Raw genomic sequence first — 72,089 nt, 5'->3', positions numbered from 1 at the left:
CCTGTCATCAGCAAAGATTAGCGATGTGGAGCAAGCCAAGAAGAACTTGAGCTTCCACTGTCTATGGAGTCATATTTATATTCCTTCTAAACACCACGTGTCCATTCACTTGTTTGCTATAGCAAAACATCCTTTGACTTGTGTCTGCTTCAAGAAGACATTATTTTATGTGTCTGCTTTAGCAAAACATTCCTTTACCTGTATTCCTCAGCAAAACATCATTACATCTTGAGTCTCCAAAGAAACAAAAATTTCCACTTTTCCTTTATATTTACCTGGGGCATTTTATCTTCCTCCTAAATATTATGTATCCACACTTTTCCCATGTATCCAGACTTCTCCCACTCACAATGATTTGCAGAATGAAGTATTATCAGTTTTTTGAAAGGAGAAATTAGATAATGATTCCCCCTGCCATGCCTTTGTATTGTCTTGTTCAATTCACATTAAATTACTTACAAACTATATCATATTCATTTCCATTCTTATAACAATTTTGAACAGAGGAGTCCTTACTTGGTATATACACCCTTGAGAACTCAATTTTCCTTCTCAGATATGAAACCATTCTTTAGATCTTGCCCAAGATTTAATTCCTCCAAGAAACCTCAGAAAATTGGACATTCTACTACCTGAGGACCCAGCTATACCTCTCTTGGGCATAAACCCAAATGATGCTCCAACAAATAACAAAAACACATGCTCCACTATGTTTATAGCAGCCTTATTTATAATAGCCAGAAGCTGGAAAGAACCCAGATGCCCTTCAATGCAAGAATGGATACAGGAAATGTGGTACATTTACAGAATGGAGTATTATACTTCTATTAACTTCATGAAATTTGCAGGCAAATGGATGGAACTAGAAAATACCATTCTGAGTGAGGTATCCCAGTCACTAAAAAACACACATGATATGCACTCACTGATAAGTGGATATTAGCCCAAAAGCTCAGAATACACAAGATTCAATTTACGGACTGCATGAAGCTCAAGAAGAAGGAAGACCAAAGTGTGGACTCTTAGGTCCTTCTTAGAAAGGGGAACAAAATACTCTCAAGGGTTGAAATACAGAGACAAAATGTGGAGCAAAGACCACCCAGAGACTCTGTACCTGTGGAGCCATACCATATACATTCACTAAACCCAGACACTATTGTGGATGTCAAGAATTGCATGCTGACAGGAGCCTGATATAGCTGTCTCCTGAGAGGAACAGCCAGAGCCTAGCAAATGCAGAGGCAAATACTCACAGCCATCCATTGGACTGAGAACAGTGTTCCCAATGGAGGAGTTAGAGAAAGGTCGGAAGATGCTGGAGTGTTTTGCAAACAAAGGAAGAACAATAATATAAACCAACCAGACCCCCCCAGAGCTCCAAGGTACTAAACTACCAACCAAACAGTGCACATGGAGAAACAGGTTTGCAGCCACTTTTATCTCAGTGGATGGTCTTATCGGGCTTCAGTGGGTGGAGAGGGCCTTATTAAGTGTTGATGCCCCAGTGTAAGGAAATGGCAGAGCACATAGTGTGGGTGGGAAGACGTGAATAGGGGAGTACCCTCATTGAAGCAGGGGGAGGAAGGATAGTATAGGAGGGTTCTGAAAGGAAAAACCAGGAAAGGGAATAACATTTGAAATGTAAATAAAGAAGATATCCAACATAAAAAAATAAAAGTAATGTACAGCAAGTAAATCGCCAATATCAAAATAAATGGAGTAAAACTCAAAGTCAAAGCAATCCCATTAAAATCAGGAACATGACAAGGCTGCCCACTCTCTCCCTACCTATTTAATATAGTAAGCAAAGTTCTAGCCAGAGCAATTACACACACACACACACACACACACACACACACACACACACACACACAGAAAGAGAGAGAGAGAGAGAGAGAGAGAGAGAGAGAGAGAGAGAGAGAGAGAGATCAAATGTATACAAATTGGCAGGGAAGAAGTCAAGATATCACTATTTACAGATGATATGATAGTATCCAAAAGTGATCCCAAATATTCTACCAGAGAGTTTCTGTAGCTGATAAACAACTTTATCATAGTGACTGGATATAAATTTAACTCAATAGCTTTCCTCTGCTCAAAGGATAAACAGACTGAGAAAGAAATCAGAGAAGTGACACCCTTCACAATAGCCACATATTATATAAAATGTTTTGGTGTAAGCAACCAGAGCTTCCAGGGACTAAGCCACTACCTAAAGACTATAAATGGACTGACCCTGGACTCTGACCTCATAGGTAGCAATGAATATCCTAGTAAGATCACCAGTGAAAGGGGAAGCCCTTGGTCCTGCTAAGACTGAACCCCAGTGAACGTGATTGTTGGGGGGAGGGAAGCAATGGGGGGAGGGTGGGGAGGGGAACACCCATAAAGAAGTGGAAGGGGAGGGATTAGAGGGATGTTTACCCGGAAACCGGGAAAGGGAATAACATTCGAAATGTAAATAAGAAATAGTCAAGTTAATAAAAAAAAAAATGTTTTGGTGTGACTCTAACCAAGCAAGTAAAGATCTGTATGACAAGAAATTCAAATCCCTGAAGAATCAAAGATCTCAGAAGATGGAAAGATCTCCCATGCTCATGGGTTGGCAGTATTAATATAGTAAATATGGCCATCTTACCAAAAACAATCTAGAGATTCAATGCAATCCCCATCAAAATTCCAAGTCAATTTTTCATAGATTTAGAAAGAATAATTCACTTTCAGTCTCTGTTCCACATGTTGTTTCCACATGTCCTCTCTTGAGAATTTTTTTCTCTTTCTAAGAAGGTCAGAAGCATCCATAGTTTAGTCTTTCTTCTTCTTGAGTTTCACGTGGTTTATAAATTGTATCTTAGGTATTCCAAGATTTTTGGCTAATATCCACTTATCAGTGAATGCATACCATATGTTTTCCTTTGTAATTGGGTTACTCCCTCAGTATGATACTTTCAAATTCCATCCATTTGCCTAAGAATTTCATGGAGTCAGGGTAAGGGGTGATGACTTGTGGGTTTATGGACAGGAAACTGGTAAAGGGGATAACATTTGAAATGTAAATTTAAAAAAACCAAAAAGAAAAAAAAAACTTATTCTAAAAACCAAAAAAGGATTTTATGAAGTCATTATTTTTAGCTGAGTTGTATTCCATTGTGTAGATGTAAAACATTATCTGTATCCTTTCGTCTGTTGAAGGACACCTGGATTCTTTCCAGCTTCTGGCAATTATAGAGTTACTATGAACATAGTGGAGCCTATGTCTTTTATTATATGTTGGAGCATCTTTTGGGTATATGCCCACTAGTGCTTTAGTTGGGTCCTCAGGTAGTTCAATGTCCAATTTTCTGAGGAACCTCCAGACTGATTTCCAGAATGGTTGTACCAGTCTGCAATCCCACCAACAATGGAGCAGTGTTCCTTTTTCCACATCCTTGCCAGCATCTACAATCACCTGAACTTTTCATCTTAGCAATTCTTACTGGTATGAGTTGGAATATAAGAGTTGTTTTAATTTGCATTTCTCTGATGACAAAGGATGCTGAATATTTCTTTAGGTGCTTCTAGGCCATTTAGTATTCCTCACTTGAGAATTCCTAGTTTAGCTCTGTAGACTGCCACACTAGGGAGATCCATCCCATATTCAAACACAAAACCCAGGAAATATTGCTGATACCAAGAAGTGCATGCAGACAGGAGCCTGATACAGCTATCTCCTGAGAGGCTCTGTCAGAGCTTGACAAATACAGACATAAATGCTCTCAGCCAACCATGAACTGAAAACGGGGGGATGGAAGTAGCTGAAGGAGTTTGCCACCCCTTAAGAAGAACAACTATATCAACCATGTAGAAGAATGCAAATTGATCCATTCTCATCTCCTTGTACAAAGCTCAAGTCCAAGTGGAACCTACACATAAAACCAGATACACTGAATCTAATAGAAGAGAAAATGGGGAAGAGCCTCAATTACTTGGGAACAGGAGAAAATTTCCTGAACCGAACCCTAATGACTTAAGCTTTAAGATCGACAATCAACATATGGGACCTCAAAAAATTTCTAAGCTTCTGTAAAGCAAAAGACTCTGTGAATAGGAGAAGACAGCAACCCATAGATTGGGAAAAGCTCTTTACCAACCTTACATCTGAGAGATGGCTAATATCCAAAATATGCAAAGAACTCAAGAAGAAACAAATACCCCTATTAAAAAGTAGAGTACAGAGCTAAATAGAGAACTCTCAACAGAAGAATTTTGAATATCTTAGAAGCTCTTAAAGAAACGTTGAACATCCTTAGTCATCAGGTAAATGCAAATTAAAATGACTGTGACATTCCATCTCCTACCAGTCAGAATTGCTAAGATCAAATATGCAGCTGACAGCAGATGTTGGAGAGGATGTGGAGAAAGAGGAACACTCCTCCATTGCTGGTGGAACTGCAAGCTGGTAAAACCACTTTGAAAATAACTTTGTTGGTTCTTGAGAATATTGTAAATAATTTTACCTGAGGGCCCAGCTATGCCACTCCTGGACATATACCCAAAAGATGTTCCAACATATAACAAAGACACATGCTCCACTATGTTCATAGCAGCCTTGTTTATAATAGCCAGAAGCTGGAAACAAGCCAGATGTACTTTGATGGAGGAATGGCTAGAGAAAATGTGGTTCATTTGCACAATGGAGTACTACTCAGCTATTAAAAACAATGACTTCATGAAATTCGTAGGCAAATGGATGGACCTAAAAATTGTCATCATGAATGAGGTTAATAAGACATAAATGAACATATATGATATGTATTCAGTAATAAGTGGATATTAGCCCCAAAAGCCACAATGCCCATAATACAATCCACAGAACTTTTGGAGAAGAAGGGCCAAGGTGTGGAAGCTTCAGTCCTGCAATGAGTGGGGAACAGTAAGATTGTTGGAGGTGGAAGGAAAGGGTACATAGAGGGGGGAAATGGGGAAGGAAATAAGACTGTCAGCATCTGGATCTTAGATGTGAGAGTGGTACAGAGGGTCAGGAAACCTAACAAAAATATGTAGCAGTGGGGATGAGGGACTGGGGATGGCCATTGAATGGACCCAGACACCAGGAAAACTTGAGGATCTCATGACCCAATAAGAATATACATACTGTAGAGTCCTCCTACAGGGTATATACCCAGGCATCTCCAATTTTTTAACTCAGAAAAGTCCCTGTTATTAGGAAGAACATGGACAAAAAATGGAACAGAGACTGAAAGAAGGGCCACTCAGGGACTGTGCTACCTGGGGATTCATCAAGTCTGCAGACACCAAACCCAACACTCTTGCCATGGTGAAGAGCTGCTTGCTGACAGGAACCTAGTGTGGTGTTTCCTGAGGAAATACAACAGGCAACTGAGCAATACCCATGTGGACACTTGGAGCCAACTATCAGATTGGATTCAGGGAACCTGGTGGGGGAGCAGAAAGACTGGAGGAGAGGAAGGAGATTGCAACTCCATTAGAAGAACATAGGCCGGCCTGACTACCCAGTTTTCCCAGAGTCTAGACCACCAACCAACAAGTGAGCCTGGAGGGATCCATGGCTCCAGATACAAATGTAGGAGAGGATGCCTTGTTTAACACCAAAGGGAGGAGAGGTCCTTGGTCCTGGGGAAGCTTGATACCCCAGCATAGGGGGATGCTGCAGTGGTGTGACTACAGAGTGTGGATGACTGGGAAAACACTCTCATACAGGCAAAGGGTAGGGAGTGGAAGAGAAATAGGAGGCTGGTGGAGGAGTAACTGGGAAGTGGAATATCATTTGAGATGTAAATGAATGGAACAATTAATATATAAACAAAAGAATTGTCCCTTACTCTTACCCTTACTCTAAACTCACAATTTTACTTCAGAGACTGAATACCTAAACAGGCAACTTGGAATATGTACACTTTCAGGTTCACTAAAGGACTAATGCTTGGAGTGTTCTACAGACCAAGACCAAGAAACTAAATGTATTAAAGAGCTATACTAAATGAATTGTATAATATATATTCTGTAAAATAACATTAAAGTTATATACATATATATGTACATATATCTATTTATTCATGAAGATTAAAAATAGTAGGGAGTCTTCCCTTTATAAGTGATGTTGGATAAATTAAAGACATCCTGTTAAGATAGAGGATTTTCTCCAGAAGATATGAAAAAAAGCATGTTCCTACTGGTTTTACAGTGTTGAAGGAGTTATTTAATGGATGGCCATTTATGTCTGTGGTAGTTTGAATGACAATGGCTTCCATAGATTGGTATGTTTGATTGCTAGTTTCCTAGTAGGTCAAATTGTTTAGGAGCATTAAGTAGATGTGGCATTATTGGAAGTCACTGTAAGTGGGCAATGAGGATATAAAGCCTCACAGCTCTTCAGTTGAATTTCCCTGCAGATCAAATAAAAGTTCTCAACTATTTTTCCATTGCCATCCATGTCCTTGGCTGAAGGTATATTCTCCATAGTGATAGTCATGAACTCTCCCGCTCTGGATCCATGAACTCCAAATGGAATGCTTTCTTCTATAAGTTGCCTTGATCATGCTGTCTCAGCACAGCAATAGAAAAGTAACAAATGCAGAAGTGGATATCAGAAGTTGGGTATTGCTGTGATAGGCCAGATCATGCTGGGTTTTGTTTTGTTTGAATGTTTTCTTTTGCTGGAGTGAGGTCTTCAATACTTTGAATTAGAAATATGGTTGAATATTGCAAGCAGGGCTTAAAGTACCATCATAGTATTTCCTTATAGACATGTGGACTATGAAGGCCCAACTTAAGAGGTATCAAAGGACAAAATATTAGTAACTGAGTTAGATTCATTTATGTCCTATTTTGGCAAAGATTGTGGCATTTCCTCAGTGTAAGACTCTGCCTGAGGCTAAATTGAAGAGTTTCAGACTAATTCATTGGCAGAGCAGATGTCAACATAGCCTAGTATTGACTGTCATGTGGTTCTTAGTGATCCCATTTATGCAGGTCTAGAACAAAAAAGAGCAAGCAGAGCAGGAAGAAATACAAAGTAAGGGAAAAAGAGCACAAGGAAATTTAATGCCATAATAAAGGATTGTATGCAAAGAGATGGGAAGTTTAAGGAAATATCTGATGCTAAATAGAATAAAAGGAAGAGGGTCCTCATGGCAAGAACCCACCTAGCTAAAATTCTAACTCAGAGAGAAGATATATGAGGAATCTTTTGCTCCTGCAGCAAAGCAAATCTTACTCAAAAACAAACAACAAAACATCAATGAATAAATCTTATGCAAATGTAATTCAAGTCTATCCCAAGCAGGTGGGGGAAACGCCAGAGCAATAGAATTTTGGCCAGGAAGTGCTACATATAGGAAGTGCAACCCAACTAAAAGAAGGAAATTTGTTATAGTCAGCAAAGCCGGAAGGGACAAGCTACATACACCTTTTGAAATCAGACATGTAGTTGCAGGATGTGGAGTTTGCTGTGGTCTAATATTTCCTCACTATGCCCCCTTTCTTTCATTTTGGAATTATAATGGATATTCTATGCCATTATATGTTGAAAGTACACAATTTAGTTTTGTTTTGTTTTGTTTTGTTTTGTTTTGTTTTGTTTTGGTTTGGTTTGGTTTGGTTTGGGTTGGGTTGGGTTGAGTTGGGTTGGGTTGGGTTGGGTTGGGTTGGGTTGGGTTGGGTTGGGTGGGGTTGGGTTTTAAAAGTGATTTCAATTAAGAAATTGTATTGAGTCCCAAAAGAACTTTGGACATTTAAATAGTGTTGAAATCATGAAAGACTATGAGGAATTTTGATGTTGAACTAAATCCATTTTGGATTGAGATATAGGCAAGAGCTTATGGAGGCCAGGAAGTAGAATGTCATAGTTTTAATGAGGATGCCCTCCCCTATAGTTTCCATTCCTTGAATGCTTGCTTCAAAGTTGAGTGAACTGTTTGGGAAGGGTTATGAGGTAAGGACTTGCTAAAAAAGCTATGTCGCTGGAGTTGTACTGGTAGTCTCAAAATCCCACACCATTCCAGTTGGCTCTGTCTTTTTGCATCATACCTATTGATGAGATGTTAAATGAGCTATGCCTCAAAAACCATACCTGCCTGCTGCCATTTTTCCCTTCATGATGGCCATGGACTATATACTACCTTCTAGAACTATGAGCCACTAGTTAAATGCTTTGTGTTATAAGTTTCCTTGGCCATTGTGTCTATTCACAGTATTAGAACAGTAACTAATATAACATCATAGTCATACCTGATAGCAGATAATAAAATCAGAAAAATTCTACTCAAGTAGTTCAAATTATATATATATATATATATATATATATATATATATATATATATTCAAGATTAATGGAAATTTGTTTTCTTCTAAAAAATGCATGGCTATTTATGCATTATTCCTTACTTCATTTCAAACTGACCTTCCCATTAAAGTATTCAGTTGTGTTAGCTAACTACATTTATGTGAATGAATAATAAAACTTCTATTGAAAGGGTAAGCATTTGGTTATAGCTCAGATAAAGTCATTCCCACAGAAATATAATAGCAATACACCTTGATACTTACATTTCAAAGAGATGAATACCAGTCCATTACTTAAGGAAAACACTGAGTTATAAGAATGGTAAGGTATTTATTTAAACTTCAGAAAAAACTATAGATAATATGAATCAAAGCACAGAGAAGAGAAATTAATTCTTTTGTTCCTCAAAACAAGGAGAACATTATAACGACTTACAAAGGTTTTTAGATAAATATGAAACAAGAGTCAAAAGACTCTCAGCACACAGAAATGGAAATCCTTTAGGGTGATGCAAAAATGCTAATTTAATAACCACAAGTTGTATTTTGCAGGAATGTTTTTACTTAGAAATTACTAAATTTGCCTTTACAAGTCAAACTTTCATCCAACCTGTAACAAACTTAATAATGTGCTATAAGATCATTTATGACTATATATTCATTCTGCTTACACACTCTGTTCAGCATTAACTGACTTCTAAGAAAAATGCTGTAATCAATCTTACTATACTTTGGACTTCCAATGTAATTAACTCCTACAAATTCAGCTGATTTCACAAAATGTTCCTAGTTCCCTTTTACTACTATTTTTTGTGCAACAACTTGATGTGCAGGTTGGGAGATATTAGTAGCAGGAGGTGATACCTAGAGGGTGGCCTGTCCTTCTCAAAAGAGAAGGGGAAGGTAAAATGAGGGGATGATCTGTGTGTGCGGGTACTGGGGGGAGAGAGAGGAAGAGGTGATATGTGGTAGTAAAGTGAATAAATAAATGTTTATTTTTAAAAAGATGGCCTTTGTTCAAGTCTACTGATATTTCTCAGATTAGACATCATAACAATTAGAACAGGAGAGACCAAAGTCTTATGAATAAATCAGAGCATACTTTGGCAAAGAACATCAAGAGTTACTCTTTGTTTTTGATTGTAGCATTGCCACACGTGTCTGATTATATACTGCACTCAATAAATATGTGCAAGTATCACTTATTAATGAAATTGTAAATGGCTAGAGAAATATCAAAAGGACAAAGAAAAGATTAAAAACAGAATTTTATGTAAATGTGCTTAAAGGGGGATCTATTATTCTACAAGCAATAGAGAAAGACTTTTGTTTTCAAATGTATATGTGATGACACCAATCAATCCAAATAGGTAGTGTTTGACTCCTTGGTAAAACACTTGTTTTCACCATTTGTTGAGAAATTTCAAGAGATAATTAAAAGTGGTAATACTAACCCTCAAAACAAGCACCATCTTTCAATACATCAGCCACATAGGGGAATAAAAACCTTTAGGAAGGATTGATCCTTCCTGATTCCAGATCTTCTTCCTTACTGAGAATTATTGGTTTGGCGACCACCTCCAGTAGATAGATATGCCCTTCAGTTGAATCAGGGGGTACCCATTCATCTTCAGAAATTATTAACCCAGAATTGTTCCTATCTAAGGAAATGCAGGGACAAAAATGGATCAGAGACTGAAAGAAAGGCTACCCATGACCTGCCCAACTTGGGATTCATCCCATGCACACCATCAAATCCTGACAGTGTTACTGAGGCTATATTGAGCATGCAAACACAAGCCTGGCATGGCTGTCCATTGAGAGGCTTTATTAAGCACTGACTGAGACAGATGTAGATACTTAAAGGCAAGCATTGGGTTGAGGTCAGGGATCAATATGAAAGAGTTAGAAAAAGACCTGAAGAAGCTGAAGGGATTTGCAACCCCATAGGAAGAATGTCAGTGTCAACTAACCCAGACCCCTCAGAGCTCCCAGAGACTAAGCCAAAGACCAACGGCATACATGGGATGGTTTGTGGCTCTGAGCACATGTATAGAAGACTGCCTTGTATTGCCTCAGTGGGAGAGGATGAGCTTAACTTTGTGGAAACTTGATGCCCCAGGAAGTAGGGACTTTGGTGGGGGTGAGGTGTGGGTAGGTGAACAGGTGGGGCCAGGGAAATGAGGTGAAGAACTCAGGGAGGGTGACCAGGAAGGGGACAAATTTTGGAATATAAATAAATAAAATAGTTTAATAAAGATATTAAAATGAAAGATTTTTAAAAGAAAAATTAGTATTATTGGTGTTTCCCCATCCTACATTTACATGAGACTCTAGCTTCTTTGGCCTTTCACTGTGAAATGATGACCTGTGGCACTTCAGTAATTCTTCAGGCCCCTGATTTCAGATTGGGAATTCTGAGGTTTACAGCCTTATGGACAAAGCAGTTAGGAGGTTTTCTGGCTCTCCACATTGGAAATAGACATTGTTGACCTAGCCATCAAATACTGAGTAAGACAAGCCAATAAATCTTCATTTGTAATGTATGTACACATATTCATTCTGCCTGGTATGGCCATTTATTTTGCCTGCATTATCTTAAAAGAAAACTATTGGTCTCACTCAATCACATCTTGTATTCCTGCATTTTTCTCACCATTCAATAGCCAAACTAATCCTTTAACTCTGTAATATGTCAGAAAATATTTCTCAGCTGCTTAAATCTCCATGGCTTACAATTTCAACAAAATGTATGTCGAAGTCTTTCACTCTATTTTTCATATCTTGAACTCTTCCCTTAGCTGTTGGCATAAACATCTTTCACTTTACTATTTAAAAGATATTCTTAAGTAATTTGTTGAGACATAATTTATAAATCATTAATACTTTCTCATTTAAGATGATTTTAGTTTCTCCAATGGTAATAGTAGCATCATTCAGCAGTCAGTCAGGTCATCCCAGCCTTCCTTCCCTCAGGAACTAACCACCATTAGCATATGGATTCTCCTATTCCAGTGACTACATAAAAATAGAATGTTACAACATGTCACTCATTTTAGCTTTGTTGTTCCTTTTAGCATACTTTAGTGGCTTATCTAAGTTGTGATAAATAACAGCATTTCAACAATTTTTATTAGTAATTTTATTTCAGCATTTGCTTACCCATCAGTGACATTCAACTTTACATTTTAATAGCATGAGCCTGTTAGTATAGATGCCACTGTAACTGGTAATGGCAATGGAATATAAGGTATGAACAGAATATCCAAGAGAAATTATATGTAAATCATTTACCAGACAGCATTTGTTAACTACATCTTTGCTTTCTTTACGTGTTTTAAAAAAATATGTCAATGCAGAGATTTTATCCATTTCATCATAATTTCTACTGGAAAACTGGTATTGAGGGTAGGGTTAGCTAGTTCCCTAGAAAAGTGAATCTACTTTTTTTATCTTTCCCTTAGGACAGTATCATTTTTACTATTAACATTTTAGAAGGCTCAGGTATGCATGGGAACCAGTCACCTTGTCTTTATTTTTTAAAGCAACAAGTGGCAAACAAATGTTAAGAAGGAATCCACTAAAAATTAAGATTTTCAGCCTTAGAAAATTTTATTTTCTAAGTAAGAGGGGTCCAGCACCAGGTTGAGTCATGTGATGTCACTAGTGTGGGAATCTTAAACAAATGAAACAGAGAGGGTCTGCTAGCAGGCTTAGATCCCCTGCTGTGAAAAATGCAGGGCTGTTCCTAACCACAGATATAGAGATTAAAAGCTGCCTGCTTACCCACTCTCTCCCTACTTATTCAATATAGTTCTTGAAGTTCTAGCCAGAGCAATCAGAAAACAAAAGGAGGTCAAGGGGATACAGATCGGAAAAGAAGAAGTCAAAATATCACTATTTGCAGATGACATGATAGTATATTTAAGTGATCTCAAAAGTTCCACCAGAGAACTACTAAAGCTGATAAACAACTTCAGCAAAGTGGCTGGGTATAAAATTAACTCAAATAAATCAGTAGCCTTCCTCTACACAAAAGAGAAACAAGCCGAGAAAGAAATTAGGGAAACGACACCCTTCATAATAGACCCAAATAATATAAAGTACCTCGGTGTGACTTTAACCAAGCAAGTAAAAGATCTGTACAATAAGAACTTCAAGACACTGAAGAAAGAAATTGAAGAAGACCTCAGAAGATGGAAAGATCTCCCATGCTCATGGATTGGCAGGATTAATATAGTAAAAATGGCCATTTTACCAAAAGCGATCTACAGATTCAATGCAATCCCCATCAAAATACCAATCCAATTCTTCAAAGAGTTAGACAGAACAATTTGCAAATTCATCTGGAATAACAAAAAACCCAGGATAGCTAAAACTATCCTCAACAATAAAAGGACTTCAGGGGGAATCACTATCCCTGAACTCAAGCAGTATTACAGAGCAATAGTGATAAAAACTGCATGGTATTGGTACAGAGACAGACAGATAGACCAATGGAACAGAATTGAAGACCCAGAAATGAACCCACACACCTATGGGCACTTGATTTTTGACAAAGGAGCCAAAACCATCCAATGGAAAAAAGATAGCATTTTCAGCAAATGGTGCTGGTTCAACTGGAGGTCAACATGTAGAAGAATGCAGATCGATCCATGCTTATCACCCTGTACAAAGCTTAAGTCCAAGTGGATCAAGGACCTCCACATCAAACCAGACACACTCAAACTAATTGAAGAAAAACGAGGGAAGCATCGGGAACACATGGGCACTGAAAAAAATTTCCTGAACAAAACACCAATGGCTTATGCTCTAAGATCAAGAATCGACAAATGGGATCTCATAAAACTGCAAAGCTTCTGTAAGGCAAAGGACACTGTGGTTAGGACAAAACGGCAACCAACAGATTGGGAAAAGATCTTTACCAATCCTACAACAGATAGAGGCCTTATATCCAAAATATACAAAGAACTCAAGAAGTTAGACCGCAGGGAGACAAATTAAAATTAAAAAATTATTAAAATTAAATTAAATTAAATTAATTATTAATTAATTAATATTAATTAAATTAAAATTAAAAAATGGGGTTCAGAGCTAAACAAAGAATTCACAGCTGAGGAATGCCGAATGGCTGAGAAACACCTAAAGAAATGTTCAACTTCTTTAGTCATAAGGGAAATGCAAATCAAAACAACCCTGAGATTCCACCTCACACCAGTGAGAATGGCTAAGATCAAAAACTCAGGTGACAGCAAATGCTGTCGAGGATGTGGAGAAAGAGGAACACTCCTCCATTGTTGGTGGGATTGCAGACTGGTAAAAACATTCTGGAAATCAGTCTGGAGGTTCCTCAGAAAATTGGACATTGAACTGCCTGAGGATCCTGCTATACCTCTCTTGGGCATATACCCAAAAGATGCCCCAACATATAAAAAAGACACGTGCTCCACTATGGTCATCACAGCCTTATTTATAATAGCCAGAAGCTGGAAAGAATCCAGATGCCCTTCAACAGAGGAATGGATACAGAAAAGTGGTACATCTACACAATGGAATATTACTCAGGTATCAAAAACAATGACTTTATGAAATTCGTAGGCAAATGGTTGGAACTGGAAAATATCATCCTGAGTGAGGTAACCCAATCACAGAAAAACACACATGGTATGCACTCATTGATAAGTGGCTATTAGCCCAAATGCTTGAATTACCCTAGATGCCTAGAACAAATGTAACTCAAGACGGATGATCAAAATGTGAAAGCTTCACTCCTTCTTTAAAAGGGGGAACAAGAATACCCTTGGCAGGGCATAGAGAGGCAAAGTTTAAAACAGAGGCAGAAGGAACACCCATTTAGAACCTGCCCCACATGTGGCCCATACATATACAGCCACCCAATTAGACAAGACAGATGAAGCAAAGAAGTGCAGGCCCACAGGAGCCGGATGTAGAGCTCTCCTGAGAGACACAGCCAGAATACTGCAAATACAGAGGCGAATGCCAGCAGCAAATCACTGAACTGAGAATAGGACCCCCGTTGAAGGAATCAGAGAAAGAACTGGAAGAGCTTGAAGGGGCTCGAGACCCCATATGTATAACAATGCCAACCAACCAGAGCTTCCAGGGACTAAGCCACTACCTAAAGACTATACATGGACTGACCCTGGACTCTGACCTCATTGGTAGCAATGAATATCCTAGTAACAGCACCAGTGGAAGGGGAAGCCCTGGGTCCTGCTAAGACTGAACCCCCAGTGAACTAGACTGTTGGGGGGAGGGCGGCAATGGGGGGAGGGTTGGGAGGGGAACACCCATAAAGAAGGGGAGGGGGAGGGATTTGGGGGTTGTTTGCCGGGAAACCGGGAAAGGGAATAACATTCGAAATGTAAATAAGAAATACTCAAGTTAATAAAAAAAAATAAAATAAAAAAATAAATGTCAAAAAATGTGACACTTATTGTTATTTATCATTTGTTGAGACATATCTGTTCCAAATAGCCCCACTTTGATGGATTCAAAGAAGAAATTGAACATCTCCACCTCCAGGTGAGATAATTCTTTGTGGTGAGACAGCCACTAGGCATGAAATTGCCTCAATTCTTCTACACGCTAAATAGTGTCCAGCAAAGAACACATTGTAGAATAGTCGACTGATAATTTGTGCCAAGCCAGAATGATAAGCCCTTCTAAATTCTTCATTTCAAAAGTCTGTCAGATGATCCTAGGGCAGAAGACTGAAGACTTGTTCTCATGGTCTACTAACAGATGACGGAACAAATAGACAATTGTATCTTCAACCTATCTCGGTTTGGGAAGCCGTATTAGGCTTCCTATATTTTCAGATAATATTGGTCGTTCTCAGATCTCTGATGGGATTCAATCTAGTCACAGTCTCATAGGCTACCCAGGCTGTTTAACTTTGAGAATACTTATTTAATTAAATAGTTATCAGATAGTACACCTGCTAGCCAGGACATAACATGGATTTTAAGCCTTTCTTAACCTGGAATCGATAACTAAATGTTCTGTTTAACTGATAAAATGTTGGACTGGGTGTTAGGTATATTTTATACCTTTAAAATACAAAATGTTAATAGTTGTGCTGAGCTTACATTTATGAGAAAAGGGTTTTCTTTTTTAATTAGAAAGGGTGAAGTGTAGGTTGATGTCATTATCCAGGTTAAGGCAGACAAGTTAAAATGAGGCCATTTTCTGTCATTGGAAGAGAAGGAAGGGAGATGGGAACAGAGGTTTTAGAAGGGAAAGAAAATCAGGACAAAAGGAGATGGGAGAACATAGCAGCAGATGTTAACATTCTTCTTTGTGCATTGGTACAGATTGTTATGATTTTTAAGGGATGGGTGTGTACAGGATTTTGGGCTGTCTAGATGGGCAAATTATATCTTATCAATTGGATTAGAATTTATTGTGTGGTATGTTCTTTCATGTGGTGACTTAATTGAGTTTAAGAGAAGATGCAGTGGTGGGACGCACCAAGCCCGCCATGGAATTGGGATGTGTATGAAACTGGCATAGCAGTAACCCACCTTGGGAACTAGATGGGTAAAGAGATTGCTGCTGGACTCAGAGAGTAGCCATCAGTCATGTGTAATGTGATGGAGCTGAGCACGTGAGACACTTTGCTGACTGATATGAAAATATCCCGCAGATGCCATGTGCCCTTATGGGACAGGCACTAGAGTGGGATAAAAGTTTACCAGTTTTTCAATATTTACTTCAACACTAGACACCTGGAACTGGTTTTGCCACCATATTTTTGTCTCTTCAAGGCACAATTCAGTAAGACATCCATCCTGGATATAAACTTATGTAGGCAACATTCCATAATGTTCTCAGAGGCTGTTGTGACACCAAGACCTTAGAGATTCACATTCATTACTCAGGGTTTGTGTCCCTGACATTGAAGGGAAATGTTCTTTAAGTATGGATAAACTTGTCTGCTTTGTTTAATGATATATTCCTAATCATATTAAAGAGCCAGATAAAAGCAGATATATATTGTATACTTTCTATGTTTTGATTGTCCCCTCTGTCCCCTATATATTCATGCAATAAAATGGAATTCCCTATCCTAGGCAGAAGGTATTTCCCATGTAACTTCCATACATTTGGAAGCTCTATAGATATGGAATATCTCTAGGTATACTATCCCTTAGAAACTATAATTTCTAATAAGCAGAAGCAAAAAAATCATGGAAAATGTTTTAGGGAAAAACAACAAGAATTTTTGGCAACACAAATTTATGTAACAAATTTCAAGGTTACCATTCAATAGATACTGTTGTGGTTAGACACTTACATGATGGGAGTAAGAAGCCAATGTCTGAAGCCCTACTCTGTTGTTTTCTGCTTTAAACCATTGGGATTTCAAGTTAATTGCTTTCTCTAGTTTTTTCATGTGTAAAATGAGAATATCATAGAGTTATTCTGAGGTCAGGTGCATTGAGTAATGTTAAGCACAGATGACAGTATTTGGCTCCTACAAATTAATCATTGTCACGATCTTTTTATTACCAGTATCATTTTGATAAAAACAAGTCTTGTTTTTTTTTTCTGTTTCACAGCACTGTAGGAATTAAATTTTTTTCAACCATGCAGAAAGGGAAAAAAATCACATAATCTTTGACATCACACAACTAACAGCTAAATTGAAATTAACAGCTTTAAGTAAAAAGTTTCAAATAATTATTACAATAATTATATTATTATTTAGTGAGAAAAACAGCATGGTAATTAAGAATCCACAATATATTAGCTGAAATAACAATTAAATTGCTTACTACTAGCTCTAGCGTTTTGTCTAAGATGTTTAACTTCTGTATGTCCTAGTTTTTATAAAATGAAGATGGTAATAGAACACTGTTCATTAGGTCATTGGGATAATTAATCAAGTTTACACTTTTAATACACTCAGTTCTATTTTATGCTCCTCATAGCTACCGATTACATTTCAGCTGTTGCTAAAGAGCATTATAACCAAGTACTATACATGGGATCCTGCAGTAAATTACATTTGAACAAACCAAGTCATTGATGTTTTCCCTCTACTATGCCTTAGTAGAAAGATTTACATTGCAATACATGATAACTCATTTATTTGTATATGCCAATACCTGGACAGTTGCTAGATCAAAATATACAATATCACCTAGAAAATTTGAAATAATTATTATATTATGAAAAAAACTGAAAAGGAGAAAAATAGATATAAATCAGTTAATCTAATGATTTTCACACTTCTTTCTGTCTCAGAGTTCATTTTTCTATTTTTTATATATAAATCTCCTAACATATATACAACTGTCCATTTTTCTGGTTTTATGAACTCTTCACGCTTTAGAGCTAATAAAGTAGCAAAAAGTTTCAGAAGTTATTACTTTGCTCATTAGGAAGGCATATGACCCAAGGAAGAAACCCTAATGTGTAAGTTTCCCAACATTCATTTAATGCATTCAATACTATGTGTATTAATGGTTTAAATTGGTATAACAGTGGTTTTTAGTAAATACATAAATAACTACAAGCTCGTATCAAGTATTTTCATGTAAAAGCAGTAGTTTCTATTTATAAAAATTAAATGTAGTGTCAAATTTTTCAGGAGTTGGATTATCCAGTAGGGAGGAATTGAATTAGAACAAGTGATTTTATAACAAGCAGGGCCAACAGCTGCCAGAATCATGACAGCATGATTGGGCAGGCTTAATTTATATAGGATGGAATCAAAATTGACTATGGAATCTTAAACTATTTAAATTCCATTTTTAATTTTTAATGTGATGTTATTATCAAGTCAGATACTTGACAGTTGTGCAGAAAATGTAGAAATTTCAACCCAAAGACAGTACTGATCTCCTTTGGAAGTTTCTTTCCCCAATGTTGAGCCATATTTGAATTCTAATTCATTGATATTTCTACTAAGATATTTTAGTTAATTCCAAAATAAATCATTAAGAAAATTATATTTCTTGTTTTCATAAAGAAAACATCAAATAAGAAATATCAAATAAGAAAACATAAAAGATAAAATATCCACATTTTACTCCCTTTCACACAATTCACATATCTTTAACAGTTAAGGTGACCTGAAAAAAAGTCCATGGTAATGGCATACCTTAATCTTCAAACAATACCATTGAATCTGTTGTTTATGTAAAGAATCAAAGAACATAAAAACATGTACTGTTCTGTATTTCATAGTGATTCCTTCTGTTTCCTACAAATTTTCATAAAGTACTAACTGTGGTCTAATAGCGCCACAGTAGCAAAACTCAGAACTAAAACAAAACCATACAACTAGTGAAAAACTGATAACCCTGTGAAATACTAATATACTTCTGGAGATTTCTTGAACTCATTTTGCTTAAATATGCATGCTATTATCCTCTTTGCCTGGTAAAATATTTTTAATTCTACAAAACATCATTCAATTACCACCAATAGTATAATGCAAGATATAAATTTTAATAGAAATTAAAAAGTTATAGAGGCTGTAAAACAACAGTGGAGATATTGTGGAAATCTAAACACAAAGAAAGGCAATCAAGTCAATGTAGTATCTTTTGTGTTTCTGCCCTAAAAAATACTTGTCATAAAATCTTCAATGACTCCATGATCAGCTTCAATCTGGAAGTTCAGAAGACTAGGCCTATGTTTCTGTTTCCCAGAAGTGGACAAGTCTGTGGAATCAGTTTCTAGGGAAAAACAAAACACATCCTATGGGCACAATCAGGAACTGCTACACCATCTGGCCTGATGCAAAAATAGTCAGAGTAAGTTCAGCAGCAATTTCCTAGAACGCCCTTGACACTCCAAGGCAATGACTCTGGAAAATTTCCAAATCCCTAGGCAGTTCTAGAGACATCCATACCCCTGTAGATAGAGACAAACCTATTAAGATATAGGATACCTAAACTTCCCTGAAATGCCCTAATCTGCTTTAAATTTAACCCACCCCCAGGTCTTCATCTTGTGTAACGGTAGGCCCCTACATGCTGGATTTCTGCAAAATATCCTTTGCTTCTCTGCTTTTGCATATTATTTGTGTTTGAGGTATGGATTCTTACACAATAAAATGAATATCTATTGATAAATTGTATGCCTCAGAATCTATGTCTAATTAAAATCTCAAAGATAAGGAACATACTCACTAGCAGAATAAACAGAAATGTAATTACAAAATGTAATACAACATAACATTTTTTAAGAAATATAGTTAAAATATTTTGTAAAACTTAACTTCACATTACAGTAAGCTTTATAATTTTTAAACTTGATCTCTCAGTCTGAATAAGAAGAGGACAAGGCCACCACTCCTATTCCATTTTATAGAGATTGGGATTTATTTAAAGGAATTTATCTGATCAGGAACTAAAACAACTACTTTGTACATTTTCCTTCATTATATTTGCATGCTTTCTTTTGGAGCAACTTTTACAATTTTTTCAAGTATATCACATAGTTTGACCATATTTACACCCATGGGCATCTCTTGTCCCTGTTACTTCTTTCCTCTCAAAGAGAAACTAAGATACCTTTATGGGTCTACTTTAATTTGTTTAATGTGAATATCTCCCGTACACACATTTTCCTATAATTACATTATTCTATGTTTATACTGAATGAAATTTGAATGTATTAATATAACTAATTTCCTTTACGTACTTATTTGTTGATGGGTACTTAGGATGACTCTATGTCTTGACAATTGCAAATAGTGCCACAATATTGTAGGTATACAAGTAATTCTCTATAATACTGACTTGAATGAATAATTTTATTAGTAAGAAAGCTTACATTTGAGTTTAGAGACAGAATGGCCTATGATTTACCGAAAATGAGTGCGCGTGCACGCACGCGCGCGCGCACGCGCACACACACACACACATTATTTGTGAAGCTCACTGCTTGAGTTTTATGCACTTGGCATTTCATTTATGTATGTATATTCACATATATACATACATTATAAAGTGTAGTCAATCACTTCAGAGAAGTTTGTATCATGCATTTGAGGCATCATGTGTATAATAAAGAAACATGTACACAAAGAAAGCTTGTGAATGCTATATACTGGTTATGATTACATTGAAGTTATTATAAAAAGCATTCATTAAGTGACAGGAATCTAAAGTACATTGAATCTTAATTACTTTGATAGAAATGGTTTATCAGATATAGTAGGCAAAATGACATTAGAAGCTATAAGAGAGGAAGCATGTCAGATTTAATTCAGAATTATCCGTGAATTCTGCTACAGGGCATTTGTGTTTACTTAGAGTGAGTCTCAGCCCTTGACATACACCTTTAATTCCTCTGTCTGGAATACAGACACACCCTTTTTACTCACCTTTAATCCCAAACAATTAGGGTAAAATTAGTTTGTAGAAACAAGCACTCATCTTTGAAAGTGAGGTCTAACTGACTGGCAGAAAATGTGACAAAAGATTTGACAAAATACGATATGCCCAACTCTCAAGAGAGGAAAGAGAAGGTACTTAAGGGAAACAGTACAAGAAGAGAATACAGTACAGGTATACATTAGAGTTGTGGAGAGCATTTCAGTAGGGTTAAGTAGAGTAAAGCAGCACAGAGGAGAAGAAGGCATTTTTACCAAGATAATTTTACAGAGATAGGTTGAAGGGAAAAGAACCTATACACAGGTAAAAAGAGAATGAGCAAAAGAATGGAAGGAGCCAGAATATTTGAAAAGAGTTGCTAAAGTTAGTTTGAGGCCAAGCAGAGAAATTCAGAGACTGAGAAAAAAGTCAGCTAGAGTAAGTCAGCTGGGAACTGAACCAGCCAGCCAGAGAACAAGAAAGGGTAAAGCTTATTCAGCAAGTCTGAGAGGCTGAAAATATTCTAGGCTTAGATTAAATTGTAAGGAGCATAGAGGCCTAGGTTAAGACACGGAGGCAATAAGCCTTACAGACAATTACAACAGGAGAATAAAATTATTTTTATAGAATTCCATGTTAATGTATAGAGAAAGTATATCTCAAATATATATGCTGTACATTTAATTGAAGGGAGAAAATATTATACACAGGAAGAACAGCAGTTTAATTTTTAAGGCGTGCATAGAGTTTTATGACAGAAGAACTTGAAATTCTGTTTAATCTAACACTATGTAACATTTGATGATGTCTATGAAATCTTCATTTCATTGATATAAAAAAAATCACAGCCTCTGGTATTCATACAGAAAAGTTTAGTTTGCTTCAGAATCATGTATCGATCAATCCTCATATACAAATTTCTGTAGAAATGAACTAAATTTTCATTTTAGAATTTCCATTTCCTCTGGGATAGTTTTTGTTGCTGTTTTTACTTGTTTTAAATAATTTTCAATTTTATTCCACCTAAGAATAGCTATGCATTATATTTTGTGAGATGAATTTTAATAAAGAATGAAGTACAGTGCCAAGATAATATTTTAGATGGTTTTGGGCAAACTCTAAAGAAAACACAGTAATGTCACCAAGATTTATATTTCAAATATCCCAGGCCTGGGTAACATGAAGCTCTGATCCTTAGATGTCCCCTTAAATAAAGTTCTAAATGACGGTACTTAAAAATGCTAGTGTACCTAGAATCCCTGAGCAGAAATTTTTCTTTGTGTTAACTTCCTAAAAGGAAATCAAAGAGGAACCAATATATGGGTACATATATTTTACAGGAAATAATAAAAACTAGATTTCCGTGACTCCCAACCACATTAAGTAAACACAACTTATTTACAGTAATAATTTAAGTGTGTTATTGTGTATTTGGCTATTGTGTACACTTTTGCTATGCCTTTGTCCTCTGGGGCCAGGGGTGCTATAAGATTATGTGTAGATAGTGGGACTGTGATGATCACTTTAAGTACTTGAGGTGACTTATAAGCAGCTTGGCATGAATTACCTTTTGAAGGTTAAACAAAATGCCTAAAATTAGATTCCATTTATTTTAATTAGGATGAGAAAAATTAGGAGCAGGCCTGAGTTGGGATAATCCCTTCCCATTAACTATAAGGAACAGCTGCTAAAAACAGCAGGTGTGTTATGGCTGCTCTCTAAAATGAACATAGGTCAAACATAGACTGTTTTCTCTTCTGGAATTTAGAGTGGCATATGCTGCAATAGTTTCTCCTTCACAGTCTGGAATAATTTATCCATTCAGTGACACACAGGCTTCATCCTCTCATATAGGTCTTAGCCATCAATCTCAAAATTATATGTAAGTGGCTGGTCACAATGGAGTTAAAATAAGAAGGTATGGTGTCTTAGAATAAATTCAGCACCATGAATTACTGAACTTAATTGCCTGTCTGATGCTCAGCAAAATATATTATCTATGTATGAAAGTTTTCATCTTGAACTATGTGAATTTATAGCAACATACCAGTCATGACACTGTGCATTAGTTACAGTCTCAATAATAGATAATATGTTGTACAAACCAGCAGTCCTTGAGTTCATTTTGGCATACACACAAAGATATGGTGCTTTAATAAGACCAAGTATACACTCAAACAGGCTTCTGGGAAGATAAAAATCTAGAAATTTTAGTTGGAAATCAAGTAGTATAACTTTCTTAAACTTATACTTCTGGTCAAAGCAAAGCAGGAGAAGGTAGAAAAAAGAAAAGAAGGTTTTCCTAGTTTGCTTTCTACTGATCAATAAACACTAGTGTCAAAAGCAGCTTTAGAAGGAAACGGTACATTTCTCTCCTATCTTATAACCCATCATGAAGGAAATCAGATCAGGAACTTAAAGCAGAAACCTGTGGGCAGCAAGTGAAGGAGAGGACCTAGAAGAATTCTACTTACTGACTTGCTCACAAACAGATTCCTAAACTTATGTTTCTATGCATCCAAAGGATGATATTTTACATGGTTGGTTGAGCACTCCCACATCAGTCATTAGTTATGAAAATACCCCACAGACTTGACCACAGGCTAATCTGATGGACGATTTTCATCAGTTGAAGTTCCCTCTTGCCATGTGACAATAACTTGTGTCAATTTGAAAAAAAAAATCTAACTAGCACAGAAGGCTAGGATATAATGTGCAAAGACCTACCCCCAGCTATCCATATTTGCCAACTGGAACCCATGCTCCAAAGATTTTTTAACATTCGAATATAGCCTTTCCATCTGGGGACCAAGTGTTCAAACATATGAACCTATGTGGGATATTTCACATTCAAAACATTACCAAATTAGAAACAGAAAATCTCTACTAGGCATGATGTGGTAGACCAATAATAAAAGTACTTTGAAAGATTAGAAAAGAGTGACACCAGTTTATACTGACTATGTGCTACATAGCAAATTGGAGGAGAACCTGTGCTATTTAATAAGACCTTGCTTTTTAAAAATAAAAAAAAAATAACCTTCCACAAAAGAGCATGTTGTTGCTAGATATCTGCATTTTCACTATAGAAATCTACCAAACACTTAAAATATTGTCACAAATTCTAATGAAAGTCTTTCAAAATATAGCATAACAAAACTTTTAATTTGATTTTTTTGTTTACATTTCAAATATTATCCCCTTTCCTGGTTTCCCAACCATAAACTACCTACCCCATCACTCTTCCGCCTTCTTCTATAAGAGTGTTACCATACTCAACCACCCACCACCCACCACTTCCTGCTTCTCCACCCTAACTTTCTCCTACACTGGAGGGTCCAGCCTTGGCAGGAACAAGGACTTCTCCTCCCATTGGTGCCCAAAAAGGCCATCCTCTGCTATATATGCAACTGGAGCCATGGGTCTGTCCATGTGTAATCTTTGGGTAGTGGTTTAGTCCCTGGGAGGTATGGTTGGTTGGTATTGTTGTTCTTATGGGGTTGCAAGCTCCTTCAACTCCTTCAGTCCTTTCTTTAAGTCTTACAATGCTGGCTTCTAGCATTCACCTCTGTATTTGTCATGTTCTGGCAGAGCCTCTCAGAAGACAGCTATATAAGGCTCCTGCCAGCATGCACTTCTTGGCATAAGGAATATTGTCTGGATTTGGTGGCTATATGTATATGGGCTGGACTCCCAGGTGGGGCAGGCTCTGAATGGCCATTCCTTTAGTGTCTGCTCCAAATTTGTCTCCATATACCCTCCTATGAATATTTTTGTTCCCCCTTTAAGAAGGACTGAAGCATATGCACTTTGGTCGTCCTTCTTCTTGAGCTTCATGTGGTCTGTGGATTGTATCTTGGATAATTTGAGCTTTTGGACTAATATCCACTTATCAGTGAGTGCATACCATGTGTGTTTTGTTGTGATTGGGTTACTCACTCAGAATGGTATTTTCTAGTCCCATCCATTTGCCTATGAATTTCATGAAATTGTATTTTTTGGTTTGTTTTGATTTTTTGTTGTTGTTTTGTTTTTTGTTTTGTTTTGGATATATCTTTTTTATTTATAGTTCAAAATTTATTTCCTTTCCCAGTTTCCTGTCCATAAGCCCCTATTGACCCCCTCCCCTTCTACTATAAAGGTGTTCCCCCTCCCCAGGCACCCCCCTTTCTGCCTCCCCATGCTGACATTCCCCTACACTGGGGGCGGGGTCCAGCCTGGATGTTTTGGGGTAGGAGCTTTTTGCATTTTACATTTTCTCTGATGGTTGTGTCAATGGTTTCTAGAGTATCTTCTGCCCCTGAGATTTTCTCTTTTATCTCTTGTATTCTGTTGGGGATGCTTGTGCCTATGACTCCTGATCTGTTTCCTATTTTTTTTTATCTGGAGGGTTGTCTCCCTTTGTGATTTTTTTATTGGTTCTATTTCCATTTTTAGATCCTGGATGTTTTTGTTCGATTCCTTCACCTGTTTCATTGTGTTTTCCTGTAACTTTTTTTTTTTCTTTTCGGAGCTGGGGACCAAACCCAGGGCCTTGTGCTTGCTAAGCAAGCGCTCTACCACTGAGCTAAATCCCCAACCCCTTCCTGTAACTCTTTAAGGGATTTTTGTTTTTCCTCCTTAAGGGCTTCTATTTGTTTACCTGTGTTGTCCTGTATTTCTTTAAGGGCGTTACTTATGTCCTGCTTAATGTCCTCTCTCATCATTTTGAGATGTGATTTTAAATCCAAACCTTGCTTTTCCGGTGTGTTGGGATATTCTGTATTTGCTTTGGTGGGAGAACTGGACTCTGATGATGCCAAGTAGTATTGGTTTCTGTTGCTTAGGTTCCTGCACTTGCCTCTTACCATCTGGATATCTTTGATGCTAGCTAGCTTTGCTGTCTCTGACAGTGGCTTTACCCTCCTGTAAGCGTGTCTGTCAGCACTCCTGGAGACCAGCTTTCTCACAGTGGATCTGGGTACAGAGAGTTGTGTAACAGGGTCAGCTCAGGGCACAGGCAGAAACCGGAAGGATCCTTTCCCAGACTGCTCTTCAGTTCCTGTGTCCAGAGGGCTCCAGGCCTGTTCCTCTTGGGCCAGGAATGTGAGCAGAAGTGGTGGTCTTACCTTTGCTTTCAGATATTTCAGCACTCCTAGATGCTAACTTTTAGCTCCAGGGTCAGGCAGGGACAGAAGTATCCTGTCCCAGACTGCTTCTAGGTTCCTGTGTCCAGAGGGCTCCAGGTGGGTTCCTCTTGGGACAGAATGTGAGAAGTGTTGGTCTCTCCTGAACTCTCAGGATTGTCCACACTTTTTAGATACCAGCTCTCTCCCCCGAGGAATCTGGGTACAGAAAGCTGTGGGGTCGGGTCATCTCTGGGCACAGGCGGAAACCAGAAGCAGAGAAAAAACTTTTAAGGTAGCCCTAATAACAAAACCAGATAACAGTACAACAAGAAAACTATGTCTTTGAACATATATGTAAAAAATTCAAAACAACATACTTGCAAGCTGAATCCAGCTATACATTAAAAGACCATTTATTATGATTATATTTGATTGTAAGTAAAGAGAGGCAGTTTGTTATACATCAATTCATAAACACTGTATGCTGAATCAACTGAATTAAGCACAACTACCACATAATCTTTTGAAAAATACTGTAAAAGGCATTTGATAAAATCCATCATCCTTTCAAGATAAAAATTCTGATCATATTAGGTATAGTGTGAATATATCACAGCATAATAAAGTATAGAGTCCCCTTAAAGCACATCCAACAGTGATAAACTGCAACCTGTCCCCTGTACTTCATTTTCTAATTCACAACTTTTCCTGTATTCCCAGAGGCCTGCTGTCACCAGGGACAAAACAAATAAAAATCCATCCCAAGTTCTCACCTGTCAAATCCCCTTAAAATATCCAACAGCTATAAACTACAGCCTGAACTCCATCTTCTGACACACAACTCTTCATGATTTCCAGTAGAACACTGAAACCAGTGACCCTGGACCATGATGGTGCAAGGGAGCCCAGAGGCAAATTTACCAACCAAAATCACAGAAGCCACAGAGGCCAAAAACACTTCAGAGTGGAAACCCTACTGCAACTGAAAACTAGCTATTCACCAGCACTCCAAGTCTCACTAGCCAGAAGACAAAGAGGGGCAAAAACATCCCCTAAACCACTATCCAACAAAGATAAATACAGAAATCAGCATCTAAACTTAAAATAACTGCAAAACCCTAATGGCTAAAGACTAGCACAAAAATACAATAAAAAAAGTCAGGGAAATATGGCACCATCAGAGACCATCCAACTTACTACAGAAAGATCTGGATATCCTAACAGACAAAACACAAGAAAATGACCAGAAATCTAATCTTTTGAAAATAATGGAGGTCCTTACAGAGGAAATGAGTAAATCTCTTAAAGGAATACAGGGAAATACAATCAAACAGGTGAAGGAAATAAAAGTAAGACCTGAAAAGGGAAATAGAAAGAATAAAGAAAACATATATGAAGTTAATCATGGAGATCGAAAATCTAAGAAAGAGAACAGGAGTATCATGCAAGCATCACCAACAGAATCCAAGAGATAGAAGAGAGAATCTCAGGCATAGAAGTTCAGATAGATGAGATTGATATATATCTCAACAAAAAATGTTAAATCTAAAAAGGTTCTGATGCAAAACATCCAGGAAATTTGGGACACTATGAAAAAAACAAACCTAAGAATAACAGGCATCGAAGAAAGAAAAGGTTACCAGCTCAATGGCCCAGAAAGTATTTTCAACAAAATCATTGAAAAAATTTTCCTAACTTAAAGAGAGGCATATAGACGTACAAGAAGCTTACAGAACTCAAATAGATAGGATAAAATACATACATAATAAATGTATAAAACAAAAGCCAAGTAACATATAAGGACAGGCTCATTAGGGTTACAACTGATTTCTTAACAGCAACTCTAAAAGTCAGAAGAAACTGGACAGACATCATACTGACCCTAAGAGAATACAAATGCCAGACAAGACTACTATAGCCAGCAAAATTTTCAATTACAATAGATGTATAAAGCAAGATATTCCATGATGAAAGCACATTTAAATATCTATCCACAATCTAGCGCTACAAACATATTAGAAAAGTGTCCAACCCAAAGAGGTTAACTACACCCAAGAAAACTTAGGAAATAAATAAGGTAACAGCAGCAAAACCAGAGGAAATGACACACACACACACACACACACACACACACACACACACACACGAACACACACACACATATATACACACACACATACACACCACCAACACCACCATCACCACTACCACCACCACCAACAACAACAACAAAATAGTAGTAATTAGCAAGCTTTGGTCTTTAACATTTTTCAGCATCAATGGACTCAATACCATAATAAAAAGACATACTATCAAAATTGATACAACAACTGGAGCTCATTCTCTACATGAAAAAAACACCTCAACTTCAAAATAGATATTACCTCAGAGTAAAGAGCTGGAAAAAGGGGTTTTCAAGTAAATGGATCAAGGAAGCCATTCTAATATCTAACAAAATAGATTTCTCACCAAAATTAATCAAAAGAGACACAAAATACTTCATACTCATCAAAAGAAAAATTAACCAAGATACAATCTCAGTTCTCTACATCTATGCTCCAAGCACAAGGGTATCCACTTTCATAAAAGGAACATTACTAAAGCTTAACTCATATATTTAACCTCACACATTAATAGTCAGACATACCATCACCCCCATCTCAGCAATGGACAGGTCATCCAATGAGAAATTTAACAGAACAATAATGAAACTAGCATGTGACTCAAATGCATGAAACAGATAACTACAGAACATTTCACCCACATACAAAAGAATATACCTTCTTCTCAGCAATTCATGGATTCTTCTCCAAAACTGACCATATACTCAGTCACAAAGCTCATCTCAACAGAAAAAAGAAAATTGAAATAACCCCTTCTATTTTATCTGACCAACCAATAACTGGCCCAACTTAAAACCCATGCCATGAGAGAGCCTACCTCTGAAACTATTAGTGATATTCTGCTATACTTGCAGACAGGAACCTAGCATAACTGTCATCTGAGGGGCTACACCCAGTAACTGGTGGAAACAGATGCAGAGACCCACAGCCAAACATTAATTGGAACTTGGGGAATCCTGTTAAAAAGGGGGAAGGAACCAGGGAGGTCAAAGATATCTTTAGAATACCTACAGAATCAACTGCCCTGGGTCAACAGGGGCTCAAAGAGACTAAACTGCCAACTAGAGAGTCTGGGATGAGACTCTATGCACATATTTAACATTTGTGCACATCGGTCTTCATGTATAACTCCTAAGGTGTAAGCAGGGGCTATATTTGACTACATTCTCCGACTTTGAGTCTCTTTCATCTATCTGGGCTGCCTTTTCTAGCCTCAACAGAAGATGTACCTAGTCTTATTGCAAGTTGGTATGACAAGACTCCTTGACATCCATCAGAAACTTCCTCTTTTCTAAGGATTACAGGAAAATTAGTTGATGGAGGGATGGGAGGTTAGAGGAATGGGCCGGGAGAAGAAGAGGGATAGGAAGCTGAAATAGAGATTGGATTGTAAATAAATAATTAGTAAATGAATAAAAAAATTGTTAAAAAGATATTTTGGGCTCAGCTTTCTACCCACATACAGCAGCACCATGAAACAGTCACTCTGACTCTTTGCATGCTCACCATTGTCTCCTATGGGCCCTGTCTTCCAGTGTTGCAGTGCCAGGAAGGAAGCCAGACAACCAAGGTATCCTCTGAAAGTCGCACCAATAGCAAGCCAAAATTCCTTCTGTATAGAATAAGACACATTTGGTGAACTGAAGTTCCTAATCGGTAAGTATAATGTTGCTCAGACTGTGAGATCAATTATGAACTTCAAGATTGGAGGTACAGTTGAACATATGCCAATCCCAGTTGTTAAAGCTTTTGGCATCTTGATGGGAGCTGCTGCTGAAGTAAACCAGGATATGGTCTTGATCCAAAAATTACAATAATGAAGGCAGAAGATGAGGTAGCTGAAAGTAAACTAAATGATCACTTTCCTCTACTGCTGTGACAGACTGGATCAGGAACCCAGACAAACATAGACGTAAATGCGGTTATTAGCAACAGAGCAATTGAAATGTTAGAAGGGGAACTTGGCAACAAAAACACTTTGTACCCCAATGACCATGTTAATAAAAGCCAGAGCTAGAATAACACCTTTCCCACAGCAATGTACTTTGCGGCTGCAGTGCAAGTTCAGAAGGTTCTCTTGCCAGGACTACAGAAGCTGCATGATGCTTCCAATACAAAATCCAGACTTTGTGCAGGTCATCAAAAATGGGTGAATTCACATGCAGAAGGCTGTCCCACTCTAGGGCAGAAATTCAGTGGTTATGTTCATCAAGTCCAGTATGTGATGGTGAGAATAAAATCTACCTTGCTTAGAATCTCTGAGCTCGCTGCTGGAGACATTGCCAATGGAACAGGATTAAACACCAGGATCTATTTCACAGAAAAAGTGGCTACAAAAGTAGCAGCACTCACGGATTTGCCTTTTGTCACAGCTCAGGATGAGTTTGATGCTCTGGCAGCTCATGATGCTCTGGTGGAATTTAGTGAACCACGAACAGTACCGCCTGTAGTCTGATGAAGATTTCAAGTATTATTGCCTTTCCTTGGTTCAGGTTTCAGAGAGCTGATCTTGCCTGAGGGTGAGCCAAGGAACAGTAGCATGCCAGAAAAAGTGAACCTTACTCAGTGTGAAGTGATAACCATAGTTACAGCCCAAGTCATGGAGAATCATGCTGCTCTTACTGTTGGAGGCAGCAATGGACATTTGGAACTGAATGTTTTTAAACCAATGATTAAGAATGTGTTGTACTCAGCTAGGCTGCTGGGGGTGCATCAGGGTCCTTTATAGAGAACTGTGTGAAGGGTATCCAGGCCAACACAGAGAGAAGCAACAAGCTAATGAATGAGTCTTTGATGTTGGTCATAGTTCTTAATCTGCATAAAGAGTATGACAAAGCAGCGAAGTTTGCCAAGACCACATTCACGAAAGGATCAATCTTGAAGGAAATGGCTGTTGAACTCGGCTCTCTCAAAGCAGAGCAGTTTGATGAGTGAATCCCAAGAACATGCTCAGTCCAAAGTGACTTAAATAAATTTATATTACAATAAAATTGCATGATTGCTTTAAAAAGATCAAAATGTGAATGCTTCACTCCTTCTTTAAAGGGGGAACAAGAATACCCTTGGCAGGGAATAGAGAGGCAAAGATTAAAACAGACACAGAAGGAACACCCATTCAGAGCCTGCCCCACATGTGGCCCATGCATATACAGCCATCCAATTAGACAAGATGGATGAAGCAAAGAAGTGCAGGCCGACAGGAGCCGGATGTAGATCTCTCCTGAGAGACACAGCCAGAATACAGCAAATACAGAGGTGAATGCCAGCAGCAAACCACTGAATTGAGAATAGGACCCCCGTTGAAGGAATCAGAGAAAGAACTGGAAGAGCTTGAAGGGGCTCGAGACCCCATATGTACAACAATGCCAAGCAACCAGAGCTTCCAGGGACTAAGCCACTACCTAAAGACTATACATGGACTGACCCTGGACTCTGACCTCATAGGTAGCAATGAATATCCTAGTAAGAGCACCAGTGGAAGGGGAAGCCCTGGGTCCTGCTAACTGAACCCCCAGTGAACTAGATTGTTGGGGGGAGGGCAGCAATGGGGGGAGGATGGGGAGGGGAACACCCATAAAGAAGGGGAGGGGAGGGATTGGGGGATGTTTGCCCAGAAACCGGGAAAGGGAATAACACTCGAAATGTAAATAAGAAATACTCAAGTTAATAAAAAAAGAAGGGAAAAAAAAGATAATGTATAGCAAGCTTTCTCTGAAAGATATAGAGCCATACAATGATACTACTATCATTCAATCTTGTGTTTCAAGTTCTGGCTAGAGAAAACAGGCAACAGAAATAAATTAAATATATCCAAGGACCTAAAGTGATAGGTTACTCAGTGAGATGCTTACCAAACCAGAATGAAAATCTGAGTTTTATCCTTAGTATCTATCACATAAAATGTGCAAGGGTATTCGAGACATTAAAGCTGTGTAGCATATTGGATAGGCAGCCTAACTAGGGTAAAGAATGAACCTGTATCACAAAAAGGTAACGGTCAGCACTGGAAAAATGAAATCAGTTGTTGATATGTGATTCTCTCCATGTGTGGGTTCCCAAGCCAGATAAAGGGTGGTAGAATGCTGCTAGTACCCAGGACAGCTTTCATAGAACAGAGCAGGAGTGGATCACTCAGGCTTAAAGATTACTCAATTCCATTGAGACAAAGGCCATGTTAGGATAAAGCTGGTTAGGCTTCTGTTTCCCTACCAGAGAATTGTCTTCTCAGAAGTCATGCCACCTGAAATCTGCTAATCTGACTGATATGATTGGAAAGCCCCTGTACCTACTAAAGCAGTTCTTCTCTTGTCCTTTTCCTCCCCTCCCTTCTGATTCAAGCTATTTAAGTTAGCTCCTCTATTTTAATAAACAAGTTGTCTTGTCACTCAGTTTTCTGGGTCATTTATACCCTCCATACTCACTGCCACCTCAGGCCCTACTCACCACATTCTCCACATCCTGAGATCACCAGTGCACAACAGCCAATCAGGGACTATATCTAGTGCCTAAACAGGAACCCTCTGGGTTGCAGAGGAGGGTGAGTACTCCCCTCCAAGGGAGTCTTGCCTTGCCATCTAGACCTGAGGGATGGCTGGTTCTTCCTTTCTCCTTTACCTTTAATTTGAGAGGTATCAAGGTGTTGACTATGGTGAAGGAGTAAATAGTATCTTTCCTCCACACTTGCCAGATATGTCCTGGCAGTTATGCAAGATCAGCGACTCCTTCAAACTTGTCCATAATGGAAAAATCACCTTCACTTTCCCTGTTTATGTTCAACCCACTTGTTCTCAGCCCCTGAACTTACCAGTTTATCCCTACCATGCCAATGAATCAAAAGAGCTTAGACAAGTAGTATGCAGTATTCAAGCCTTTTGGGCCAAATCCTAATATATCACACGACTGGTGAGACATCTGTTGGTACTCCTTGCCTGAACCCCTGTGCTTTCAATGGGAGGCTTTATATAGGAATGATTGTCTCCAATAGTACAGGAACAATCAGTCAAAATCAAGAAAATATCCCTTGGGATTTTGTGGGTTTCAGTTAAGATAACTTCTTCATAGGAGCACAAGAGGCTACCTACCCAACCTCAAGGGTAACTTTGATCAAGTACATCTTTATGCCCTTCTTTTCTTCTGGCAGAAAACCAAGAAAACCTTCTCTGACATTGATCTTAGAACAAAATGAGCCTAGAACTCAAAACTCCTTATGATATGGCTAGAAAAACCATCCTTAAAAGAATAATTTGGGAGGGCATGACCTCAGAACATGAAATGGCATGTCAAGCTTTTTAAAATGAACATTATGATAAATGAATAGTAGCTCTTAAAACAAAAGGAAAATGTTTTAAATGTGGAAAGGAGGTATATTGGAAGGGTGAATGTTCAAACTCTGGCCCATCTAAGGGCTTGGAAGCTAACCCTCCTAAAACCTAATCCCCTTAATGCCTTAAAGGACTCTATTAGAAACAGGATTGTCATTCTACATATGATAAACATGGCAAGCCCCTTAAGTCTTTAAACTCCAAAATGGGCACATGGGAAAATTCACAAAATTTTCTGGGTCACTACATTTTGAAAGGCTCACACCTCAAACTCATTATAAAAAGTTGGGGTAAACCATTTAAATGGCTCATTGATACTGGAACAGACATAACTATTTTAGGATGATATTAGATCCCACAGCAATGAGAACTAATCCCTGGGCTACAACTAGTGGTTATAGGAGGCTTTTCCCGTTTGTATACCACAAAAGTGGGCTTTAAATGGCATGATTTAGATGGTACTGTTGACCTTATTAGCCTCCTTCTCATGGACATGGCGACAAACCTGTCGGAGAGAGCTATCTTAGAAGCTATACATGTGGTCCTCTTCATTAACATGGAAAGTGAATGCATCCAGTTAGAAGACTACACCAAACAACTTCCCAGGACTCATGATACACCCTCCATTGACTGGGCCTCAGCTGAGCCCATCTGAGTTGAGCAATGTCCTCTATCTAGGGAGAAATTACAAGTTCTTACTTACCTCATTAAAGAACAACCCCAACTCCAACATGGTCCACCTATCTTTTTTTTTTTTTTTTTTTTTATTAACTTGAGTATTTCTTATATACATTTCGAGTGTTATTCCCTTTGCCGGTTTCCGGGCAAACATCCCCCTCCCCCCTCCCCTTCCTTATGGGTGTTCCCCTCCCAACCCTCCCCCCATTGCCGCCCTCCCCCCATAGACTAGTTCACTGTGGGTTCAGTCTTAGCAGGACCCAGGGCTTCCCCTTCCACTGGTGCTCTTACTAGGATATTCATTGCTACCTATGGGGTCAGAGTCCAGGGTCAGTCCATGTATAGTCTTTAGGTAGTGGCTTAGTCCCTGGAAGCTCTGGTTGCTTGGCATTGTTGTACTTTTGGGGTCTCGAGCCCCTTCAAGCTCTTCCAGTTCTTTCTCTGATTCCTTCAATAGGGGACCTATTCTCAGTTCAGTGGTTTGCTGCTGGCATTCGCCTCTATATTTGCTGTATTCTGGCTGTGTCTCTCAGGAGCGATCTACATCCGGCTCCTGTCGGTCTGCACTTCTTTGCTTCATCCATCTTGTCTAATTGGGTGGCTGTATATGTATGGGCCACATGTGGGGCAGGCTCTGAATGGGTGTTCCTTCAGTCTCTGTTTTAATCTTTGCCTCTCCCTTCCCTGCCAAGGGTATTCTTTTTCCTCATTTAAAGAAGGAGTGAAGCATTCACATTTTGATCATCCGTCTTGAGTTTCGTTTGTTCTAGTGATCTAGGGTAATTCAAGCATTTGGGCTAATAGCCACTTATCAATGAGTGCATACCATGTATGTCTTTCTGTGATTGGGTTAGCTCACTCAGGATGATATTTTCCAGTTCCAACCATTTGCCTACGAATTTCATAAACTCGTTGTTTTTGATAGCTGAGTAATATTCCATTGTGTAGATGTACCACATTTTCTGTATCCATTCCTCTGTTGAAGGGCATCTGGGTTCTTTCCAGCTTCTGGCTATTATAAATAAGGCTGCGATGAACATAGTGGAGCACGTGTCTCTTTTATATGTTGGGGCATCTTTTGGGTATATGCCCAAGAGAGGTATAGCTGGATCATCAGGCAGTTCAATGTCCAATTTTCTGAGGAACCTCCAGACTGATTTCCAGAATGGTTTTACCAGTCTGCAATCCCACCAACAATGGAGGAGTGTTCCTCTTTCTCCACATCCTCGCCAGCATCTGCTGTCAGCTGAGTTTTTGATCTTAGCCAATCGCACTGGTGTGAGGTGAAATCTCAGGGTTGTTTTGATTTGCATTTCCCTTATGACTAAAGATGTTGAATATTTCTTTAGGTGTTTCTCAGCCATTCGGCATTCCTCAGCTGTGAATTCTTTGTTTAGCTCTGAACCCCATTTTTTAATAGGGTTATTTGTTTCCCTGCGGTCTAACTTCTTGAGTTCTTTGTATATTTTGGAAATAAGGCCTCTATCTGTTGTAGGATTGGTAAAGATCTTTTCCCAATCTGTTGGTTGCCGTTTTGTCCTAACCACAGTGTCCTTTGCCTTACAGAAGCTTTGCAGTTTTATGAGATCCCATTTGTCGATTCTTGATCTTAGAGCATAAGCCATTGGTGTTTTGTTCAGGAAATTTTTTCCAGTGCCCATGTGTTCCAGATGCTTCCCTAGTTTTTCTTCTATTAGTTTGAGCGTGTCTGGTTTGATGTGGAGGTCCTTGATCCACTTGGACTTAAGCTTTGTACAGGGTGATAAGGATGGATCGATCTGCATTCTTCTACATGTTGCCCTCCAGTTGAACCAGCACCATTTGCTGAAAATACTATCTTTTTTCCATTGGATGGTTTTGGCTCCTTTGTCAAAAATCAAGTGACCATAGGTGTGTGGGTTCATTTCTGGGTCTTCAATTCTATTCCATTGGTCTATCTGTCTGTCTCTGTACCAATACCATGCAGTTTTTATCACTATTGCTCTGTAATACTGCTTGAGTTCATGGATAGTGATTCCCCCTGAAGTCCTTTTATTGTTGAGGATAGCTTTAGCTATCCTGAGTTTTTTGTTATTCCAGATGAATTTGCAAATTGTTCTGTCTAACTCTTTGAAGAATTGGATTGGTATTTTGATGGGGATTGCATTGAATCTGTAGATTGCTTTTGGTAAAATGGCCATTTTTACTATATTAATCCTGCCAATCCATGAGCATGGGAGATCTTTCCATCTTCTGAGGTCTTCTTCAATTTCTTTCCTCAGTGTCTTGAAGTTCTTATTGTACAGATCTTTTACTTGCTTGGTTAAAGTCACACCGAGGTACTTTATATTATTTGGGTCTATTATGAGGGGTGTCGTTTCCCTAATTTCTTTCTCGGCTTGTTTCTCTTTTGTATAGAGGAAGGCAACTGATTTATTTGAGTTAATTTTATACCCAGCCACTTTGCTGAAGTTGTTTATCAGCTTTAGTAGTTCTCTGGTGGAACTTTTGGGATCACTTAAATATACTATCATGTCATCTGCAAATAGTGATATTTTGACCTCTTCTTTTCCGATCTGTATCCCTTTGATCTCCTTTTGTTGTCTGATTGCTCTGGCTAGAACTTCAAGAACTATATTGAATAAGTAGGGAGAGAGTGGGCAGCCTTGTCTAGTCCCTGATTTTAGTGGGATTGCTTCAAGTTTCTCTCCATTTAGTTTAATGTTAGCAACTGGTTTGCTGTATATGGCTTTTACTATGTTTAGGTATGGGCCTTGAATTCCTATTCTTTCCAGGACTTTTATCATGAGGGGTGTTGAATTTTGTCAAATGCTTTCTCAGCATCTAATGAAATGATCATGTGGTTCTGTTCTTCCAGTTTGTTTATATAATGGATCACGTTGATGGTTTTCCGTATATTAAACCATCCCTGCATGCCTGGGATGAAGCCTACTTGATCATGGTGGATGATTGTTTTGATGTGCTCTTGAATTCGGTTTGCCAGAATTTTATTGAGTATTTTTGCGTCGATATTCATAAGGGAAATTGGTCTGAAGTTCTCTTTCTTTGTTGTGTCTTTGTGTGGTTTAGGTATAAGAGTAATTGTGGCTTCATAGAAGGAATTCGGTAGGGCTCCATCTGTTTCAATTTTGTGGAATAGTTTGGATAATATTGGTATGAGGTCTTCTATGAAGGTTTGATAGAATTCTGCACAAAACCCGTCTGGACCTGGGCTCTTTTTGGTTGGGAGACCTTTAATGACTGCTTCTATTTCCTTAGGAGTTATGGGGTTGTTTAACTGGTTTATCTGTTCCTGATTTAACTTCGATACCTGGTATCTGTCTAGGAAATTGTCCATTTCCTGAAGATTTTCAAATTTTGTTGAATATAGGTTTTTATAGTAAGATCTGATGATTTTTTGAATTTCCTCCGAATCTGTAGTTATGTCTCCCTTTTCATTTCTGATTTTGTTAATTTGGACACACTCTCTGTGTCCTCTCGTTAGTCTGGCTAAGGGTTTATCTATCTTGTTGATTTTCTCAAAGAACCAACTTTTGGTTCTGTTGATTCTTTCTATGGTCCTTTTTGTTTCTACTTGGTTGATTTCAGCTCTGAGTTTGATTATTTCCTGCCTTCTACTCCTCCTGGGTGTATTTGCTTCTTTTTGTTCTAGAGCTTTTAGGTGTGCTGTCAAGCTGCTGACATATGCTCTTTCCTGTTTCTTTCTGCAGGCACTCAGCGCTATGAGTTTTCCTCTTAGCACAGCTTTCATTGTGTCCCATAAGTTTGAGTATGTTGTATCTTCATTTTCATTAAATTCTAAAAAGTTTTTAATTTCTTTCTTTATTTCTTCCTTGACCAGGTTATCATTGAGTAGAGCATTGTTCAATTTCCACGTATATGTGGGCATTCTTCCCTTATTGTTATTGAAGACCAGTTTTAGGCCGTGGTGGTCCGATAGCACGCATGGGATTATTTCTATCTTTCTGTACCTGTTGAGGCCCGTTTTTTGACCAATTATATGGTCAATTTTGGAGAAAGTACCATGAGGAGCTGAGAAGAAGGTATATCCTTTTGCTTTAGGATAGAATGTTCTATAAATATCCGTTAAGTCCATTTGGCTCATGACTTCTCTTAGTCTGTCGACATCACTGTTTAATTTCTGTTTCCATGATCTGTCCATTGATGAGAGTGGGGTGTTGAAATCTCCCACTATTATTGTGTGAGGTGCAATGTGTGTTTTGAGCTTTAGTAAGGTTTCTTTTACATATGTAGGTGCCCTTGTATTTGGGGCATAGATATTTAGGATTGAGAGTTCATCTTGGTTGATTTTTCCTTTGATGAATATGAAGTGTCCTTCCTTATCTTTTTTGATGACTTTTAGTTGGAAATTGATTTTATTTGATATTAGAATGGCTACTCCAGCTTGCTTCTTCTGACCATTTGCTTGGAAAGTTGTTTTCCAGCCTTTCACTCTGAGGTAGTGTCTGTCTTTGTCTCTGAGGTGTGTTTCCTGTAGGCAGCAGAATGCAGGGTCCTCGTTGCGTATCCAGTTTGTTAATCTATGTCTTTTTATTGGGGAGTTGAGGCCATTGATATTGAGAGATATTAAGGAATAGTGATTATTGCTTCCCGTTATATTCATATTTGATGTGAGGTTATGTTTGTGTGCTTTCATTCTCTTTGTTTTGTTGCCAAGACGATTAGTTTCTTGCTTCTTCTAGGGTATAGCTTGCCTCCTTATGTTGGGCTTTACCATTTATTATCCTTTGTAGTGCTGGATTTGTAGAAAGATATTGTGTAAATTTGGTTTTGTCATGGAATATCTTGGTTTCTCCATCAATGTTAATTGAGAGTTTTGCTGGATACAGTAATCTGGGCTGGCATTTGTGTTCTCTTAGGGTCTGTATAACATCAGTCCAGGATCTTCTGGCCTTCATAGTTTCTGGCGAGAAGTCTGGTGTGATTCTGATAGGTCTCCCTTTATATGTTACTTGACCTTTTTCCCTTACTGCTTTTAATATTCTTTCTTTATTTTGTGCGTTTGGTGTTTTGACAATTATGTGACGGGAGGTGTTTCTTTTCTGGTCCAATCTATTTGGAGTTCTGTAGGCTTCCTGTATGTCTATGGGTATCTCTTTTTTTAGGTTAGGGAAGTTTTCTTCTATGATTTTGTTGAAGATATTTACTGGTCCTTTGAGCTGGGAGTCTTCACTCTCTTCTATACCTATTATCCTTAGGTTTGATCTTCTCATTGAGTCCTGGATTTCCTGTATGTTTTGGACCAGTAGCTTTTTCCGCTTTACATTATCTTTGACAGTTGAGTCAATGATTTCTATGGAATCTTCTGCTCCTGAGATTCTCTCTTCCATCTCTTGTATTCTGTTGGTGAAGCTTGTATCTACAGCTCCTTGTCTCTTCTTTTGGTTTTCTATATCCAGGGTTGTTTCCATGTGTTCTTTCTTGATTGCTTCTATTTCCATTTTTAATTCCTTCAACTGTTTGATTGTGTTTTCCTGGAATTCTTTCAGGGATTTTTGCGATTCCTCTCTGTAGGCTTTTACTTGTTTATTAATGTTTTCCTGTGCTTCCCTAAGTGTGTTCAGGTCTTTCCTGAAGTCCTCCAGCATCATGATCAAATATGATTTTGAAACTAGATCTTGCTTTTCTGGTGTGTTTGGATATTCCATGTTTGTTTTGGTGGGAGAATTGGGCTCCGATGATGGCATGTAGTCTTGGTTTCTGTTGCTTGGGTTCCTGCGCTTGCCTCTCGCCATCAGATTATCTCTAGTGTTACTTTGTTCTGCTATTTCTGACAGTGGCTAGACTGTCCTATAAGCCTGTGTGTCAGGAGTGCTGTAGACCTGTTTTCCTCTCTTTCAGTCAGTTATGGGGACAGAGTGTTCTGCTTTCGGGCGTGTAGTTTTTCCTCTCTACAGGTCTTCAGCTGTTCCTGTGGGCCTGTGTCTTGAGTTCACCAGGCAGCTTTCTTGCAGCAGAAAATTTGGTCTTACCTGTGGTCCCGAGGCTCAGGTTTGCTCGTGGGGTGCTGTCCAGGGGCTCTCTGCAGCGGCAGCAACCAGGAAGACCTGTGCCGCCCCTTCCGGGAGCTTCAGTGCACCAGGGTTCCAGATGGTCTTTGGCTTTTTCCTCTGGCGTCTGAGATGTGTGTGCAGGGAGCAGTCTCTTCTGGTTTCCCAGGCCTGTCTGCCTCTCTGAAGGTTTAGCTCTCCCTCCCACGGGATTTGGGTTCAGAGAACTGTTTATCCGGTCTGTTTCCTTCAGGGTCCGGCGGTGTCTCCGGCAGGGGTCCTGCCGCTCCTGGGCCCTCCCCCACGGGAGCCCAGAGGCCTTATACAGTTTCCTCTTGGGCCAGGGATGTGGGCAGGGGTGAGCAGTGTTGGTGGTCTCTTCCGCTCTGCAGCCTCAGGAGTGCCCACCTGACCAGGCAGTTGGGTCTCTCTCTCACCGGGTCTGGGAGCAGAGAGCTGCTCCACCTATCTTTTTATTTTCCTTTTTTCCTTTGACTTTTTTATTTACATTTCAAATGTTGTTCACTTTCTCATTTTCCTGTCCATCAGCCCCTATCCCAGTCCAATCCCCTTACTTCTATAAGGGTGTTCCCCCTCTCCAAAAAACCCCCACTTCCCACCTCCCTACCCTGACATTCCCCTACACTTGGGGGTCCTACCTTGGCTGGACCAAGTTCTTCTCCTCCCACTGATGCCCAAAAAGGCCATCTTCTGCTACATATGCAGGCAGAGCCGTGGGTCTGTCGATATGTAGTCTTTGGGTAGTGGTTTAGTCCCTGGGAGCTCTGGTTGGTTGGTATTGCTGTTCTTATGGGGTTGCAAGCCCTTTCAGCTCCATCAGTCCTTTCTCTAACTCCTCCAACAGGGAACCTGTTCTCAGTTCAATGGTTTGCTGCTAGCATTCACCTCTGTATTTGTCATGCTCTGGCTGAGCCTCTCAGGAAATGGCTAAATCAGGCTCCTGTCAGCATGCACTTCTTTGCTTCATCAATATTGTCTAGTTTTGGTGGCTGTGTATATATATGTGGGCTGGATCCCTAGGTGGGGCAGGCTCTGAATGGCCATTCCTTCAGTCTTTGCTCAAAACTTAGTCTCCATATCTCATCCTATGAATATTTTTGTTCCCCCTTTTAAGAAGGACTGAAGCATCAGCACTTTGGTCATCCTTCTTGAGATTCATGTGGTCTGTGGATTGTGTCTTGGGTGATTTGAGCTTTTGGGTCTATCTTTCTCTAGTTGGAAAGAAGGAAGAGACACAGAAGATAACTGACCAAGGAACAAAATGACCAGGAAGTATATTCATTACCTGGAGGCAACTACACAATGCATTTGCCCTTCTCAAGCCTCTCTGTCTCCCTCTCACTCTCCCTCTCTCTCTATGTATACATGTCTCTGTCTCTCTGTGTCTCTCTGTTTGTGCCTGCCTGTCTGTCTCTCTCTCTGTGTGTCTGTCTGTCTGTCTGTCTTTCTCTGCTATTTAAAGGCAGTCTTTGTTATATTGTGGGACCATCCTGTGACTATCCAGTCCCCTCATTCTCTCCCCAGTACCCACAACTGGAGTTTTTCTATTCATAAAACCTATGATGAAATGAATCAGGATGTCAGGTCCACAAGCTGTCCCAACAAAGGATGGTAAAGCTCTTTATCTAAGTCTGTCTGTCCTAACTCCACCCCTATGATATCCAACCCCTTTTCTCTTTTTCCCCTATAAATAAGAGTATTGCAAAGGAGAAGCAGCCTGCTCCATAGATGGAGATTCTTATGGCAGATGCCATCACTGGTCTGTAAAATCAAACTCAGTTCACAGAAATGGCCTATTACAAAACCTAAATAACCATCTCACCACTGTTATAAGTATCCCCTGGGATGAAAAATGGAGAATCATGGGTAAATTATATCCCAATGGTCATGCTGCATGTCCTTCTGCTGATATTCATATCTCTCAACAGCCGATATGGGCCTCCCAGTTCACTAACCCACAAATACATTCTTGAAGAGGAAATACAAATGAAAAGAAATTCTCAGTCTCCTCTGTCATGACTACAATACCTACAATATGTTACTGACCTGCTGCCCCTTGCATCCCACCCCAATGCCTCTAGATGCTTCTTTGGTACTTCTTTTCTGTGTCCCCTCTTAGACACTGTACGTACTGATGCTACCTTGCATGGTTCCTCATCAGACCCAGCTCTCTCCTTTAACTCTTACAGGAAATTCCCCTCTTTGAGGGACCACTACCTCGATGCCTTGTGGGGACCACAGAGACATCCCATGCCCATTTCATGATAAGCATCTCTGTGATCAGCCTCTGAATCAGACCCCTCCCCATATCATGTCCCTCTGATGTAAAGGGAAAATAAACCCCTGTACCAACTCAACCATTAAAAAGTTTTGTGTGCTGTTTATTATTATACCTCATGTATATATCTATATGAAGAAGATGAAAAGGTCCTCCTCTTCTGCAGCTCCATGAGACAAAAAAAGAGAAATCTTCATCATTTTGCTGGTTGAAATGGAACTTACCCTCTCATTGGGAGTAGGGAGATTCAGAAGTGGCATTGGTACAGACCTATAATCACCTAGCTGGAAAGTCAAAGAAAAAATAGATCAAGCCATGGTCACTACCACAGATAGCTTGGATGTACTCCAATGAGAAAGGATCACCCTTTGTTGAGTAGTACTACAAAATAGAGGGGCTCTGGACCTCTTCAGAGCAGAGCAGGGGGCAACTTGTGTCATCCTGGGAGAGTAATTTTGTTTCTACTTAAAGGAAATGGTATTGGTTGAACAAAATAATAATACCTTTCACAAATTCTTTAACAATTTAAGGTATCAATATGCTTTCAATGACCCTACAGCCTGATAAATGAAACCCCTCATTGCCTGGGTTTGCCCCTGATAGGCCTGATGACAGCCATTGGAGCTATTCTCCTTTGGATAGATGCCCCATATCTTCTACAGTTTCTCAGAAAATAAGTTCCTAATATATCCAAAGCCACTACCAACCAAGCTTTGGTACAAAATGTAGCTATTCCCACAGATTATGTTGGCACATATGATGACATGACCCCATTATAAAAAACAAATGGGGGGGAATGTGGATTCCAAAGCCAGATGAGGGACATTAGAGTGCTGCCCATGAACCACACAACTCTAAGAGGGCACAGCAGGAGTGATGCTGCTTGCTACACAAATCAGGCTTGGATTTACTCAACTTCATTGAGACAAAGACCACATCTTGGTAGAAATAGATGATAAAACCATCTTTTTCCCAGCCATAGTATTGCTTTCAATTAAATCATACGACCTGCAGTCTGCTAATGTAGCTGATACACTTGAAAAGCTCCTTCCTCAGCATCAGCACTCCCTCCCTTGTGCTTTTTCTCCCACCTCCCTACTCAAGGTATATAAACTAGTCCTCCTATTTCAATAAACAACCTGTCCTCAACACAGTCTCCCTGATAGTTTATACTCACTGCACTCACCACCACCAGAAACTCTGCTCCCCAGCTCCTCTGTATCCTGAAACTGCTGGTAAGCAATGTACAGAGGCTGGGGACCCATATATATATATACATATATATATATACATATATATATACATACATACAGGCAAATAACATATACACATGCATATGTGCACACACACACACATGTGCTCATGTGCATGCACACACACACACAGATACACACACAGAACACACATAGGCATATATGCTCATGCACACTGTTTTTTACTGTGCATTTCCCACTGTATGGCCATACTCACAAACTGCCTTCTAACTGTTTATGTTTGTACTCTGAGGTTTGTGCTTTCATTTTGTCAGAGAAGCTTCTTTATGCAGTGTTCAGTGATTAGCGCAGAGAATCATAACTGGTCAAATTATTGAGAATATGTGGTTATGAGTGCATAGCCATCATCAGTAGATCATCTTCCTCCATCTAAAGCTCAAGAAACATCAAGGAACAGGGAGTAGAAAAAATGAAAGAGCCGTAGACTGTGGAGTCGAGCTGTGAAATGCTGTGGACGTGACATGATTGCTGCGCATACCAACTCACACACTTGATGGTGCCTGCCCAAGCCTAGATTAAGACAGTAGAAACTCCACCACTAGTGAAGCTATTAGCAACTGCTGAGGGGAGGGACAGAAGAATCACTTTTTATTAGTGCAGTCTCCACCACGGATTACTCATATCCTAGTAGATGGTCATGCACTCGTGTTCACATGGTCAGCACTAATTGTGCTCAATGAGATAATAATTAAAAAAGCAAAAATAAAAGTATACATTTCAGGGAGCAGTCACCAGAGAGAGGCTGGAGAGAGAAAAAGAAATGAGGAACATGATGTAATTATATTTAATTTAAAGCACACCAAAGTGATGATTATGATGGTGATCAAAGAGGATATGAAGAACAGGAAACAACAAGGGTTTTCCTAAGTAGTGTTGGATAAAAGTAGAGCAGGGAAGATATAATAAAATTACAATAGTTTTATGAAATTTTCAAAAATTAATGTAAAATATTATAAAATATTAATAATGCCCATTTTAGATTAAATTACTACAAAAGATGCATTACATGTATTTTATCACATGTTTTAATGGTTACTATAACTTCTCAAAAAGAATAAAATGCATACACAATTAATTAGTGAAAGAATAGACTTCAGGGAAATGATTCAATAGGTAAAAACATTGTCTACCTAAGCCCAAAGGCCTGATTTGGATTCATGGATCCCACATAAAAAGCCCTATGTGGTGGCAGGCACCTGTAATCTTAGCACTCCTGTGGAATGATGGGAGGATTGCAGCAGCAGAAACAAGGAGTAGACATCACCAAGGTGAAAAGTGAGAACCTACTACCAAGAGGTGACTTCTGGTTTTCATATGTTCTTAGTGGCACATAGAAAGAAAGGAAGAAAAGAAAAGTAAATTTCCTTGTTTGTCCAGCTCCTGATGTGGACAAAACCTCAGGAATAAAGCACACTACTTTGTGATGCTTGGGCCACTGAGGAAACCTAGACGTAAATAAAAATAAAATCCTAGATTTAAAGAAAAAATGTAAACAAAATCGGTGGGACATGAAGAAGGCACTTTTAAAAGAATTTTTTCTATTATAAAGTGCCTAAATCAATAACTGAGATAGCTCAAATTAGGAATTTAATGATGCAGTTTAAGAGTCTTGGCGAAACAAGAAGCAGTCTAATACCCCAAAGAGTAAGTGGAATGTAGATATCAAAATCATGGCTAAAATTGATGAAATAGAAAGAACAATATAATACAAAGAATCAATGAAATGAAAAGTTTAAAAGAATAAACAAGACTGACAAACCCTTACCCAAACTAAGCAACAGAAAGAAAAGAAAGTTAAAGTACAAATGAAAAGGGAGATGTTGTAATAGATACCAGTGAAATGTACTTTTAGTATTATGTTCCATCTAAGTTTAAAATCCCAAAGAAATTTCTTCATACTTATAACATCCAATATTAAGCTAAGATGGAATAATTTAAACAAAAATATAACAAAGTGAAAGTTGCTAGGAATATACTATATTGTCCACTAATAGATAAAAAGTTTAAAAATATGGTATATGTACAGAATGGAATATTAGTAAGCTATGAAGAAATATGAAGTTACAAAATTTGCAGGCAAATTGGTATAACTAGAATAAATTATACTGATAGAGACAACTTAGGCCCAGAAAGACAAATGCCATATATTCTCTCTCATATGCAGATCTTAGGTTCAAATACAATAATGTTTAACTTGAAGAACAGAATCTAGAAAGAAATCTTTTGTGGGGAGAGATGTTAAAGTAGAAGGAATTATAGGTTATAGGCAAAGGGAAAAAAGTAAAATGATTAGTTTAATGAAAAGGATTAAAATGAGCAAAATGGGAGTATTGAGACAATTAGTGAGAGAAGGAATGGTGTAATTCAAAGGAAAGAGGTATAAAAAGACATATAGAAGGCACCCCAACTTTGAAAAACTATGAAGGGAAAGTAGAAACCATGCAAACTGAAAGAAGAGGCTATCAACCAAAGAGATTTCCCAGAGTTCCCAGGGACTAAAGCACCAACTAAAGAGTACACATGGAATGACCCATGCCTCCAGCTGCCTATGTAGCAGAGGATGGCCTTGTTTGGCATCAATGGAAGGAGAGACCCTTGGTCCTGTCAAGGATTAATGCCCCAGTGTAGGGGAATGCCAGGCCAGTGAGGTGGGAGTGGGCAAGTGGATGGGTGAACACCCTCATAGAGGCAAGGGGAGGGGGATGGGGTAGGGGGTTCCCCCTCTGGAAAAGGAAAACATTTGAAATGTAAATAAATAAAATACATAATATAAAATATGTGGACATGGCAAGAAATAAGGCACAGGGGAGAGTTAGTAGGTTAACAAAAATTAAAGATCTATGAAAAAACTTTATGGAAACCTACTAGCTAGTAAGATAACTTCAAAATACAACTTTTTATAAAATGTTCAATTAGAAAGTTCTTAAAAAGGTGGATAATGACATTCCCAGAAGACAAGACTTATTAAATGAAAACTGCAGTAGAAGGCAAAGGATACCTCTCAATGGTTTATTGCTCATCGAGGTACCAGGGGTCTCCAAAAGAACACAGATTACTGCTATTGTCCTTGTTCACTTAAGTTAACCACACTGTATGACTATTTCTTAAGATGCCATAGTTTTGGCTCTAGGACATGAATAAATAAATCATAAAATGATCAGGAAACTGCCTTCCTGCTGACTTTCTTTCATAATTTCAGAAGGTGTTATGCAAGGTGCTTTCAAAGAAAAGATATTATGGTCCCACCTATTATGGTACTGAATCTTGCAAGGTGAAGTATTGACATACAAGGCAAGATGTGTCTCCCAGTGCAACAGTAGCACAACTATTGTGGAAAAACTACTTCTGATTGTACTTGAGGACTCCTCCACAAGATGGAAATTCGTGCCTAGTATTATTAACCCCTGTCACAAGCCATGAGACCTAGTATAAAAATGTCTATTATTATTTTGCTAAATAGTCATGCTATCAGATTGTAAGCCAAATATTTATTTATGTTTACACTCATAGACCTGGGCCACTTTCCACCTCGGTCAGATATTCTTTTGCAATGGGAAGCAGTGTATAGAGATATTCATAACTAGACAAAGGGCTAAGAAAAGAGACTGAGTGCTCAGTCCTAATGAAGAAATCTATGTTATTTCCCTTATCAAAAAGTTTCAAGGAATATTTTAGAAGAATAGGCAGAAGTAACGAAAGAGCTGCTGGATGGGTAGGAGTACTAAGAAATGTTCTCTTGTGGACATGAGGAACTATCACAACCATGAACTTAGCCCAGGTGTGGTTATATGTACAAGATCTACATAAAATGAAGCTCATTAATATATTGACATAGCATATGTGATAAGTCCTCTTCATTTACTAAGAAGCTATCGATAAGCACCATGGGTGTGAGTCATTCTTTTTTGAGGATGTTGCCAATGAAGGGATGCCTATGCTCCAGTGGTATGGTCCCATGAGAGGATGTGGGGATGATCCAAATCACCCATGCATATATGGTCAGAAGTGACTGGACTTAGGAGGCTATGAAAATAAAATTAGTATGTGGTATTGTGGAAGAACTGGAAAGGAATATGAAAAGGAATACACACACACACATACACACACACACACACATATATATATGTGTGTGTATATATATATGTGTGTATATATACATATACATAGTCATATTTTACTTTATATTAATATGTCATTCTCAATACAGAAAGAATAAAAATTCAAAGGAACTTAAAATAGAAAAGTACCTCAAGATAAAATAACTGGTCAAACATGAGCTGAACAAGAAAGACACATCAGACATGCCAAAGTAGATGGGAAAAAGACCCCGAGGCCTCCAATCTATACAAAGAACTGCAGGTAACTAAGGAATGCTAAGGGGAGAAATAATATTCCCAAGGGAAGAGTACGCCACTTGGTTTTCCAGTACCAAATTGTCATTCTTGACAACATACATACATGTAACATTATACATACTAAGTCAGTTATGCTTGTGATATATATATGTGTGTGTGTGTGTGTGTGTGTGTGTGTGTGTGTACATAATAAAAATTAATGAAAAAAGAGGCCATTGTTTTGAAAGAGAATAAGGAGGGGCATATAGGAGAGGTTAAAGGAAAGAAAAGGAAGATAGAAATGTAATTATGATTTCAAAAATTAAATTAAATAATGAAATAAATTCTGACAGAAATATACATTTACAATGGTTTTCAAGAGATTAGATGTCAGAATATTCAACATTAATTGAGATTTAAGATTCTTCTAAAAAAATGAATACCAGATTACTACCAATATAACTAATCCTTTAGTCAGTTGCATGGGAGCTTCTAGAAAGCATAATATCTTCAGATATTGTACAATACTGAAGAGATATTTTAAGGCACAAATTCTACTTAGTCTTCCGAAATTTCCTCATACACTTCATTTTTAAAACCACATTTATCTTAAATATAGCATTTATAACACTGTCAAGTTAATTCAACTTGTGCTAAATATGTTCGTAATTGAAATAGAATTATACCAACCTCCTCTCTCCTTTTCCTCCTTCTAACCTCCGTTCAGCTCTTCTCCTGCAAACTTCTAACATGGTCCCTATACTCTCAAGTTGATAGCTCCTTTTTCTTTGATTATTTTTGTTACATGAATGTTTCTGTATGTTTGTTCATTTATGTTTGTGTGTGACTGAATATAATGTTTGTCTTTGCACACACATAAACACACACACATTCTTCATGGTCTCATTTTGTTGTTTGTGTATATAGTTTTAAGGCTGACCACTCTACAATGGACAACCAATAAGAAAGCTCATTTCTGGGAAAGGCTAATGCATTTTATATATTTAATGCAGTTAATTCCATTTCAAACATTCTTATTAAAAGCATTAAGTGGAAAATATGTTTACCTAGATCAAATAATCAATATTTTACTCTCTTCAGGATCATTTTCCACTGTATATTATGAACAATTTTGTTGTAACTGATTATGTATGGTCTCTAGTTAACAATATAAGACAGTTTATTAATGACCTTGACTTTCATTTTCACTAGTACTTTTCATTCTTGAACTTTTATTTTCTTGGTAATATGTTGAGAAGTTACTTTTATGTCTTCCCTTGGCATTAGTCCTATAATTGATTGCCTGATACAAAGTGCTCAAACCTGAAAATATATACAACCCTGAGAGGAACAACAAATTTTATTTTACATTTTACATTTTTATTTTACATTTTTATTTACATATGAGTGTACAACAATAATAACTAAAGAAAAATCTGATATAATTTTCTAACCCAGTCAGATCCTGAATACCTTTTACCAGAGTCTAGCCACTTAAGTCCACCAGATCCACCCTCCCAGGTACCCTCTTCATCCGTTTGATCTATTCCCAAACTGTAGGCTTGAAACAGGAGGTAAATCCTATACACTAGCCTAGTGCACTTTGTCTACCCGACTTCTTTCTGGCTAAGTCATTTCCAAAATCTAAGCTCAATCCAGCCCATATATTTTGTGCTGTACTCGAACCTGTTGTGCTGATCTCAGACACAGAACCAACAAAATAGTCCCTAAGTTCCAATGTCATTGTAAAATTCAAGCAATGAGAAAGATCAAGGTATTGGAAAGCCATCAGTTCTTCAGAAATGTTTGCCAATGACACTTACCTCGATGGACTCCAAAATACAGAATTTAAAAGAACAATCACAATATTTGGAATGTAAATAAATAAAATAATCAAATCAGAATAAACACATCAATTCACTCAAAAACCTTTTCAGAAAAGAATTCAAGACATAGAGGAACAGCTCAGTATACTTAAGGAAGAAGAACTAAAAATGAATAAGTGCCTGAGCGATTCCCAAGAAAGCATAAACATAAATCTGGGGGAAATGATGAAGACAATCCACGTTTTGAAAATGGAACTCAATAATAATGAGAAACATTGAAGACTACTCAAGCTGAAATTAAGATGAAATTGAATTAGCAAAAAACAAACAAACAAACAAAAAAAGATACAGAACTCAAAAAGATCCACAAGCTGAAGGCCCAAATGAGGATACCTCAGTCCCACTTGGGAGGGAGAAGAAAGCAACCACAAGTTAGGAGGAAGAAATAGGGGAAAGAAAAGGGATAGAGTAGGGGAAGAGGGGAACATGATATGGTATTAGGTGGGGTAAAAAGACTGAATCCCTGAAGACCAGAAGAAAGAATGGAAACAGGTGTCCTCAGGAAGAAGGAGGTTGGATGGACTCTCTAGAATGCACCAAAGACCTAGGAAGTGAGAGACCCTTAAGACTCAAAGTGATGACCCTAGATGAAATGCCCTACAGTGGGGAGAGGAAACTTATTGAACCCACCACCAGCAGAAAGACAGGGCATCAAGGAAGGGGTGGGGTTGCTATCCCACAGTCAAAGCTCTGAACTGTCTGAAAAAATGCAGGGACGGAAATGGAGAAGAGCCTAAGGAAAAGAAGGCACAAAGTGGGATCCAGCTGAAGGGGAGGCCTCAAGACCTGACATCATTGCTGAAGCTATGAGGCATTCACAAAAAAGGACCTACCATGACTGCCCTCAGAATGACCAAACAAGCATTTGAAAGAGTCAGATGAAGATATGTGCACCCAACCAATGAATGGAAGGTGCTGACCCCTCTGGTTGAATGAGGTCAATTAACCTGGACCCCCAAGATCTCTCAGACTCTGGATCACCAATGAGACAGCATACGCCAGCTGAGATGAGGCCTCCAACACATATATAGCAGAGGACTACCAGGTCTGAGTTCAGTCAGAGAAGATGCACCTAATCCTCAAGAGACTAGAGGACCCAGGAAGTTTAGAGGTCTGGTAGGGTGAGTGAGGTGGGGACATCCTTGTGGAGACCTGGGTAGGGGGAACAGGGATGAGGTATGGGATGTGAAATAGTCAGTGGGTGGTCCGGGAGGGAAATAAAATCTGGAGTGTAAAAATAAATAAAATAATTAATTTTAAAAAAGACAGACTGGGAAGTCCCACACCCGCGGATCCCGGCCCGCAGCAGCTCTCTGCTCCCAGACCCGGTGAGAGAGAGACCCAACCGCCTGGTCAGGTGGGCACTCCTGAGGCTGCAGAGCGGAAGAGACCACCAACACTGCTCACCCCTGCCCACATCCCTGGCCCAAGAGGAAACTGTATAAGGCCTCTGGGCTCCCGTGGGGGAGGGCCCAGGAGCGGCAGGACACCTGCCTGAGACACCGCCGGAACCTGAAAGAAACAGACAGGATAAACAGTTCTCTGCACCCAAATCCCGTGGGAGGGAGAGCTAAACCTTCAGAGAGGCAGACAAGCCTGGGAAACCAGAAGAGACTGCTCCCTGCACACACATCTCGGACACCAGAGGAAAAAGCCAAAGACCATCTGGAACCCTGGGGCACTGAAGCTCCCGGAAGGGGCGGCACAGATCTTCCTGGTTGCTGCCACTGCAGAGAGCCCCTGGGCAGCACCCCACGAGCGAACTTGAGCCTCAGGACCACAGGTAAGACCAAATTTTCTGCTGCAAGAAAGCTGCCTGGTGAACTCAAGACACAGGCCCACAGGAACAGCTGAAGACCTGTAGAGAGGAAAAACTACACGCCCGAAAGCAGAACACTCTGTCCCCATAACTGACTGAAAGAGAGGAAAACAGGTCTACAGCACTCCTGACACACAGGCTTATAGGACAGTCTAGCCACTGTCAGAAATAGCAGAACAAAGTAACACTAGAGATAATCTGATGGCGAGAGGCAAGCGCAGGAACCCAAGCAACAGAAACCAAGACTACATGCCATCATCGGAGCCCAATTCTCCCACCAAAACAAACATGGAATATCCAAACACACCAGAAAAGCAAGATCTAGCTTCAAAATCATATTTGATCATGATGCTGGAGGACTTCAAGAAAGACATGAACACACTTAGGGAAACACAGGAAAACATTAATAAACAAGTAGAAGCCTACAGAGAGGAATCGCAAAAATCCCTGAAAGAATTCCAGGAAAACAAAATCAAACAGTTGAAGGAATTAAAAATGGAAATAGAAGCAATCAAGAAAGAACACATGGAAACAACCCTGGATATAGAAAACCAAAAGAAGAGACAAGGAGCTGTAGATACAAGCTTCACCAACAGAATACAAGAGATGGAAGAGAGAATCTCAGGAGCAGAAGATTCCATAGAAATCATTGACTCAACTGTCAAAGATAATGTAAAGCGGAAAAAGCTACTGGTCCAAAACATACAGGAAATCCAGGACTCAATGAGAAGATCAAACCTAAGGATAATAGGTATAGAAGAGGGTGAAGACTCCCAGCTCAAAGGACCAGTAAATATCTTCAACAAAATCATAGAAGAAAACTTCCCTAACCTAAAAAAGGAGATACCCATAGACATACAAGAAGCCTACAGAACTCCAAATAGATTGGACCAGAAAAGAAACACCTCCCGTCACATAATTGTCAAAACACCAAACGCACAAAATAAAGAAAGAATGTTAAAAGCAGTAAGGGAAAAAGGTCAAGTAACATATAAAGGGAGACCTATCAGAATCACACCAGACTTCTCGCCAGAAACTATGAAGGCCAGAAGATCCTGGACTGATGTCATACAGACCCTAAGAGAACACAAATGCCAGCCCAGGTTACTGTATCCAGCAAAACTCTCAATTAACATTGATGGAGAAACCAAGATATTCCATGACAAAACCAAATTTACACAATATCTTTCTACAAATCCAGCACTACAAAGGATAATAAATGGTAAAGCCCAACATAAGGAGGCAAGCTATACCCTAGAAGAAGCAAGAAATTAATCGTCTTGGCAACAAAACAAAGAGAGTGAAAGCACACAAACATAACATCACATCCAAATATGAATATAAAGGGAAACAATAATCACTATTCCTTAATATATCTCAATATCAATGGCCTCAACTCCCCAATAAAAAGACATAGATTAACAAACTGGATACGCAACGAAGACCCTGCATTCTGCTGCCTACAGGAAACACACCTCAGAGACAAAGACAGACACTACCTCAGAGTGAAAGGCTGGAAAACAACTTTCCAAGCAAATGGTCAGAAGAAGCAAGCTGGAGTAGCCATTCTAATATCAAATAAAATCAATTTCCAACTAAAAGTCATCAAAAAAGATAAGGAAGGACACTTCATATTCATCAAAGGAAAAATCCACCAAGATGAACTCTCAATCCTAAATATCTATGCCCCAAATACAAGGGCACCTACATACGTAAAAGAAACCTTACTAAAGCTCAAAACACACATTGCACCTCACACAATAATAGTGGGAGATTTCAACACCCCACTCTCATCAATGGACAGATCATGGAAACAGAAATTAAACAGTGATGTCGACAGACTAAGAGAAGTCATGAGCCGAATGGACTTAACGGATATTTATAGAACATTCTGTCCTAAAGCAAAAGGATATACCTTCTTCTCAGGTCCTCATGGTACTTTCTCCAAAATTGACCATATAATTGGTCAAAAAACGGGCCTCAACAGGTACAGAAAGATAGAAATAATCCCATGGGTGCTATCGGACCACCACGGCCTAAAACTGGTCTTCAATAACAATAAGGGAAGAATGCCCACATATACGTGGAAATTGAACAATGCTCTACTCAATGATAACCTGGTCAAGGAAGAAATAAAGAAAGAAATTAAAAACTTTTTAGAATTTAATGAAAATGAAGATACAACATACTCAAACTTATGGGACACAATGAAAGCTGTGCTAAGAGGAAAACTCATAGCGCTGAGTGCCTGCAGAAAGAAACAGGAAAGAGCATATGTCAGCAGCTTGACAGCACACCTAAAAGCTCTAGAACAAAAAGAAGCAAATACACCCAGGAGGAGTAGAAGGCAGGAAATAATCAAACTCAGAGCTGAAATCAACCAAGTAGAAACAAAAAGGACCATAGAAAGAATCAACAGAACCAAAAGTTGGTTCTTTGAGAAAATCAACAAGATAGATAAACCCTTAGCCAGACTAACGAGAGGACACAGAGAGTGCGTCCAAATTAACAAAATCAGAAATGAAAAGGGAGACATAACTACAGATTCAGAGGAAATTCAAAAAATCATCAGATCTTACTATAAAAACCTATATTCAACAAAATTTGAAAATCTTTAGGAAATGGACAATTTCCTAGACAGATACCAGGTATCGAAGTTAAATCAGGAACAGATAAACCAGTTAAACAACCCCATAACTCCTAAGGAAATAGAAGCAGTCATTAAAGGTCTCCCAACCAAAAAGAGCCCAGGTCCAGACGGGTTTAGTGCAGAATTCTATCAAACCTTCATAGAAGACCTCATACCAATATTATCCAAACTATTCCACAAAATTGAAACAGATGGAGCCCTACCGAATTCCTTCTACGAAGCCACAATTACTCTTATACCTAAACCACACAAAGACACAACAAAGAAAGAGAACTTCAGACCAATTTCCGTTATGAATATCGACGCAAAAATACTCAATAAAATTCTGGCAAACCGAATTCAAGAGCACATCAAAACAATCATCCACCATGATCAAGTAGGCTTCATCCCAGGCATGCAGGGATCCTTTAATATACGGAAAACCATCAACGTTATCCATTATATAAACAAACTGAAAGAACAAAACCACATGATCATTTCATTAGATGCTGAGATAGCATTTGACAAAATTCAACACCCCTTCATGATAAAAGTCCTGGAAAGAATAGGAATTCAAGGCACATACCTAAACATAGTAAAAGCCATATACAGCAAACCAGTTGCTAACATTAAACTAAATGGAGAGAAACTTGAAGCAATCCCACTAAAATCAGGGACTAGACAAGGCTGCCCACTCTCTCCCTACTTATTCAATATAGTTCTTGAAGTTCTAGCCAGAGCAATCAGACAACAAAAGGAGATCAAAGGGATACAGATCGGAAAAGAAGAGGTCAAAATATCACTATTTGCAGATGACATGATAGTATATTTAAGTGATCCCAAAGTTCCACCAGAGAACTACTAAAGCTGATAAACAACTTCAGCAAAGTGGCTGGGTATAAAATTAACTCAAATAAATCAGTTGCCTTCCTCTATACAAAAGAGAAACAAGCGGAGAAAGAAATTAGGGAAACGACACCCTTCATAATAGACCCAAATAATTTAAAGTACCTCGGTGTGACTTTAACCAAGCAAGTAAAAGATCTGTACAATAAGAACTTCAAGACACTGAGGAAAGAAATTGAAGAAGACCTCAGAAGATGGAAAGATCTCCCATGCTCATGGATTGGCAGGATTAATATAGTAAAAATGGCCATTTTACCAAAAGCAATCTACAGATTCAATGCAATCCCCATCAAAATACCAATCCAATTCTTCAAAGAGTTAGACAGAACAATTTGCAAATTCATCTGGAATAACAAAAAACCCAGGATAGCTAAAGCTATCCTCAACAATAAAAGTACTTCAGGGGGAATCACTATCCCTGAACTCAAGCAGTATTACAGAGCAATAGTGATAAAAACTGCATGGTATTGGTACAGAGACAGACAGATAGACCAATGGAATAGAATTGATGACCCAGAAATGAACCCACACACCTATGGTCACTTGATTTTTGACAAAGGAGCCAAAACCATCCAATGGAAAAAAAGATAGCATTTTCAGGAAATGGTGCTGGTTCAACTGGAGGGCAACATGTAGAAGAATGCAGATCGATCCATGCTTATCACCCTGTACAAAGCTTAAGTCCAAGTGGATCAAGGACCTCCACATCAAACCAGACACACTCAAACTAATAGAAGAAAAACTAGGGAAGCATCTGGAACACATGGGCACTGGAAAAAATTTCCTGAACAAAACACCAATGGCTTATGCTCTAAGATCAAGAATCGACAAATGGGATCTCATAAAACTGCAAAGCTTCTGTAAGGCAAAGGACACTGTGGTTAGGACAAAACGGCAACCAACAGATTGGGAAAAGATCTTTACCAATCCTACAACAGATAGAGGCCTTATATCCAAAATATACAAAGAACTCAAGAAGTTAGACCGCAGGGAAACAAATAACCCTATTAAAAAATGGGGTTCAGAGCTAAACAAAGAATTCACAGCTGAGGAATGCCGAATGGCTGAGAAACACCTAAAGAAATGTTTCACATCTTTAGTCATAAGGGAAATGCAAATCAAAACAACCCTGAGATTTCACCTCACACCAGTGCGATTGGCTAAGATCAAAAACTCAGCTGACAGCAGATGCTGGCGAGGATGTGGAGAAAGAGGAACACTCCTCCATTGTTGGTGGGATTGCAGACTGGTAAAACCATTCTGGAAATCAGTCTGGAGGTTCCGCAGAAAATTGGACATTGAACTGCCTGAGGATCCAGCTATACCTCTCTTGGGCATATACCCAAAAGATGCCTCAACATATAAAAGAGACACGTGCTCCACTATGTTCATCGCAGCCTTATTTATAATAGCCAGAAAATGGAAAGAACCCAGATGCCCTTCAACAGAGGAATGGATACAGAAAATGTGGTACATCTACACAATGGAATATTACTCAGCTATCAAAAACAACGAGTTTATGAAATTCGTAGGCAAATGGTTGGAACTGGAAAATATCATCCTGAGTGAGCTAACCCAATCACAGAAAGACATACATGGTATGCACTCATTGATAAGTGGCTATTAGCCCAAATGCTTGAATTACCCTAGATCCCTAGAACAAACGAAACTCAAGAGGGATGATCAAAATGTGAATGCTTCACTCCTTCTTTAAATGAGGAAAAAGAATACCCTTGGAGGGAAGGGAGAGGCAAAGATTAAAACAGAGACTGAAGGCACACCCATTCAGAGCCTGCCCCACATGTGGCCCATACATATACAGCCACCCAATTAGACAAGATGGATGAAGCAAAGAAGTGCAGACCGACAGGAGCCGGATGTAGATCTCTCCTGAGAGACACAGCCAAAATACAGCAAATACAGAGGCGAATGCCAGCAGCAAACCACTGAACTGAGAATAGGTCCCCTATTGAAGGAATCAGAGAAAGAACTGGAAGAGCTTGAAGGGGCTCGAGACCCCAAAAGTACAACAATGCCAAGCAACCAGAGCTTCCAGGGACTAAGCCACTACCTTAAGACTATACATGGACTGACCCTGGACTCTGACCCCATAGGTAGCAATGAATATCCTAGTAAGAGCACCAGTGGAAGGGGAAGCCCTGGGTCCTGCTAAGACTGAACCCCCAGTGAACTAGAGTGTTGGGGGGAGGGCGGCAATGGGGGGAGGGTTGGGAGGGGAACACCCATGAGGAAGGGGAGGGGGGAGGGGGATGTTTGCCTGGAAAGCGGGAAAGGGAATAACACTCGAAATGTATATAAGAAATACTCAAGTTAATAAAAAAAAAAAAGAAAAAAAAAGACAGACTTGCAAACATCAATACTTGAACTAGAAAACTCACAAGAAAGCCCTATATGTAGAACATATCAAGCTGAAGACAGAATACATTGATCTATAGATGAGCTAGACCAAAGAAAGGAATATGGTAACAAAACCTACAGGACACAAATATTCAGGAAATGTTGGAAATCATAAAAAAATTAAAATGTCAAATTAAAGAATAGATGAGGTAAAAAAATCCCAACTGAATGGCATAGGCCAGACATTCAACATAATCATTGAAGAAATATCCCCAAAGTAAGTAAAGGAATGTCCATACACATACAGGAAGAATATGGAACATTCATTAAACACAAAAATACAAGGCAAGGCAAGAAATTTCCTAAAGCACATTATAGTTAAAGCACTAATTATACAAAGAAAACAGAAGGCAGATAGAAAACCATATAATCGTAGTTTAAAAAAATGCATGTCATATATCAAGAAAAAACCGTTCTGTAGTCCAGGTTGGCCTTGAATTCATGTATATCGTCCTAAAGAAGGAAAATGTTTCTATGATTAAACAGCCTACAAAATTTATACTTATAAGACCACATGCAGAGAATAGGTTAGAATCTTTGTCTACTGTAAATCTGAGAGAACATTAAGGTCCATAATATATAACTAACTTAAATACAAAACAATAAAACAAAAAGGCCCTTAAAGGCAAAGAACCCATTCAAAAATGGAATATGAACAGAGAGTCTCAAAATAGAAAATAAAATTAGCTAATGAATATCTCAAATAATGTTCAGTATCCCTACCAACTAGGAAAATTTAGATCAAAACATCTTTAAGATTTCAAATTACCCTAGTCAGAATGGGAAACATAAAAAAAGACAACTTACAAATAAGTCTGGGACAGTAGGGGGAAAGAAAACCCTTCTTCATTGTTAATGGATTACAGATTAAAAGCAGACAGTGTGCAAATGAGTGGGGACAACGCTCAAAACATTGAAACTAAATTTAATGTTATATATCTATACAGTTGTTCAGCAGATGCCCAAAGAACTCACCAAACTCACCATCCTCCTGTGCAGACACTTGCTTAGCCATGCTCATTGTCACTCTGCTCACAATATTCAGGGAATGGGAATGAGGTAAATGTCCTTCAACTGATGGTTAATGAAAATTATATATATATACACACTGTACACACTGTAAAGAAAAATGAAATAATGAGAACTGAAAATAAATAGAACTAGAAGATAACATATTGGGTAAGTTAACACAGACCTTGCAAAACAAATACCATATGATCTCTCTCATATGTAGCTCCTAGTTCCAAATCTTTAGATCTGAGTATACAATGTGGAACAATAGAGAGGATAGTAGTATACAAATGATTTGAATAAGAAAATTAGAAGAAGGTAGAAGGGCTTCATTAGGAAGGGAAGGAAGTCAAAACAGTAAGGGTATCTGAAAAAAATCAAAAGATACATGGGAGAGGTTGTAAGGAGGTAATAGAAGGGGCAAGTAATATTACAGTATTTTAGTTTTTAAAATACATTAGAATATATAAATACATAATATAAAATATATAAGTATATAATAGAATTATATAATAAAATGTAATATATGTAAATTATAAATAGACTATAAAATCAAAGGGGATAAGGAATTTGAGAACTAATGGGAAACATGAGAGGGCCTAGGAGGAAGGGTAATTTAGTAAATTCAGTATACATATATGAAAGTTCAAAAATTATTTTATAGACAAGAATGAATATATGATGTTAGGAGATGTGTTTACCAGGGGTCTAGGAGTATTTGGATTTCAGATAATGGGTCATAGATATGACTAAATACATTTTATCAATGTATGAAATTGTAAAACAGAACATAAGCTGAAGTCTACACCTAAATTCCAATACATCATTGAAAATGTCAGAAAACAGACACATTCCTACTGCTTAATATATTATCTCACAACTTCTATTATTTTCATACTAAAACCTGGCTAAAACAATTTGAAAATAATGTTTGCTACTTTTGAATATTAAGCTAAAATTCTCAGCCAAAAAAGGACTATGTTCAAGAATGTAAAAAGAGGAGAATCTTTTGAAAATCATTAAGAGGAAGTATTGTAGCCCCGAAGGTCATAGGAACTCCGCAGGAAGACCATCAGAGTCAAATAACCTGCACCCTTGGGGCTCTCAGATACTGAACCCAAAGAACATACACAGGCTGGACCCAAGCATTCCCACACATATGTAGCAGATATACAGCTTTGTTTTCTTATGGGTCCTGAACAACTGGAGGGAGTAGGGGCTATCCTTAAAGCTGTTGCCTGTAGGTGGGATATGTTCTAGTTGAGCTGCCTTGTCTGGCCTTAATTGGAGAGGAAGCACCTAGTCTTGCAGAAACTTGAAGTGCCAGGGTGTGAGACTACACAGGGGGACCCACCAGCTCTAAGGAGAAGGGGAAAGGAGGATGGGGAAAAGATTATGTGAGGGGTTGACCAGGAGGGGTGAGGGAGCAAGATGTAAAGTGAATAAGAAAATATAAAATTAAATTTAAAAAAGAAAATCTCTTAAACTATGATTCTGATTTATTAATTTGTCCAAGGAAATCAATCAATTTATCTGAACTCTACCACAGAATTGGCCAATTTCTTACCGAAAGAAACCACAGCCTGACCACAAGTTTGTTGTTCAACTACTGTAATAAATTGGTTGTGAGTAATGAAGAAATCTCTAGCTGATCTGATTGAATAGTCTGAACGATCCAGATGCAGAAATGAGCACATAGGACATATATAGTTCCTTATAAACAGTTACATAACATCTAGTACCATGCATGAAGTGTAGATTTTTCAATCTAAATTAGTTCCTAATAGTAACTGTTTAGTCATTTAGTATCTTAACATATATCCCCTTCTTACCTTTGACCTATCTCTTGTCTTGTATGTGCTTACACTTTAAAGTTCTTCAAATACAATAATATAATATGTAGCCATGCCAACAGACTTCATTAGAATACCCGCAGTCAGGGGCTAGAGAGATTCTACAGTAATTAAACGTACTGGCTTATCTCATAGGTTCTATTCCCCAGTCCTCACATCGAAGCTCACAAATTTCTGTAACTCTAGATCCAGATTCAACACCAGATTCTGCCATCTCTGGGCACCAGACAATAATGAATCACACAGAAACACATGCCAAATTTCCATACACATAAAATAACATTTTAAAAATATACCATCAGACTTCTAAAGAAATAGAAATTCTAAGTACCCTATGAAATGGCAATAATGTATACTTATTTATACATCATGTGTATAGAATTAGGTATTAAACCAAACTCAAAAGTAAGACTGATCATTTAGCAAGAATAAAAATTTGAACAATTTGGTTGTCCACTGGAACTAGATGGTAAGGCGCTAATGGAAAATATAACATTTTTAAGATATGAAAAACAAAATCTGTAACTTACCTGAAATCTCTCTGCTAACAAGCTTTCACAATGCAAGCAGGTACTATGAAGACCACTGGGGGAGAAAAAGCATTAATTGCATCATTCACTATTGAACCATACATGCAACAATATTAATCTGTCAGACAAGATATGCTCATTAAGTAAATAGTGGCACCAAAATTATGCCAGGAACCAATTGTTTTAAAATTGATCTGAGGCTTGTTTCATAGCAAATTCATATCTATTACTGTAAATCTAGTCAAACGCCCACAGCTCACTGATATTGTGGAGGGACCCTACTGCTGAAAGGACATGCTGTGTAACTGTCTTCTACATACATGTTTACATACATAGATTAGAGCTACCTTCAACCTTAGCCAGAGAAAGTTTTCTCTGCAGTGGTGAGCACTTCATTCAGAGACTCATAAGTAGTTAAATTACTGAGAATAGAAACTGTTGAATGTGTTCAGACCTAAATGAACATCTATGTCAACCCCAATCAGTGATCTGGGAACATTGTGAAAGAGAGCACGGAAATAATGTAAGATGTAGATAAATGAGAGGAATGTTATAAAATATTGTCTTCTGAACATGATATTGTCATTGCACTCACAATTTTACTATTGCTGGAATTACCTTTATAAGACTAGGCTCAAATCAATGTAACAAACCCCACTAAATTTCCAACAATCACAATACTAGTTGACTTCAGTGTATTACAAAAATACATGACAGCAAGGGGAAAAAGAACATATTGGGGTGATTAGCAGAGTGAGACTGTTGGGGTGCAAATGATAATAATGCCTTGTTTATATGAATGAAAATGTTAAAAATAAAAATATATCCTGTTGAATATTTTGAGCATGTTATTTAATTTTCTGGAAATTCAGACATATTCCTTTTTTTTTTACATTTTGCTTTTAAAACTGCAATGGATGACAGTGTTGGGCTGTTGCTATGGCAATTAAGTAATAGTATATGGCATAACAAAGGTAGTCAGAAATGTGTGGTTCTATCCCTTGCCATTTTGTGTTTTCTGACAGTATACTAGAAAGACTAACACGTGCACCCGCACGTGTGCGCGCACACACACACACACACACACACACACACACACGTGCACACGTGCATGCGCGCACACACACACATATTCACACAGCTTTCTAACCATTTTATAAAATGATGTGAATTCTAATGTGTTTAATTGTCCCTGTATATTAGAAATTAAATTACAGTTGGCTATGAATAATACACTACCCACATTTGATACCAAGTCCCTTCACACAGAAACATATGCCCAGAATATCTTTATTATTTGTTGAGATTCTAGTGGAGAAGCACTGCTCCTGTTCTTTGTGGTTCCTGTCATCTCCTTATACACTGACTAGTTCTGGCAGAACTGATGTTCTGTAGTTCCAATCACCATGAAGAGGCAATTTAGAAAGTCTAATAAATAAACAACCATCCAGCCATGCTCCTTTAGTTGTCACTTCTCGAAATTCAGACAGCAACCATAATTGAAATCTAATTTGCAGAGGAAGGAGGAAATGCAAGAATATTTTGATAGAAAGTTAATTCTACAACTGCATAGTCATGCATAAAGCCCTTTAGATCCTATAGAAGATTAATCTCTGTATAAGAGCTTACACTTTGTTGAATATATTGAGTATGTTCAAAAGAATCACACACAGGATAAGCATAAGATTTAACATACTACACAAAACATTGTTACTGGGATAGTCTTATCTATGGTTTTCTTGCTTTTATACACACCTGATTAGAAGAATTTGGATCATTTATTCAGATTATCTTTTTCAGTGGTATGTATGCATTTAACAACATTGGATACTGTCTTATTTCAGGAAACAGCATATATTTGTTTGCTGTGCAGAATAATAAAGAGAATTATTTCTTCCAGTTTAAAATGTTCGGAAAGTTAACATATAAAAGTTTCTAAATCCAGAGTTCTTTGTCTATCTACATGTGTAACAGATGCTAACTCATATCACAGGACTCTTATGGTACCCAACAAACTCAAGGAAGATTTGAAAATATAAGCATTCTGTCTATTGAACCATCAGTAATAAAGTCTTTTGCCTCTGACCCAAGAATCTCATGTTTTCTTTCAGCTTCTATGAAACTGTGACCAAGGAATATGCAAACCTGAAAGGAATATTAAATATAATACACTTTATAGTTCTTAATTATGTTACTAAAAATTTATAAAATTTCTATAAAATTCAGTACTTTTACTTGTATCAGATAAGTTATATTCATAACTCATGATCCTATTTTTAAATATTAGGATTTTAAAAAGATTAAATTAGATAATAGTTTTAAATGTTATTTATAAAATTAAAATACTATAGAAAATAATGACCATCACTGTCATATCATTTTAGCTACTATTAAAAGCATTTTAATTTTCCCCTTTCTTTGACCCATTGCTCATTCCTCAATAGCTCATTAGTAAAAAAATTTGCTATTGAAATTTTACTCCTTATTAATGTAATACTTGAGAACAATAATAGTTTCCATAATGTTCTCCCTGTTTCGAGTTTAGAAGTCTCAAATTCATTAACTACATTGGAGTCAGAATGAATGTAATAAAAAATATACATTTCCTGTTGAAATTTTCTCTGTCTTCTTATTACACGTTGAGGAAAACATAAAATCAACTGTCTTTAAAATCTTTCATGATCTGGTTTCTGTCCCTCTCAGCAAATTAATACCTATTTACAACAGGATATTACATGTACCTGAAAAAACACACATATTATATATGCATAGATATAATTTCTTTCAGTTTATTAAAAGTACCTTCTTCCTTTTCATATCTGGAATCTGGCATGTGTTCTTTTGTCTGCTTTACATTCCTTCCCAACTTCCAAGTCTTTGTTCATTAACTTACTCTCTCAGCTATTTTTCTATTGCATTGATAAATCATCATACCCAAAGCAACTTATACAAGAAACTGTTTAATTTGGCTTATGGTTTCAGAGGCCTGGAGTTCTTAATGGCTGAAGGAATGAAAAAGTGAGAGCTCACATCTTGATCTACAACTATAAGCAAAGAGAAGGTACACTGAGAATTGCAATATTTTGTATTCTCTCATCCTTCCCCTAGTAACAATCTCCTCCAAAAAACCAAGCCACTTATTGCTTTCTAAATAGCTCCACAAGTTGAGGAACAAGTGTTCAAATAGATGAGCCTATAAGGTCCTTTCCTATTTAAATAACCACATTCCACTCTCCAGCCACCAAAGGCTTGTGGCTATAACATAATGCAAAATGCATTTAGTCCGACTTTAATGGTTCCCCACAGTATTTCAGTCTCAACATTGTTTAAAAGTTCAACTCTTCCCAGATCTCTCTTATTTCCTCACCATGCCAAATCCACACCCTTTCTTGCTCTCTCCAATTAGAAAACAAATAGGCATCTTTAAAGATTAATAATAATCATAAAAATATTAAGCAATAAGTAAGTAAATAAATAAAATCAAACCATACTAGAACCAAGCAAACAGAAAACAATGAGTCATGGAAAACATATAAGAAATACATGTAGACACAGAGATACATAGAAATTTCATAAAAACATAAAACCATAAACCATATATAAGCAAAAGAGACCTATAAGGAAAAAAATCCACTTTTTGAGATTAAAAAACCCATACCAATAACAAGAAAGAATAATATTGAGTTAAATTTATACTGGTTGTCTACTGATGATTTTGGGGCCTGCCCTTAAGTGTGGTTTATATCCCCGGTGAGACTCCATTAGAGAGAACCATTTTTTTTCTTTTTGTGAGTGTTTATGTATTGGAGATAGCATCTGGCTAGGTATGCATGTTTGTGTCCATTTTTCCTCTAAGCAATGGGACCCCATGTGAATTAGACCTATGTAGGTCCAATTTTACTAAAATTAAATTGAATAAAACAGATAATAAGTTCTATCTAATCTGAAATAATGAGCAACACCCTTACTTAGTATTACTTGCACTTGGGGTGTCAAAGTCAGAAAATTCTCTGTAAAATATACTTTCCTTGAAAACCAAATACATTAGAGTTAGGAAGACTTTTGCAATATAGGATTTTCTCTTTGCTGACACATTTCTAATATCTTAATGTTTTATTAAAGTATAGGGCTCATGACTTCAGCATTTTCAGATACCTTAACAAGATTGTCCATCTAGGCATATTTGCTAAGACAATTCTTATGTAACTCCTGTCCCAAGAGTCGGGCATTTTCTTTTCCCGTGAGCTTTGTGCTCTGACTCCAGTTGTTAAGAAAGGATGGAGTAACACTGCTCAAATTCTCTACAATACTTGCCAACTTCCCTCCAGCTAAACTCTCATTAAGGGAGGCCCTATCAGTGGGTTCCATCACATAAGATGACCAACATTTCCTCATTCTGGATTCTGGGCTGCAGGAACAAATTGTTTAATGAATGGGAGAATTGAGCACTCAGCAAGGAGAGAGGTCTGGCTGGCAGACGCTTCCATTTCCTACTGGGCAAATGAAAACAATTTTTTTTTCTAGAGGAGAACAATCTCAAATCCTAGAACTCCATTTGACTATAGATTCCCATAGAGCAAAGGAGCCTTATTATTCTAAGAATAATTGCATCCTTCTGAAAGCTATTTAGAACTCAAAATTATTATAAAAGGATAGGGAAGGATGAATAGAATCACTGGTCATTCAAAATAATATTTTCACTAATAGAGGTATGCCCTTGTGCAGAAAATTACAAAAACATTTCAAGTAGGTGATAGCCTAGAAGTAAATATTGAACCAAACAAATGAACATTTATTTATCAATGTATAAAATGTTATTATTATAAGCACATAAATGTAATAAAAGTGTAGGCAGAAAACTGTACCAAATGAATGATGGGATACAATAAATCTCTTGAAAATCAGAATGTAATGGATCTCATCTGTTCACTAGATAATAGAACAAATGCATCCAAAGTCCAGGAGCTTTAACCTCATTTTCAAATGAAACATTTTATATCTTGGATATAAAATGCCATGGATTCAGCTTAATATGTCATCCTTAAATTTAAATGTCCTGGTGGAAGTGCTTAGGGTCTTTCATGTGTCTCATTGAAAACCATTTGATGCCATATATTTCTCATTCATGAAAATGCTTTATTTAGGTGAATATCTCTACTAGACATAACAGGTCAGTAAATAGTAAGCACAGTAACCATAACTGAATTTTTGTAGTTCCTGCCCTGTGAGAACCCATAGACACCCCCCCCCAAAAAAAAAAAAACAGTAAAGGCCTTTCGCAGTGTGACTGCAGAATTTTCGATTAAGGTCTATTGTCAAAGAATCACATGTTTATCAGAGACAAATCATGTTGGTATTCACCTGAAAGCTTCATCCCTACTGCCTAGCTTGTATGGCACTGGAAGGTACTATGCAAGCTATTGGAGGAGAAAAGCAAGCACTGACCTTATTTAACTGTGTATTCTAAGAGCTATAACAGTAAGCATGCTTGGCAGCTACTGAATGAGGCAGAATTAGGTTTTTCTAAGGATGCTGCCACTCATGGATTGAACAACATTCAGTGGTAGACCACACACCCAAGATCACATGGATAGTACTAATTATACTAAATTGGTTTTTAAAAGATGATACAACATTGGATTGATATGAAAGTGCGTTAGCTGGCTTGGCCCTTGTGGGGACAGAGTGACATGGTTCTTGCCTGTGGAACAGGGCCCCAGAGTGAGCCTCTACGAGTCTCAATGGATGCTGTGGGCATAAGGCTTGTTTGTGTATTAGTGTACATATTTTCTGGACACACTCGCAGTGGAGAACTTCTTCCTTCCAAAAATGCCCTCCCTATTAACTTTAATGACCCCCTGATAATTAGAAACAGCAGGAGTCCAAGAGGCAAGGGTGTGGCTATGTCTTTGCAAATTGGTAAAAGCTGGGACCTTCAGAATAGTCATTAAGGCTATGGGAAAGTGTTCTAAATACATGAGTTTGAAAATACATAACTTCTTAACTATGCAAAATCATAGGAGGGGCTTCACAAATCTAACAGCAACAACATTAACAACAACAACAACAACAACAACACAGCTGTGCTGTGAGGCAACTTGTTAGAAAATTACTAAAGGAATGAGATAAAGTGATTTGGGGAGTGGTGATCTCAGAAGAACTCACCAAGATAAGGATTTTTTAAACAATTACAAAGGCAGATTGATTCCTGAGTTCAGGATCAGCCTAGGACAAAGCAAGGTTAGACTCAGACACCATAGAAATGGAATTTCAGGGCAGTGTCCCACCCATCTATTTTATCTTCTGTGCTTAACACAGGCAAATGGATGGACCTAGAAAATATCCTCCTGAGTGAGGTAACCCAGTCACAAAAGTACATTCATGATATGCACTCACTGATAAGTGGATGTTAGCCCAAAAGTTCAAATTACACAAGATACAATCCACAGACCACATGAAGTTCAAGAAGGAAGACCAAAATGTGGATGCTTCATTCCTTCTTAGAAGAGGGAACAAAATACTCACAAGAGGAAATACGGAGACAAATAGTGGAACAGGAACTGATAAAAATGAGATCCCAAGACTGTCCTACCTGGGGACCCATCCCATATGCAGCCACTAAACCCAGTCACTATTACTGATGCCAAGCAGTGCTTGGTGACAGGAGCGTGATATGGATGTCTCCTGAGAGACTTTGCCAGAGCCCTACTGATACAGGTAAGGATGGGGACTGAACATGGGGTCCCCAAAGAAGGAGTTAGAAAAAGGACTGAGGTAACTGAGGGGTTTGCAGCCCCATTGGAAAAACAACAATATCAACCAAACAGACACCCCAGAGCTACCAGGAACTAATCACCAACCAGAGAGTACACATGGCAACAGCTGCATATGTCAAAGAGGATGGGCCTTTAGCATCAATGGGAGAAAAGGACCTTGGTCCTGTGAAGGCTGGATGGACCATTGTAGGAGAATGCCAGTGTGGGGAGGTGGGAGGGAGTAGGAAGGTGGGGGGAGTACCCTCATGGATGCCATGGATGCTGGGATGGGGAGATGGGATGGGGGTGTGTTTCTGGAGGAGAAATGGAGAAAAAGAATAACATTTAAAATTTAAATAAAGAAAATATTCCATAAAAGAAAAGAAAAAAAGAAAAAAACAAAGACAGATCTCTAAACTCCTGTGCAATGTTAAGAAAAAAAATATGCTCTCTGTCTTATAAGAATCACTGGCTGGGGTGCAAGGATGCTAATTCATAACATGATCAAAGGGAAACCTGCAATAAAAGACAGATTGATATGTAAAAATAAAAGTCTGGACCTATGTTCAGCTTGAGATGAGCTATCCAGAGAATGTTTTAGGATAAAAAGAAAGAACTGCTTGGAAAACACACAACCAACAAGCAGAACATGGACTGAGAGAGCTCTTAGAATAGCAAGCAAGCAGAATATAGACAGAGAAATCTGCAGAGAGAAAGCAGGACATAGAGAGAAGCAGACTGAAAAAACTATGTCAAGCAGAACATTGGCCATCAGTTTGAATCCACTACTTGACTCCAGTCATTCTTTTTTCAGGTCCCAGATAACCATTCTCTCAGAAGCCCTCTCTAAGCCTAGTCTGAAAGGAGGTGGTCAGTCTGGGAAGAATGAGGGAGTTGTGCATATAATAGAAACACATTGTACAAAATTCTCAAAGATCTAGTAAAAATGAAGGAAAATGCCTTCCTTTCATTATGGCTTATATACATAGAGTACTTATATTATCTTGATGAGAAAATTTGACATTTTTACTTCTTGTAAAAACATCACATCTAAGTTTTTATTTATAAAGCAATCATATATTTTCATACAATATCATGTTAACGTGCTTTTAAGTAGTTTCACAAAAGCTGTTATGTTAGAGGCATGCTCCAAGTCTCCACACCTCAATGTATTTCATTCAAGCAATATTATATCTCATGAAAAGTGATTATTCTTTCTACCAGGCCAAGAATTCTAAGTGAATTCCAAGTGAACAAAGTATAAAACTTGGTTGTTTCATGTTATCATTTATTCTTCATAAGTGTTTTTATAATTATGAGAATTTTTTATTCGGTAATTAACACTTAACATATGGTTACCATGTATATATTTAATGATCAAATTGTTAAGTCTTAAAAAAACCGTAGACAAATGGCCAACCAAGGTGCCTATTTAACCTGTTGAATCCGACACTGGCCTCCAGGTTCTCTTAACATTTTCAGAATTGCAAGTACTCTTCAGCCCACGAGCATGTCTTCCCTCACTTTCCCCAGCTTCTTTATTACCAGAAACAGTAGCCATTTTGGCCACATATCCTCTTAGCACTTGACTCCTCTGGATTCTGTTCTTGATTCTGCTTTGAATCTCTCTGCCTATTTGACTCTTTCTTCTTCCATCTATCTTCTCTTTGTTTCTCACTCTCCATCTCTTTCTTCTCTCATGGCCTGGTTCCTTCTGCTACCCTGGTTCAGTCTGGATACTTCCAGATGCCTCTGGCTGGTTTTTCTTCGTCTACAGAAAAACTTTTCCTCAACTATATTTAGGAGCAGTCATGTCTTTTCCACTCACATATCAGAAAAACAAATCTGTCACTTCAGAGACGTGTGATAACTTGTTGATATTTGTAATATTCCAAGTATTTTCTCCATTTACTAGCTATTGTTAATGTAGTAGCAATGAACAAGGTACCTGTTGAGCAAGGAACTGTGGAGCCGTAAGTCAAATTCTTTGGGCATATGATAAGGGGAGGGCTGGGTCTCTTAGCAGATCTACTTTTACCCTTTAGAGTTATTTGCACACTGACTTTCAGAATGTCTGCACACTTAACAATCCCTCCGACAGTAACTGAATATCCAATTTCCTTATATTCCAGATATTTAAACATAGTTTTTAAAAAACTGAAAACTGCAACTACAGTCACAACTAGGAAGTAAAACAAAGGAACACAAACAATATAGTTTAAACTGGGAGGAACAAAATTAATGGGCATTGATAGACACATGTACCTGCAAGTATCAATCTGTATTCTAGCCCCTACATATATGCATATATGGCTGCCCTAATTGGGCTTACCCAGAGCTTCTGTTCCTCAATATTTTAGATCCCATTGAGGAAGAGTCTCCAATTTAATTATGGGTCTGCTAAGAACTTACTTTAAAGAGTTGTTGCTTCTTTTACAAATCCAAGGTCCAGAATTTCCGTATCTTGCATAGTCTCTCCCAACTACTGTTCCTATCCTGTGATTTTCTGCTGTCATGAGCATTTCAGTTAAATTTCATGGATGTGCAGGAGTGTGCTTGTTGTATTTAATCTACCAACTTCCTCATTATATTTCATTAATCACAATTCATTTTTCCACACATTAGTAATCCTTGTATTATTCTATGATGAGCTGTCTGAGCCTTTCCTGCAGCTGATGTGAGGAAGAATTAGGGCTTCCCTGATAGTTTGTGAGGCTAAATCTACAGTTTTCAAGTTGTAGTTGCTTGGTTGTTTCATAGAATCAAATTGGTGGGATATTCACATGTCTGTGAATAGAACGATCATATTGTATCATCAGGAAGATATAGAATGGATAGACTTTCCACAGAACAGTACTGTAGTATGCTAAGCACTAGCCCTGCTATTGTGACATACAGGGTTCAAGTATATATAGGTTAAGTGGGGAATGCTAAGGTTTTGCTATTATCTTTTTAAAACGAAGTAAAGTCTCTCTTAATTCAGGGTTGCATAGTAGAAATAGATGCTATACGGTTTGTTTCCTTCTTTGTAATGCCATAATGAATCTTCATGCTATTTAATAACATAGAGACTTCTATACCATTCAGCTGCACCAATGAATGTCCAATGTTTCGGTGAAGCAGCTGTTGTAACGTTCTTATTTTTGTCCTTTGTCATATGGGCAAGTATATCAACCATTTTTCAACCATTTTGTCCATGTCACCTAAATAACTCTGTAAAAGTACTTCTCATCATTAGACTATCACTTCATAAATTAGATCACAATGCTCATAGGTTACAATGGCAATATTTAAATAACGGTTTGAAGACGATCAAGTTTTGTATATACATGTATAAAATGCCATAGTAACTCATTATTTGTACAAAAAAATAAATGAAAATAAAATGAAAAATGGATACATAGTATCTAATAAATTATAAATACTCATCTTTAAAAGTCTATGTCAGGAGCAATAAGAGGTTGGAATTTTAATTGTTTTTTTGTTGGAAGAAGTATAAATATAGCCATAAGACTACCAAAAAACAAGAAGGCAACAACACACAAGGAAAATCAAGGATTTACGCAATAATTTGGATAAGCATAATTTTTCAGCTTTTCTCTTTTTAAGTGGAGATAGGCTTGTATATTCAAAGAAAATTTACATAAGTGCAACCAGCAGGGACTCAGCTGTTATTTTGATTATTCATATATTTAATTCTGAAATTGTGGCCTTTCTAATTTCCATTTTCATAAATTTGAATATATGCATGATATTCACTTACTATAAAATGTAGAGCCAAATGGAAACTAATTTCATTACATCTCAAAGAAATCTTAGCAAAACTGTCATTATCTACATGATATTATACTATCTAATGGGTTTAATGCTCTATGAGTCCTACTTAGGTTAAAAGTATTCTGACAAATGTCTTTTTAAATTTTTTTAATGTTTCACATTGCAAAAGTAAAATGGCACTTAGTGAAACACGCAAACAAAACAAATGCAAATGAGTATAAATAGAAAACTCCTCACAAGTCTACCCTCTCCCATCAAAATAAATGGTTCCTTCACTTTCCTGAGTTAGTCTAAATCTTCATTGACTGTTTTCAAAATATACAAGGTATATTATATATGATATTAGTATTTTAGAGATTCCTATTCCTGTCAGCTGCACTGCTTCAAATGTTCCATTGAAGTAGATTGAATATATATATATATATATATTGCATTGTATATATATATGTATTGTATACATATACATATACAATACATATATATATATATATATAATTTCATCCATATAAGTTTTATGAACTCTTAAGGCAGGCAGTGAAGATAGGTTATATAGTATGTGGATAAGAGAACATATAGCTTTCACTATAGCTTGTGTATATAATACACATCTTTGCATATTCATATTATATAAGAACTTAAATGATGAAAAGAAAATATTTATGTGTACACACAATTACACATGCCTCCAACTGTTCAA

The 72,089-nt window shown here is 38.0% G+C and overlaps 1 long non-coding RNA gene and 1 pseudogene across 1 annotated transcript; one reads left to right on the top strand and one right to left on the bottom strand.

Annotated features, from left to right (window-relative positions):
- Positions 1-29,408: 29,408 nt before the first annotated feature.
- Positions 29,409-30,854, top strand: Fh-ps2 (fumarate hydratase, pseudogene 2; annotated as a pseudogene).
- Positions 30,855-42,282: 11,428 nt separating this feature from the next.
- LOC134484089 (uncharacterized) lies at positions 42,283-60,918 on the bottom strand. Its single transcript, XR_010061441.1, has 3 exons — positions 60,861-60,918; positions 58,442-58,583; positions 42,283-42,484 (listed from the first exon to the last, which is right to left on the bottom strand). It is a non-coding gene; the product is annotated as an uncharacterized LOC134484089 (long non-coding RNA).
- Between the last annotated feature and the right edge of the window lie 11,171 nt (positions 60,919-72,089).

Source organism: Rattus norvegicus, chromosome X (genome assembly GCF_036323735.1).
Source record: "Rattus norvegicus strain BN/NHsdMcwi chromosome X, GRCr8, whole genome shotgun sequence".
In the NCBI taxonomy this organism is placed as follows: Eukaryota; Metazoa; Chordata; class Mammalia; order Rodentia; family Muridae; genus Rattus; species Rattus norvegicus.
The sequence above is the reverse complement of the archived record's forward strand: the minus strand, read 5'-3'. Positions and strand labels throughout refer to the sequence as shown.